Source organism: Bicyclus anynana, chromosome 12 (assembly GCF_947172395.1).
Source record: "Bicyclus anynana chromosome 12, ilBicAnyn1.1, whole genome shotgun sequence".
Lineage (NCBI taxonomy): Eukaryota > Metazoa > Arthropoda > Insecta > Lepidoptera > Nymphalidae > Bicyclus > Bicyclus anynana.
Window position 1 is genome coordinate 9,153,532 of NC_069094.1, and position 72,089 is coordinate 9,225,620.

Consider the following 72,089-nt stretch of genomic DNA (forward strand, 5'->3'; position numbering starts at 1 on the left):
AATGATTGATTTTGTGCTCACGATACTCATTACTTTACTCAATCCATTGACATGTATTGACATGCAGAAAACATTGCGCAGTCAGTCATCTCACCTGACCACACGGCTGTTACCTCACACGAAATGTTAATATTGTCTAATTACTAAAATCTTATCCCAAAGACATCGATCACGAAATGGTGACCCGTCCATTGCGTAATCGTGAGAATGTTTGGCGGTAAAAGTGGTTCAAAATGTTGCTAAGATAAAAGGATATTTTATCTACTTATTATCTCTTTTGTGCTGGATATGTCTAAAAGCTATAATCTATACAAATACTCAAAGCTGAAGAGTTTGTTTGTTTGATTGAACGCGCTAATCTCAGGGACTACTGGTCCGATTTACAAAATTCTTTCAGTGTTCGATAGCCCATTTACCGAGGAAGGCTATAGGCTATATCATACCCGTACTCCTGCGGGAACTAAAACCACGCGGTTAGACCCGTGCGGCGTCAGATAGTAGCCTATAATGCCACGAGTACGAATACGAAGCAATAATGAAGGTTTTTTTTCAGGATAAAGAAATTATAGAATGAGACGTATGGAATGCGACACTTTAGCTAATAAAACAGGTACGTTCGTCATTCCTCATTATCAACCCATATTCGGCTCAGCAGTGAGCCGAATATGAGTTGGAGCTCGAGTCTCCTCTCAGAATGAGAGGGGAGTTAGGCCAATATTTATATTTACGCAGAGTATTTAGAAAATTCTCTGGTGTGCAGGTTTCCTCACGATGTTTTTCCTTTACAGTTTGAGAGACGTGATATTTAATTTCTAAAAATGCACACAACTGAAAAGTTAGAGGTGCATGCCCCGGACCGGATTCGGACCCACACCATCCGGAATCGGAGGCAGAGGTCATATTTACTGGGCTATCAACACTCTCATAGGTACGTTATACCACACAAATTACCATTCCTCATTTCTTTAGTCGCCGCATTTTAGGAGCACTTACTATATTTGATAGATATTCATCCAATCCACGTTATAATTGTTCAGAACTTCGAATGCATTTATTATAATACGCAAAAACTCAAGTATGTTGATGGGAACCTTCTGAATAAGAAGTAGGATAAGTAAAAAAGAACAGTTAGATACTTTTCTTGTTTATAGTAACCTGAAATTATTACCTAATTATATACCTACTTGGAAGTAATTATTGTAGTAGGTGAAGGAACACAGAAAATAGCATTATAAACTGATGACTTTTAGTATTAAAAGGCAACTTGATGAAACGATTACATTTAAGCTCAACACGAGCCAATCAACGCTTTTACATAGATGACATTTCATATGAACAAACCTATTGATGAGGATTTAAATATGCAATTAAGTTTTAATGTGTTATATAAAACTTATAAACATTCTCTTGATATGCAAACTGACAAACTTTCTTGGTAATGATATGTAGGCATGAGAATAGACAGAGAATAAGCTGTTAAGTAGATTACTTGCAGCTTGTTAGACGTGACACGATGTAACAAAGGTGATTACTATGTCATATGTCATATTATGGATCCGACATGGACACGAGAAATCAACGCAAACGCGGCGTCGTTGTTATCTCTATGCAAATATAACAAGAGACAACTTAAGGACTTGTGTATCAGCGTAGCCAGACATCCTGATTTTGGCGGGACGTCCCGATTTATAAGCAAAATTAAGTGTCCCGCGCGGGATAGGCTCAGACCCGCTTTTCGGGAATAATTCGACTGTGTGATTTCTGCTTTTATATATTTTTATTCAGATAGGGGACCTAAATCAGATTTAAAATATGATATTTTTATTAATATACATTTTATGTGCATATTTTTACTATCTAATGTCATGTGAACGTAATTTGAACTCAATTAAAAGGATAAGTATTCAAAAACTTTTGAATCAATATGCTTTTTCGATGTCCCGCTTTGGACGAGAGAATCCCGACTTATACATATAGATATAGACATACGGCCTACTCAAAGCAAGAAAATATTACCTACCTACTGAAAAAAATACTACTACTACTACAATAGTTTTGTTGATTTAAAAATCCTATATTAAATCAAGCCTCAACCAACTTGCTAGATTGGTGGCCGTCCAACAGCTTCACCGTTTAGATTCGGGATCAAAATCCGAGAGGTATACGGTTCGAACTCCGGCCGTTGGATTATTATTGTCATCCACTCCTAACACTGGCTTTTCGTTTATTCTCAAGCGTACTATTTTTATAAAAAAATATACCTAAGTATTAAATGTTTTAATTATTTATCACATACGCCAAAAGAGAAAGCAGAAAACATCCACAACAAAAGATAGCTACGTAGGGACAATAAAATAATATTTATTTATATACTCGTATACACATATCACACTCGTATACATATTATAAATAAAAAATCACAAACGTTTATCAAACTTTTGTTGACTTGTTTATTTTCCTTCCTGAACAATATAATGAATTAAAGTTTTTCTATCTTGAGTATTTAATTATCGGCTATCTTGAATCGGCTGTAGGTACCTATATTATTAGAAAAAACGATTTTCTATAATACAAGAAATATTAAAAACATAAATATGGTTTTGGATATTATGATAATAATTTAAATTTGATAACGATAAACTGCTAAGACTATGTATTTGGTTACATTTCGATTTCGTGATGCAAATATCTAATTATTCTTTCGCAATACAATACCTATTTATTAATAGGTAGGGGTAGGATATAAGTAGGGGTAGTGTAGGTGTAGGGGAAGGGAAGGGTAGGTAGAGAAGAAGCGCACATATGTCAAAGTGAAGCTTGACCGGGTCCGCTAGTTATTTATAAAAACTACAAAAAAATCACTTTCTTGACGTCTATCAACATGATGTCATCAGCCCACCTAATAGGGAATCGACCAACAAAGCGTGTTTGTTCCCGTTCCACCACCATAAGTGTTAAAGACGTGTGCAAGTATCATTTGCTTGTTCCGCCAATTACTACTAAATATAAAAAAAATACATACGTAATTTGTCACTCAAACGTCTCTAACTCTCTACTATTTAAACATCACAATTCTCTTATTGCGTTCACTAATAAGGAAGTGTTGAACGATAATCTTTACAAGGGTATAATTTGAATGCTAATTTATTAAAGCCGATAAGCCTACCCTTAATACCTCATTCGCAAACTTGTCACTTTCTCTGTGGCAGTGGGCAGTATTCGTTTGATGCGCTCGTGATTATTGCCATTAACGTCCATTAGTCGTTTAACTAGATACGATTAGAGCACGGCACGACACGGTTTGCAACACCATATATCATAACCTGCCTCCAAGGATAAACTGGTCTAAGTCCAATAATGCTTGATTTCTAATTCTGGCGGAATAAAATATCAAATTGACAACCTTTTTGACCATCGAATCATCATTTTGTAGTCTGTATAATAATATTTTCTGGTTGAACAATTGTAAAGAAGTTCCTTATCGCGCGTTGCGAAAGGGGGCTAGACGGAAAAAATTAAGACCAAAAAGTTGTAACGACACTTTTTACCCGACTGTGTAAGGAGGGTAATGTTTTTGCTATAGTTGTAAGCCGTGACCTGAAGACAGCTGGTGAGGTCCAGGGTCCTCAAAAGGTCCCCCGACCCCATATGGCCCCCCGTCCCCAAAAAGGACTCCCGACCCCAAAAGGCCCCCTCGACCCCAAAAGGCCCCCCGACCCCAAAAGACCCTCCAAATTTTAATTTCGAAGATTTGATGGGATGGACTGGAATGGGATGGGATAGGATGTGATATCGGTAGAGATATCTATAGCGATATCCATACAATAGCTATAGCGAACTTCGTTCCATTCGGATGTCCCTTGACTCCTCTCAAGTTTATTTTTTTTTACTGGTTGTGTAAGTGCCGTAGGCTTCTTAATGGCTCAGCGGTGTCATCGAGCGTTTTAGGCGAGCGCAGAAGTATCGCCTGATTAGGCCCGAAGAGCGAAGACAGAAGCAGAAGAGATAGACGGAATTACTCTCTAAGGGCGTTTCCTTTGAGGCTCGGACCTCGGCTTAGAGGACCGTTTTGGAAGGGTGTTTTGGCCTGAATGTATCATTTCGGGACAGTTTATTGCAAGCATCGATTCAGCAACCACCTACGACCACTCTTCCAAGAGTGTACGATTAAGAAGATTTAGTAATTAGTATAAGAATGCCTGATTATATTGTAAGTAGTATACTTATAACAAAGAAATGTATTTCTCCAAAGAAAATAAAATCAACATTATTTAAATTTTTTTTTCGTTTTGACCACTTTTCCTGGGCTGTTATTATATCAGGTTCTAAAACCGATCCGATGATTGCGTAAGTAGCAAAATATATTGCACGGTATAAAATTTGCGATTCGAAATACATTTGCCTATCTAAGTTCTTTGCGTTTTACAAATGCGCCAATGAAAGCCTTATTTATCACTCGTGACATGTGATAAGAGGTACCCACATCTATGACAGGTGCCTATTTCGCAAGTTCGATTGCGTCTAGTAAGTCTATTAAGTGACTGTAAATTAACCGGACGTTAGTATATCGAGGCTTTAATTATTTATTTAGTGGATTATATACCAACTAAGCCAAGTGGACTGTTATTATCATTGTAAACCTATCTACAAAACTTCAGAGCCAGGCTTACGTTCTAGAAAATTAGGAATTTCACAGCAACGCTGATTTTATAACATACATATTTAAATTATTTACTGACTTTTAATTTTTAATAAAATAAATTGGTCGCTAACTATGGGCCTCATAAGAAGGCTCAGAGTCACACAGCGGGCGATGAAACGAGCTATGTTAGGAGTATCTCTGCGTGATCGAATTAGAAATGCGGAGATCCCCAGAAGAACCAAAGTCACCGACATAGCTCAACGAGTTGCGAAGCTGAAGTGGCAATGGGCGGGGCACATAGTTCGAAGAGCCGATGGACGTTGGGGTCCCAAAGTGCTGGAATAGCGACCCAGCACTAGTAAACGCAGTGTTGGTCGACCCCCCATCAGGTGGACTGACGACATCAAGCGAGTCGCAGGGATTCGCTGGATGCATTCGCTGGATGCAGGTGGCTCAGGATCGTGATGTTTGGAAGTCCCTACAAAAGGCCTATGTCCTGCAGTGGACGTTCATCGACTGATATGATGATGATGATGATGATGAAATTGGGGTGTAAGGAGGAGGCTAGTACCTCTTCAATCTCTCCTACTCATAGTGTACCTACTCTGCATATGGATTTACGAGGCTCTGGTGACAGACTAATATGGCGGTATAACCTATCAAATTGGTTGGATTTTGTAAATGGCAAAGGCCTATAGTGGCGCGGAATCCAACCCTGCAAATCACCATCCCATGTTTGGTAATTACGGGCATTACCTATCTTATATGGTTACTATGTTAGTCCATGCCGGCCTACGTCCAGCAGTGGACGTCCATCAACTGTTAAAGATAATGATGACTTATTAATTTAATAAATTAGCACCAAAGTGAAAATAATCAACTCTCACTGACAAATCTCTTAAATCCCTTGATCACAAATCAAATTACATCCGCAAAGTCATTGACATCAAACGGATGCGCTTACGCAATGCACCTTGAAGAGTGCCGTTGTATCGATGAGTTTGATGACGTAACGAGAATATCCGACTAGTCATTAATACCTGTACCGCATCCCAGGATGCTTTACAATCGATTAACTAGTTTTCCCTAAATGAAATCTTCGTTGTACTAAGAAATTACTGCCACGTTAGTCCAGTTTAGCCCATGTGGTTTCGAACTACGTGGATCTGGGCTATGAAATAACTTGAAATAAATTGAACTCTTCCATATAGTGATCCCAGAATACTGCACAATCGATTAATAGTTTTTTCCCTAAATGAAATCTTCGTTGTACTGAAATTTTACTGCTTCGGTCCAGTTGTTGGCGTTGGGTTGGTGTAGATTATGTTAGGATCTCTAGACCCTGGGACCCTGACGATCTTCTATCCTTATTCTTTGTAAAAAATTAGCCTGGAGTTGAAATCCCCGTGCGCAGTAGCGAATTTACAAATTTGCCGCCAATAGGCTATATGTAGGCACATAGTACCTACATCTATACTAATATTATAAAGCTGAAGAGTTTGTTTGTTTGTTTGATTGAACGCGCTTATGTCAGGAACTACTGGTCCGATTTGAAAAACTCTTTCAGTGTTAGATAGCCCATTTATCGAGGAAGGCTATAGGCCATATATTATCCCCGTATTCCTACGGGAACGGGAACCACGCAGGTGAAACCACGCGGCGTCAGCTAGTGTAAAGTATTTTTCCCAGAGGGATTAGTAATTTTTCACATTCCTAAAGGTGCTAATGTTCAGGAACAATGCAGACGTTAGAGTGTCACGCAAACCCAAGACTTGTACTCTCTATGCAAATCATGTTTTTCTTTATTTCGTATGACGAAAATTTTTGGCCCAAAACTGCCGCCCTATAGGCTCCATCCTACTTAGCCTACTGGTAAATCCTCCACTGCCCGTGCCTCGAAAAGTGTGCTTTGCTAAATCATTATTATTAACATTTGATATTGATCTTTAAAAAATCAAACACTATCACCCTACACCCTCCAACCGCCTTGAAATAGAGTTATTCTAGTTCTAGCCACTCACCATCCAATAAGTCCACATGTCTGTAGCGCTAACGACAGGACATCCGATAAAACTGACCGTGTGTTGGTCGCGATCTATATGATGTCATGCACAAAGCGACCAAAACACGATCAGTTTTATCGGATATCCCTGCAGGCACATGAACTTATTGAATGGTGAGTGGTTAGTATAAGCTCCATCTCCTCGCTCCTATAGCAAGGCCCTAGCCCTGTGGGCTGTTAAAAAAGGCTACTAACGATGACTGAGAAATACCTTAAGCTTCCAAGGAAGCAAGGCGTAGTTTCAAGATTGGTTTGATAAATATGAGCGATATTGCACAATAAAGCATTGTTCAGTAAACGACTCGATTGATATGAATGAACCGTCGCAGCCGATCCGATATTATCGGCATAATTTCACTCCGCATCTTAGATTGAAATATCCAAAGACGCATTGCGTTATTTATAGCTTCCATAAAATTAGTTCAACGTGTTGAAATCGACTTCATAATATTATTATGGAAATGCGGTTTATCCTTTCATTTAAGTACCTACCTACCTCAATATTACCTAAGTTTCAGTTATATTCTCTTGATATTATCTCTCCTTAACATTCGCTTGATATCTGTATTTATACAGATAGGAATAGATGCAAGTACAAGAAAACCATATCGCTCAAAAACTGTTCATTTACTTACATTTATTTACATTTTTAGGGTTCCGTATCCAAATGGTAAAACGGGTCCCTATTACTATTAAGACTCCGCTGTCCGTCCGTCTGTCACTAGGCTATATTTCATGAACCTTGAACCTAGTTAGTTTGACTTTTCGCAGATGATGTAGGTATTTCTGTTGCCTCCAGTAACTAAAAACAGAATTAAATAAACATTTAAGGGAAGGGAAAGGAATTTATTTTATTATTTTTACTGTTTTTATAGATATTGGTACGGAACCCTTAATACGCGAGTCCGATTCGCATTTGGCCAGTTTTTTAAACATCAAATTAGGTAAGTATACCAGAAGTAGTATGAGTTCTGGGGTGTGATTCGGATATTTTATACTCGTCGATGTAATATTGGCCTATAACAAGTTGTAATACAATTTGAACTTTATTTTTATGGGATGCCAAAAATAAAATGTCAATAACAACGACGTTGCCATGGAAACGAGCGATGTCCCATCGCTGTAACTATACAGAATGCAGGGGCTGATGTCTGGCAGCGTTGAGATAAATGATTATGTTAGTAAATCAAATGCAAGAATGAGGTTTCCGTGTATTAGGAAATAACGCAGATGATTTTATTAAAGCGCACAATATATCTGACAGATTCGACACTATATTTTATAATGATGTAAAGTAGGCCACCGGTAGCCAGGTGTGGGAAGCGTCTACCTTAAACGAGCTCGCAACCGACTGCCACACACTAAAATAGTATAGCATAGCATACACAAAAGACTTTACGAACAGAGTTATGCATTCGTATAGACCAGTTTTTTCTTTGTATTTTGTTGATAGCCCAGTGGATATGACCTCTGAATTCTACCGGAAGGTGTGGGTTCAAATCCGGTTAGGCATGCACCTCCAATCCAACTTTTCAGTTGTGTGCATTTAAAGAAATTAAATATCACTTGTCTCAAACGGTGAAGGATAAACATGCTGAGGAAACCTGCATACCAGAGAATTGACTTAATTCTCTGCGTGTGTGAAGTCTGCCAATCCGCATTGGGCCAGCGTAGTGGACTATTGGCCTAACCCCTCTCCTTCTGAGAGGAGACTTGAACTCAGCAATGAGCCGAATATGGGTTGATAATGATGATTATGTAGATATTTATAAAAAACAAATAAGGCAGCTGTTATTTTTAAATCTAGGATCTAATTTAGATGTTAACCCTTATTATTTACAACTAAAGGACCCGGTCAAGCTTCGCTTTGACTTACATGCACTTACTTCTTCCCTACCCAATACCCTATCCTACCCCCAAGCCGTTTTTCATATTTTCTAACTTTTTAAACTTTTCCTCGACTACGACAAACATTTCAAAACCAAAATCAGCCAAATCATCTCAGCCGTTCGCGAGACAAACGAACAGTAATTGATTTTTATATGCAGGTACAATTGTACATTGTACATATGTTTGCATTTTTGACCTAAACAACAATTTCTAAGTAAATAAGCGCGCAAGTATCTCTTATTTGACCTTTTTCCTTCATTACGCTAACTGGTCCCTGCAAATCTTTAACATCTTCCAACTGTTGTAATGACGTGTTATATAACATTAACACGTTCGCGAGGTTCGCCGACGTGTTATTTTAATAAGGTCCCAGTCTGCCCAGGCGAGCCATTGCACTACCTCGTTACAAGAGAACTAACATTTTCGCTTACTTTCTTATCAATGTAACTTAAATTCCAACACCAGTAAACAAACATATAGTTTTCTAAATTATTATATTTGTTTGTGTGTAGTTGCCTCGATAAGCTATTTCAACGTTTAGCAATTTGTTCTATCATATTCAATGCCTGGAACTTCGTATTTGTTCAGCAGGATTTTTTATGATTGTTGAAATTAGAAAGAAAGAATAGATATATTTTTATTTGTTTAAGCACAGCACAACACTTAACTACAGAATAACTTAAAACGAATACATTATTTGTTTGAATTATTTCATGTCAACCTAGAAATTGTGTTATGCCAATTAAATAGATCAGTACCCGTAATTTTTCAGGATAAAAAGTAGCCTCCTGAAGCAAGTCCTATTCTAGACTCTAACTCTTTACTAACTAACTATTTGCATCCAATCACATCCAGTAGAATTGATTTGCTGCACTTTTTGTAGGTTTAGTAGGCACACATATCAAATCTTGGTTGTCTCGAAACAACACGATTACAGTAAGATTCTGATTAGTCTGCGTTGCAGTAAGGAGTTTAATTATAGAATAAGTACATACTTATGTAAGTACAAGGTTTTATACAAAGAATAGTGGACGGCTCTAGTTGATATGGTGACGAACCCTTTCAGATGATACGTGGCTATAACCCTAACACTACCCTTAGATTTACCGATAGGTATAGCTCAGTACAAATTAAAATTGACCTTAAGAGCAAAGTAACCACAGTTATCTTATAGCAAAAACAACAATCACTATGACACGATACGGTAAGTCCACAAAATGAGTGACCAGCCTTTATCATCAACTTATTTACCGACTGACTGACTGTTTAAATATTCTGTCACGGGGTAATCCCACCAAAAGTCATAAAAACCTTTCATGTTACGGTGACCTAAATACCTGACATACATTTTGATCCGTAAACTAAAATGCTTTGTGTAATCTGCTTAAAATTCCAAACTGCTCATTATTGTAATCTGGCTGGCAATATGACCTACATAGTTTAAAATCTCATTAAGAGCTGTGTTGTTTTATTTTTATACAAGTCTATGAATGTGGTTTTGAATGCATTTTTATCATGAGAACAGTTTAATTACAAGTTTACCTTAGGTAGTGAATTTTGCACCTCACTGAATCGTTTGGAATGCATTTTTAAGACAAACTTAACTGAAATAAAATTTAGGTTTTTGTATATCCATGATAATATTACTAAATAAGTATAATGTTTCTGGTTATTAGCAAAAGGCTTTGCAGGTATTAATTAATATCCCCATAGATTAATCTCTTTGCTTTGCTTTATTAGCTTTGCATTCTAATTTCTATAGAAACACATCAATCTCTCAAAAATCTTAATGCAAATTTTAATTGAAAAACAAATTAGACGAAGGAAGATGGATTAGCTACTAAGGACGCGTCTCGCGATATAAGCGACTCTGGCTAAAATTGGTTTAAGTATAACATCTAAATATCTTACAAATGATATACACACCCATTAGTAGGTAACTAAGGTATCACCATCTAACATCAAGTTGTCATCATACGAAAATACAGGTATTGTTGCACTTTATAATGAACCAGACGACGCTCTACAGTTTCAAACGAAAATGCAAACAGTAAAATTGTCTGTCTGTATGTTCGTTACAGAAACAAAAACTACTCGACAGATTTTAACGAAACTTGGCACAATTATTCTTCATACTTCTGAACAGGTTATAGTATAATTTCATCACACTACAATCAATAGGAGCAGAGCAGTGAAGGGAAATGTTGGGAAAACGGGAGAAATTCCTCCATTTTTACAGCAATGCTACTGTATGGGCTGGATTTAAGAGGTATAAGGCGGACGAAGTCGCGGGCGTCCGCTAGTAGGTTATATTAGTATAGATTCATTGTTGATACTGGGAAGATTTCACTTCTCAATATGGGCTAGTAAAACGATCAAAATGTATTGCGGATAGTGAAATGTGCAGAGGAATTTAACACTTCGATATTTGCGTGTAGCGGATCTCCGGATTCGCAGTCAGGGCTGACCGACACAACATGACATAACACACTTAGCGACACACTTTTGAATTCGCAAGCAAACATACACAGCTAATAACTCTTCTTTTTAGGAGTGAAAAGTTAACTTGTATTGGTAAATCTTACATTTTTGTAATAATTAAATGAATATATTGTGAGGAGGTTCCCACAATACCCTGATCGCGGCTGGTTGCTGGAGACTTAAAAAGCCCCGCAAACGCAGAATTTTTTTTTAATTTTTAACAATTTTAATAAAATAAAAAAGATGGTATAAATACCTATCTAGTAATGGGAAAGTGAATGTCGCACAAAAACACTTAGCCTCACGAAAAATAAAGAGGAGTTTACGAACTGCTAACCTTCGCTAGTCGGAAAGGCACTCGAAGAATAGGATACATACTTCTTTAAGTAAACGTAAACTCTTCTTTATTTACCTCGAATAATTTTGACCTCGCACTATGGCTTTCTTAAAACAAAGGTTATAAGAAAGCCATAAAGCGAGGTCAAAATTAAATAATAAGGGATAGCAATGAAGACGACTTTGAACGCATGGGTCTATTTAAACAATATCCTATTAGAGTGAACTTGAGCTACTAAACTAACTTGGATTTACGTAAACTAACGTTGCATCGTAACGAAATGGTCTCATTTAATGCAACAATACGCCTACATGTATTAAACTTGAATTCAAATATAGGTCAGAAACACATACCTACATAGAGTCGAACATAAACGCAGTCATAAAATATGTAGCTAAGCTCAATACAGATTCTTAGAGTAAACGACAGATTGAGGTTGATGTTAAGACTCAGCCTCCACACCAACTGACAAATATTCGTGGAACTGTGTTACAATGCACTGCATATAAAAAGGAAATTTATGAAAGAACTTCAAAAATTTTATAAAAGTAGATTTTATTTAAGAAATCTTCATAAAAATCTTGGTCAGTGTTTTAGTAACAAGAATTTGTCTTTTTTATTATTCAAATCAGGCCAAGAAGACAATGCCTAATTCAAGAAACGGTCCCCATTTTGGAACCCAGACTATCGATTATATTATGGATCCTTTTTCACTTCCATAGACGGAGATTCGGATTTCATGTTATACAATATTCATATTATAAATACAATCGCAAGTGCGTAAAATTTAATATGTACAGCTAAAGTATTGTAAACATCGTCCTTACAATATATCTCCCTAATCATTTCTGTAAGTAACATAGCAATAAATTAATGGATAGCTATCATAAGGTATACATTATCAAAGGCACTCCACCTTTATTATGTGTTCAATGGATTGATTATGGTACTAAACGGTCGTGTACAGGTAAATCCGATAAGCTCAAACTTGGCCATTTATAACGAAGAATTATTGTAAAAAGACCAACTCCCATTGTGTTTGGCCGGTAACCAATCGATTAGGCGAGATGAGTATCTACCGATGCCCGATAACATCCATCGGAAGACACCTCGAAAGTAGGATAGATCGTGAGTTTACTAATTATTGGTGTTACGTTAAGTATTGCGACAGTCGTTTGTCTCCATATTGCGAATCCGCTAAAGATTTATGGTTATTAATCAGGCTAAGAGTAGCAGCCGTGTTTGTTTTGTTACGCCATCGCGGAGATAATATGTTTATCTTAAGAAACTGTTGTGTAACAACGTCTTAAGTGTTTTAAATTAGCTAACACTAATGTTCCGCGCGGTCATTACACCTTGTCAACATATAAATTAATTATTTTTGAAAATTATGTATGTCATAAGTCATGTTACAATGCGCTAATTGAATCAGAACGCTTAGACCTTGAAGATTAGTTTAGATACGAGTGGATTAGTTTAAGATGCCAGACCTGCGCCATTTTATAAAAGCTTACCTAAATTTTGTGTAAGTAGGTATGGGGTTTACAGGTTAACTTTCTAAGCTTTCTGTAATATTTTCTTCAGTAGGTATAATGAAGAATAATGTTCCCATTCCATTCCCATTCCTATGTAACATAGTTTCGTAATAACCCATCGCTGGAGACCCTTAACCCGCCAATAGTGACACATGTGTCAGTGAGACCGGTTGATTTTAAAATTTGTTTATGGTTGTCTTACTTTATAAAATAATAATAATAATAATAAAATGTTTTATTTAGCTGATTACAACACAAACATACAATATGAAATAAATAAAAAAAAAACAATGAATAAAATTAACACATAATTAAAGTAAGACAAAAGTTTACAAAATAGTGACTGCACACCTTGGGTAGTGGCTCTGCAGAGCTTTGCTCCCTGGCGTGCGGTCTCTTCTTATATCTAGATTACACTTATGTTACAATTATTAAATCTACATTGCTTACATTCATGTTAATCTATACAGATAATCATTAAGTTTCATCAGGTAAAAAGGTTACTGCCTCAGCATAATGCTGCAGTGTTTGCAACTGCAGCGCTGATTTTCAGGCGCAACCTTTGGTGGCGTCACGACACGATAGGATAACGGTTGGATACCAATTTGACTAAATTAAATAATATAATACAGTAACTTAAAATATATAACTGGATAGGAAATATAACAAAAATAAATGAAAAGAAAGAAAATCAAAAGGAATAAATTGTAAACAACCAAATCCTAATTTCCATAAAAAACATATACCTACTCTTTAACTTGCAGTAAATGAATTTTTTTAGGTACATTTCATTAAAATTTGAAAGCTAAGCATAGCAGTAAGGATAACGAAACAGTCTCATTATTATGACATACATCCCCATTTTTTTTATTGTAGTCACCGGTTTTTTTTTTTGTTTCGGCCTTTATTGTGATTTTTTTTGTTTTTCTAGGAAATATTTTTTTACTGTCTTTTTAAATGCAATGCTGGATTTAAGAGTACGTACCGGGGGAGGAATATCGTAAAACGACGAAGATCTGGCCATCACAGGTTCTCGCTCTACATATCTTATGTGTAAAGTATATTTAGTGACGCATATACCTTCTCAGTTATATAGATTATAGTTATATAGTTATATAGAGTTTAAGATCTTGGGCTATTTATTTGGTTTTGTTTGAGAGAAATTCCAAGCTCAGTAGGTACTTACTCTGAAATAGCTAAAACAAATCTTAGTTTACTGCAACCATAAAATCAGGTCTACGTAAAAATGTGTACTTTCAGATGTTACGAGTACCTGTCTTCGACCGCCATACGTCATGAACCATATATCACCACACTTTACTGAGGCACTGGCGGCCCATTCGAAAAAAACCTGTCGCTATAAAAGGCTCCATTTTACTGTCGTACTGGGAACAAGGAGCAAAAATAAAATACCATTACCTCACGTGTAAGGAGCGAATAATTTTCACCAAACATTCTCGTGCACTGGAGTTTTTTGTGGGTACTATGTACCAAGACGACTTTTAATATTTACTTGAATGTCAAAAAATATCTAGTCTTTGTACAATTTTGCATTTTTTAAATGTTGAATTATTTATTTTGGAACAGTAAAACCAAGACAGCTCATTACTGTAGAGCCGATAAACACTAACAACAAAATATTGAAGTCTATGCGAAATTTATTGAGTGATGTATTAAAATTAGGGTTGACAGTCTTAACATTGAAAATCCTAAGTTTATAATATTGGATACTTAAATAAGTATCTCGAAGTATACATACTATTGCTATGTAATGAATGAACTGCATTGTTTGGACTAGTTTTTAACCCATGCTCACCCTCAATTAGTTAGTTAGTTAGAAACTTATTACTTTTAGGACGTATAAACCGGAACATAGCTTTGCTGCTTGGCGGCAGAAGTAGGTATGGTGATTCTTTTACACAAACGAGTTCTTTCACAAAAAGCTCACACAATTTCAAACACACAATTTCTTTTCGGTTAGTTTCATTATCATCATCATCATGTCAGCCGATGGACGTCCACTGCAGGACATAGGCCTTTTGTAGGGACTTCCAAACATCACGATACTGAGCCATCTGCAGCCAGCGAATACCTGCGACTCGCTTGATGTCGTCAGTCAACCTGGTGGGGTCCAACCAACACTGCGCTTTCTAGTTCGGTTAGTTTAATTTATTTTCACGAAACTGACAACCCTAACTGAAATTCACTTTCTCATGGTGATTTAACCATGGGTCAAAGTTACATGGTGAAAAACTCACTCTCGTAACAGACTCGTATTTCCGTGAAGACGAAGAAACCGTTTTTCACAGGTTATAAATCCTATTGAACAAGCATCAATAAATGCTAGATAATATCTTACCACTAATTTGTTTTGTTAGAATGGCATTTACAATATCCTCGATCTTACGAGTAGGTACATTTCTACAGTCTTTTGTTTATGACTGTTTTATTCATTTTATTTAAATGCAAAAGTTAAGTTAATAAAAAATATGATTATAATTATTTGGAGGATATGATAACATCCTCCGAGTAATTTATTTATATAAAATTTAATTTATTTAGAATTTTCTCACCAATAAATGTCAATATGGAATGCACAAGTTTCTAGAACCCCACAAGACGATATCCTTATTAATTAATGTCATCAATTTATATTAACATGCAGTAAATTTTACATACGAGCGGCAGATTAATGATCTTGGTTTGAAAGATTTAATAAATTTATTAATTTTATTACTAAATAATGAATTGCAAATAGGCTTAAAAGTCAGTCCTTTTCTTCAAAACAATTTGTATGTGGAAGATATTACGTTTCATAAACATAAATGCCATATTTCTGTTTATGGTGATCGCTTTATAAATGTTTTACTGTTTATGTACAGGTTTATTAATAATAATTTAATATAAATATACGAAGGAAAATTGTAAAATTACCTATTAATTCACCTGTACTGCCGCTTGACATGACTGCAGCTGAACATGCATGAAACTTTATTCTTTTTACCCTATCTTCCAAATTCAAATAATTTTCTAATTTTCGGAAAGTCTTTACTAAAGTAGAGCAATAGAAGTTTTCATGAGGCTCGTTGAGTTACTTACGATGTTATTTGACATATACAAAGATAAATCTATATAATAAAGAAAACACAAGATGGAATGATCGCGTATAGGTATGAAGCCGAAATTAATCTTTTTTGGTGTAATTTCAGGAACAAGAGATTAGTAACTCTGTGTTTGCTGTGTTGTGTGAAGTGCAATTTTTAGACACAATGTGTTCTTTACAATGACGGCTGAACGCGGTTTCTAGTGTTTTCTGTATTCTGAGAGTCTATCGATTGATCTAGTAAAAAAGTACGACAAATGATTGAAAAGTGGCACATTGAAACTCAAAGAAAATCAAAACACGACCCATGACTCCAATCCAGGACATCATAATCATAAACCATGGCTAATCACTAAGGCAATTAGCAACTTCTTTAATTAACGATAAAGCTGTGTAGGTTCCCAACGCGCCTTAATCTGATTAGAAGCCCACAGCCCGTCAGCACAGTAGATATATTACAAGCAGTAGTTGGACTTCATACTAAAGGTCGAAACGCGAGCTATACCTACGCAGCTCGTACGTGGGGTGATCGTGGGGTGAAGACCGTTGCGACTGTGCCGCGGTGACGAACGCAGTGTATTGGATTTTTTAATTATGACGACTAGGAAAAAAGTTATTATTTTTATAAAGTTTGATTAATATTTTGTATTCTAAAGGCATAATTTAATAAATATATATATAAATAAATGCTTAAATGATAAAATTGTGTAAATAGGTAAATGACGTAAACGTTAATATAATATTATTAAATAATTATTTATTAACTTCTTCATTTAGGTTGTTTTCTTTGATTATTATGTAATACATAGATTTAAATCTTATGACATGTATGTTTTGTATACCTGTATTTTAAGGTAATAAAGAAGTTACGTAAAGAAGTTGTTTGAATTTAACAACATTATTGTGTTGCTCATACTTTAATGTATTTGAATAAAAAAAGTAAAGAGCCAGCTGATATCAATATACCTATCCAGATTTTTTTATTAAACTACTAGCGAACCCGGTCAATCTCAATTTGTTTTTTGTAGTTCCTTCCCTACATGCCAAGTCAGGGTCAATTTTTTATCGTCTATTCTATAGTGTGGGGGTATCGTTATCGGTATTTTTGTACATTACATAAGGAGTTAAAGTGCTAACATAATCTACGGAACCCTACACTGCGCGTGGCCCGACACGCACTTGACCGATTTTTTATTATTTGGTCACCTAGTGTGGTGGTAATAGATAGATGGCATCACCAAAATAAATATATGAAGGTCCTTCAAGATCATTGATTAGTATCAGCCTTATTTAAATCTACCAATCAAAAAACAACACGCATTTTATTGATCACTTCCTATTTTACTACAATTTACAAAGTATTTTATTTGTTTATATAAAAAAAGTATATTTACAATCACATAACTAAATGGAAACACAAAGTTGGCAAATGTAATTAAAATGCTGGAGGCAGGCAGCCCTATCACATGTTTACGGAGCGCGCGGCTGTAGGTATTTATTTCAAAAATATGGCCGAGTTATTATACTGCTTGTAATATATCTACTGTGCCGTCAGCGAGGCATTAAATCTGATATTAATGAACGTAATTAAACTAAAGATATTGCGGCCCAGTTACATTATGATGGAGAGCTCTCGTTAAATGACCTTGACCTGTGTGTGTGTGTGTGTGTTGTGAATGGAAGTGTTGATGTCAAATGAAGCAATCATTCTTCGGTGAATGCTACAAACATACATCATCATTAGCGTCATCAACCTAATTAAGGTTGGGCAAAGGCTTCCTCTTTCACAAAAGAGTGGCATATTAAAATAATTAATGAATGTCTTGTTGATTACACACATACACATATTAGAACTTAAATATATAGCAATAGCGTTTATTTGTCTATACTAACTCTAGCGAAGACCCGGGAAATCGTCCGCACGAAATTCAATTGTTCATTAAGCCTAAATATTTCCAGAATGGAAGTTTTAGCAGTACCTACTTACTCAATATAATATATCTATATGTTGCTCAATAAACTCTATCTTCCAGTGAACGTCCCATTAAAATCGGTCCAGCCATTCGCTTATCTCGGACAAAATAAACAGACAATAAAATTTTAATACAGTTTGTGATTTACTCGTATAGAATCGTGTAAATGTACACAATAAGGGACTCGTTATTATAGAGACTCATTTTTATTAAAGAACTGGCGGACGCCCGTGACTTCATCCACGTGAAACTCGATGTAAACTTTCAACTACCCCTACCCTACCCTACCCCTACCCTACCATACCTTACCCCTACCCTACCCTATCCCACCCCTACCCTAACCCTACCCCGTTTTCTAGCTATTATTAATATGAACTTCATACTTTCTAAGTTTTAGTTAGAAAACATTTGTATGGGAACAAGAAAAAGGCTATTTTTATGGTTTTTCCGGCAATTATTCGAATTTTTCTCGCCGTAAAAACCACCCTAGAACTTCAGCGAACATTTAAAAAAAAAGTGGCCAAATTGACTCAGGCGTTGTAGAGTTATGCGCTTACCAACGCATTTTGCGATTCATTTTTAAATTATAAATAAATTTTCCATTTGGCTAAAAAGCCTAATTATACTTTAGTATGCGCCGTTGTGACAGCTCCTCCGGGAAAGTACCTCCAACCGCCATTTTTATTTTTATAGCCAAACAGCATTGCTTTGTTTGTCGGAAAATGCCTTGTTTTTGTCTGAAATGTATCGGTGAAATTACAGGCACGTGAGGCTTAACATAATATGCGAATGCCATGTGTTTGAGATTAACTGGCACATGGTAGTAGAACGTGTTCTAGGCGAGTATGCCCTGTGAAGTATTGTTCTGTTATTAATTAACATCTACTGTGCCATTTTCTTGTTCCGTTACCATTACTACAAAAAACCTGCGTTTGTAAGATCGTGAAATAACATTTAGTTAGCAAAGTTTTACAACAAGTTGTTTAAGTTGCTCTAAAGTACTTTGAAAGAAAAACTTCGTGAGCAAACCTGTATAATATCTGAGAATTTTCTTAATTATCTGGGTGTGTGAAGTCTGCCAATCCGCATTGGGCCAACGTTGTGGACTATTTGGCCTAACTTCACTCATTCTGTAAGTGTGAGGAGACTCGAGCTCAGCAGTGAGCCTAATATGGGTTGATAATGATGATGATGATGAAAGTACTTAATTTGTAGCTCATTAAATTTAATTAATACTTATATTGCTTTTTCAAGTAGTTCGGAGTACTTAATAAATATTTTATTGTTAAGTAGTTACTTACCTGAGTAAGTAGATAATATGTATTTTATATTAATGTTCAAGTATGAACTTAATTAATAATTTAATGCAAAATTTCAGTTTCATAGTACTAGCTGACACCGCGCGGTTTCACCCGCATTGTTCCCGTTTCCGTAGGAATACTGGGATAATATATAGCCTTCCACGATAAATGGGATATCTAACACTGAAAGAATTTTTCAAATCGGACCAGTAGTTCCTGAGATTAGCGCGTTCAACCAAACAAACAAACTCTTCAGCTTTATAATTTAAGTATAGATTTAGTTTAGAGATACTGACATGGCGAAATAATTTATTTTTTGACTACGGAACCTACTACCTTTAAAAAGGTAATGGTTTAAAGTAATTGTGAGACTGCTTAAATGTAATAAATACTTAAATTGCCGTCTCTAGAAACGTTCTAGCTAGATTGTTCGTAATAAATATTTTTTATTAAGTAGATAAGTACCTAGTACTTATTTTGTTTAATTACTCGACAACAACAAGAAATGTATTAAAATAAATTTTTACGACAGCCACATTATGTGGTAATTAAAAAATGGGACCGGATTTGAGGCAATCCGTCGGTACACTTGAAAAATTACGTTTTCAACGTCACACTGGCGCCGGCGCCACACTGACATTTACACGGGACCTTGCGTTTACCAATTTGCGAACAATACACGAGCTTGTCACACGCGTTCCCGGAACCCAACACGAACCCGGAGTGACCTCAAACACCGACCTCCAAGCCGCAAACATTCTCCAAGAGTTGCAGAAATCTCGCGACAGCTCCAACAACTCACTTATCTCACAAATCAATCAGTGTCACACAAAACCGCTTCTTATATTTTTTTTTAAATAATTTAGCGCAGCATTTAACACTCATTTACGTTATCATTTAAATAAAATCTTTATCATGCGGCTAGGCATGCCTACAGCTCCAAGGCTTTGTTTATCGCAATAGTCCGATTGCGAAAATTTTTCTGTCTGAAAGTGATTAATGGTATCGCGAATTAAAAAATAACGACTAATTCGGTCGCTGCGTCTAGGGTATCTATAAGTTAGATTTAACGTAGGAATTATTTTGTTGCCTAATTTCTTTCTTGTTGTATAGTATTTTGAAAGGTAGCTGGTTTCAAAAGTCTAGACCCCCCGATTATCCAAGTATTAAAGCGTATTTCTTTTAATATTTTTCTTGGGCGGATGTGAGATAACATATCCCCAGTATTTAGTTATAATATTTCCATTTTGACAGCCTCTGTAGCACAGTGGTATGCACGGTGAATTTACGAGATGGAGGTCCTGGGTTCGATCCCCGGCTGGGTCGATTGAGGTTTTCTTAATCGATCCAGGTCTAGCTGAAGGAAGACTTTGGCTGGTACCACCCTACCGACAAAAGCGTTCCGATGCGATGTTGTGTAGAAACCGAATGGGAAAGGATTTTCATCCTCCTAACAAGTTAGCCCGCTTCCATCATAGATTGCATCATCACTTACCATCAGGTGAGATTGTAATCAAGGACTAACTTGTAAAGAATAAAAAAAAGTCGCCAGTCACTTCGAATCGCGGAAACTTTTTAAGGAATACCGTTAAAGATATGTATAGCTAGCACTGTAAATATATCTAGCGGAAAGTTGCCGTTAAACATGAATATCGCATAGAAAATATTAAAGAAATATAAAATGCAGGGGTAAAAGATAGTGCTTCAAGGATCCAGAATCCCTTGAAGCACTGCCTTTTCCTTTGAAGCCTGGTACCTTACTATAGGAGCATCATCATCTTCTTTACCTTATCCCATTTAAGTGCGGTCGATAAAATGTGTAAATCTTTTCCATTCGCTTGTTAAATTTGGAACGAGCTATGCTAGGAGTATCTCTGCATGATCGAATCAGAAATGAGGAGATCCGCTGAGCTAAAGTCACCGACATAGCTCAACGTGTCGCGAAGCTGAAGTGGCAATGGGCGGGGCACATAGTTCGAAGAGCCGATGGCCGTTGGGGTCCCAAGGTGCTGGAATGGCGGCCCCACACCAGAAAGCGCAGTGTTAGTGAACCCCGCACCAGGTGACGACATCAAGCGAGTCGCAGGTATTCGCTGGATGCAGGCGGCTCAGCATCGTGATGTTTGGAAGTCCCTACAAAAGGCCTATGGCCTGCAGTGGACGTCCGTCGGCTGACATGATGATGATGATGATGGATGATGATGACTTGTTAAATTTTCATCTTTTACACCCATGTCCTCTTTAATACCTAGAGAGGATAGGATCTTTCCATCCATCATATAATTTAGGCGAAATATATGGGCAAAATATGTCAATTTCTTCCATTCACGTCTATTACTCGTTGGTATGTCCTCTGTAATACCTGGATAAGATAGAATCCTTCCATCCATCCATCCTTCCTTGATAGGAGCATGAACTGACAAACTTTCAGTATCCTTATGATAAGTACCTAGTACTTATTTTGGTCTGGTTACCGCAGGCTCTCGTTCAATTGTCTTGAAGTTCCCACAAGTGCGTGACCATTAGGTAACAATCAACCGGATCCGCGAGCTCATTAAATAAAAAAGATCATATCATAAACAATAGAGCACTCGACGAAAGTGATAGTCTAATCGATATCAAACCGAATGATGACGATTACAAATGACTACAATGCGTTTAGTCATTCTCGAACGACACGCGTTTTGAAGGTTAACAGCCTTTGCGCTTTCTTAGACTGTAATCTTAGGCTTTCTTAGAAGTCAAGGACATAAAACTTAACAGGGGTAACGACACTCGCAAACTATGACGGGGATGTATTTGTAACTACCTAAGCGATAATATTTGGTAAAGCCTGACCAGAAGAAAAGACCTGGATCGGGGATACCATAAATAGCTCAGTGCTTATTTCATGGATTTTTTGTTTTTTTGGTCAGTCTACGTCTTTACCTATACCTACCTAATATTAGGTAAATCTGATCATTGGGACTAAATTCGAATGTAACCCAGTGTTACAATTAAAACAATGCTTATTGGCATCTCCGCAAGTTTCTGTTGACATCACAATATATTCGTGGGACCGATTATCGAGAGGAAACAAAGCCTGATATTCACTCGATTTTAAAATATCTAAAATAGGTACCGTAAGTAGGTAGTGTTACATCCACAGAACAGAAAACGTTAAAGCTAACATTTTCGTGTATTTTTAATTCCGTGGTTAAATCTACTTAACGTTGGCTTCAGGGTCGACAAAAATAAAAAAATAACTAACTAATGAACTATCTTTTTTGATAACTTTTTACTATAGATGGTATTTAAAATAGAGCAAAGGGACTCACGGCGGACTAGTTACAGGTAGCAGGTACGCTTTAACTTGTTTCATTGTTCTTTGTTACCTACATACTGTAAACCATGCGGATGAAATCGCGGGTAAAATCTAGAACTGTTACTTTTAATTATATTTGCTCACGTTTTCACATTTACGAATACACAAGAAAACAGTTTAATATTTATACAATTGAAATAAACCTTTATTTATTACTTTTTTGTCCTTGACCACAACAATACGAGGTTATGGTTTCGAAACAACCTCTAATAATACAGAAGCGATGAGTAAGTGTAGGGTGCCAGTGGGCTTTCGACATTTAAGTGAATATAAAATTTTTAATGAAGGCAAACAAATTATAGGAATTTCAGGTTAATCTTTTTAACTACTTTTTAAATTAACATTTAAAAGCTATGGTTACCATGATGAGTTTTTAAAAACAACTAGCCTTATTTGTTATATGTTCATTATTATTATTTGACGAGTGTTTGTGTTTGTATTAGTGTTTTGAGTAAGCGCTTTGCTGCTGATTACGCCTGCTGGTAATCGATAGGTAATACAGCTTATGGCAGAACTTGCTTGCTTTGACGCTGTTTGAATAAAGTTTTGTAGTGTTTGAGATACCTGTGTTGTAGTAGTGGAAACAAAAGATAATTAAATGATAATAATCAAACCATTAATTATGAGCTCAAGGGATACTGACTTTTAAACATAGCATCTACCTCGCGCTATTTTCTAAAAATTGAGGAAAGAACTACTATCTCAAATACTTACTAGAACTAATAGAACTAGCTTGCTTAAATGCCAATAATCTGTATGAGCAGAACTTACTCGCATTGAAGTTGGTAGGAGAAACGGAAGATGCATTGGGATTTTAGGAATAAACGATAAATAATAAACAAACCATTAAAACCGTTAAAACCGTTAACTACAAGCATAATGATTAACTTCTAAACGTTACTGTTGTACCTAGCGAATCTCTTTAGAAAATATTAAAAGAACTAAACAGAAAACTCCCAGAGCATAGGTACTCCCCAAATTAAATCTTGGTATCCAGACAATTTTTAGTGCAGAAATTGATATAAAAGCAGTTAAGATCGGAAAAAAAATATTAAAAACAATGTACAACAATGTATTTAGGGTATATTGTATTGTAGACATATTCGACAGATCGAAGGATCGATCGATATCGAACTCACGGCCAACTCGATTCATAAAAAAGCAAGTATTTCAGATACTAATGATACAGACTCGTAATTAATTTACTATTGTGTAATATTAATCATTTTTATTAATAAGTACAGAGGTATAACACGATATTTACATTGTTGTGCAATGTAATGGATTCCGCTTCGGTGCCTTCAAGTTTTATTTGGACATTTATAATGTGTCAAGTGTAATTAAATACAGCCGATTAATTTTGCCAACCGTTTAATTCAATTATTTTTTGGCCATTTAACAACTACACTATTGTATTATTTTTGATTATTGTAACTCAAAACAAAACGATTACCTAGTCGTAACATATTACATATACATATAACACCTATTCTATCTTAATAATAATAATTAACTCAAGTTCAATTTCTACCAGTAATATAGTAAATATGGAATTTGTGACAGGGTATTTAACTACCTAATAAAGCAACGATGTCAAGTGACCAACTTGAATAGAAGAACACAATGTTGCGAAAAAAAAGCGAAAGCCATATTTTTAAAGTAATTTTCGACAGAAACTTTTGCTATAAGTTGTTGGCAATAATGAATTTGAAGCTGAAACTTTCAGACAAAAACAATTTACTATGATGATAGATGATAGATGATTTAAAAAATGTGCATTACGATAACATTTAAACTATAGCTTTGACTTTAATTTTATATTATGGTAGGTATAGGTAATCAATGAGTCAATGTGCTAGATTGTTTAAGTAAGTACGACTTAATTGTTAGTAAAAAAGTTTCAAGTTTATTTAAATCACTAAGTGCTAACTTTGATGGTAATCTTACGGAATACCTATGCCTATACGGAGGTATATCTACACATGAAGATTGAGTAATAAAACGAAGCATGTTATTTAAGTTAGAACAACAGAGCATTCATCATTCACCGCAAATTATAAAGGGGGGATACACAGAAGCAGTAGACGTAGCCGTAAATGGTAAATGGAACGCAAATGTCAAAATTGCAGCTATTTACAATACATCAAGCCGCGCCGGCGGCTTGCTTGCGGTTCTTTGACAAATGAAGCTGTAGTCTTCCTGACCGCGTAATGCATGGTGACTTAGCTGCTACTGTGTGACCCGGAACGTCAAGTGAATAAGTCACGCACTTGACTCACGATTATTTATGAAACGGCGCGCACTTTATTTTACTTTTTCAACAATTTAAAAAAGAAAGTGGTCGACAGTAGGTACATGCTTATGTTAACCTTTAAGCATTTGTATAAGGGATTTTTTTTAAACTAATTTTATTTTTTGTTAATAATACAATATGATACAGATAAGAGCCGTGATAGCCTAGTGCATAAGACCTCTGCCTCCGATTCCGGAGGGTGTGGGTTCGAATCCGGCATGCACCTTTAACTTTTCAGTTGTGTGCATTTTAAGAAAATAAATTTCACGTGCCCCAAACGGTGACGGAAAACATTGTGAGGAAACCTGCATAGCAGAGAATTGTCTTGATTATCTGCGTGTGTAAAGTCTGCCAGTTTGCATTGGGCAAGCGTGGCGGACCTAACCCCTCTCATTCTGAGGGGAGACTCGAGCTCAGTAGTGAGCCGAATATGGGTTGATAACGACAGATAAGAATAACGAAGGATAAAATACTGTGCTCTCGTTTGAGTATCGGGTTATTTTAAATTATTGGGTTAAATAATTTGTTAAGAGGTGTACCTATCTAGGTTTATTAAACTCTCTCAATGACATGGTTAGCGTGTACAACATTAACGCTTTCAGATCGCAATAACTCTTATTCTGATCATTAAACATCGTCTTAAATCGTTTATATGCACTTATCTATACTAATATTATAAAGAGGAAAGATTTGATTGTTTGTTTGCATTAAATAGGCTCTGAAACTACTGAACCGATTTCAAAAATTCTTTCATTTTAGGAAGCTACACTATCCCAGAGTGCTATAGGCTATATTTTATCACCGCATTTTTACGGGGACCACACGTGACGTCTGCTAGTAAGTTCTTAAATATTTATAAATTATGATGTATTTTTATTGAGTAGGTGTTTCTATAAAACTATCTTGCACCACAGCTGTTGCATGCAATAATTAGGTATTTTAAACGTTAACCATTTCAATTATATTATACTTTAAAATGTTAAAAAACTTAGATTGTTCTTGTTAAGTTTTTATTCATAAATAAGTTTTCTTTGATCTTCATGTACCTACCTAACTAAGCGCCGATAAGATAACTGTTAAGAAAAATATATTTGAACATTGTAGACTTATTTATTGTGGCTCAGGCTTTATCGATACACTGAGATAGGCTCTATTAAACCACTACATGGTATCCTGTTCCATTATACGGTGATCCAAAAGCTTGAATGCGGTCAGAACGTGTTGACGTAAAAGGAACTACTAATAGAATTATACTGCATCTAAAATATTGTATCTTGTATAAATAGTTTTCGTATTGACATCTCTGATTAAAATAATATAAACTTTATGTGTATTTCAAACTCTGCTTGGTACTTTATGCCTAGCCTTTGCTAATAGGGTGTTAAATATTTTTGGATTGCTAAATAACATTTCTGTAAATCAGTAAATAACTATTCACAAATTCTTTAAAAAAAATTGAACTTAGGATCTCTTACTCAAATTAAGAACACTGCTACGTCTGAAGGTCATAAGGGTGATGATCAGGTCGTAGGATTATCCGCATAGTATAAGAATGAAATCACACACATAAATCTCCAGGCATAAGCTAGTGGATCGTAAAAACATCTCGTAATTTTGATATAAACCACGCATAATATATGGTTATATACGTATGTAAATGCACATTAGCATAGTCTGCAGAAAATATATCTTGAAAGAGTGAAATAAATGCAATAAATGTGAAGCATTTATTCACATTCCGTATAAATGTTAACCTTGAACCCAGAAGATAGGATAAAAATACAAGCATTGGTCAACAAAGGGTGATAACTGATCAGGACAACGTAGTGGGCGCAATGCAACACATAAGCGATTTACATACTACAGGGACCACCGAGATGACGCAGTCAGATATGAAGATTTAAATGAAATAAATGGTAAGTATAATGGAACTCTTAATGTTGGAAAGACACCCACCGAACCCGGAAGGTTAACACTTAGAGATACGCAATCTAGCCCGGGGATTGATTATTTCTCGGGCATAACAACTCGTAATAACTTATTATGGTAGAAAATGGCATTTCCTTATTGTGAAAATGTTGTATGTTTTGAGGAGTCAGGCGTAATCGCTCTTACAATCAGATTTAAAGCAAATTCGAAACAGAACATACTGGACTTGATCTCGGATTTAATAAGGCTAGAATTTAGCTAAACTAAAGTTTTCCGCATCACATCCGGCCGCGCGGCAGACCGCACGCTCGTTGGAGAGACGATATCGAAGAGGTCGCAGGTCGTACATGGACGAGGCTTGCTGCAGACAGAGAGCGTTGGGTCATGATGGAGGAGGCCTTTACCCGAAAATGGGTACCCAAATAACACAGCTAGAAAAATATCAACCTACAATAAATATTTATTATTTTAGAATTTATTATTTTAGAATTAAGTTTTGTTAATTTAAGTTAGTTTTAAGTTCTTTATCCTTTTTAATTGTTTGTATTATATTATTTTGTATGTGTGATTTGGGAATAAACGGCTTATTATTATTATTATTATTAAAGTTTTCCGCACTAAACTAAGATGATAAACTAGTCTATAATAGTTGGTTACTTAGATATACTATTAAGTGATATTGCGGTCAAGCGGTAACTTGACATTGAATGAAAAGATAATGATAAAGGTCTCAGGTATAAATCAAATTTTTTCGTCGAAACGTTGTAAGTAGGTACAATGCCAAATCCAAGTAACTTCTTAACAAATTCGGCTTTTATTAGAATGTTACACAAAAAAGCAACATTAAACGAACGGTCGATACGGTGTCTGCACCGTCACACCAGTACAGACGGTCTCAAGGAAGGCCCACCTCTCGGAGGCATTATCTTATATTAGTTTTCATTTGAGACAAGGGTAATCCTGCACATGCGCTGTCGCTAACATTGATTTTTCACAGTTTGACAGTTCGCCCGATGTTTTGAGCTAACACCCGCGTATAGGAATCAAAGTAAACAAAAAATATGGCTTTAGATTTTTCTGCTACGTATAAGTTATTGGTTTTAGGTGATTCTAATGTGGGCAAAACGTGTATAGTGCATAGATATTGTGATGAAAGATATTACGATATTTACATATCAACAATAGGTGAGTAATGTATTTATTTTTAGTTTTATGTCTTTGTTAGTGAAATTAGTTTCGTTTCATTGTAACAAAAGAATTATACTTTCTCGTTGCGGATGTTGAAATACTTAAACAAAGAATTTAAATACCTTTGCAGTTACGTTAAGGTCCACAATCAATGTTTCCACACAATTCATCGCGGTTTTAATATTTAATGAACTTTTCAATTTAAAAATACTCACACTCAAGTATCAAGCATGTACTAGACCTATTATTTTTAAGTAAGTATCTGTATTGCTTTTCCTGTACAGTACAAAGAAACCTTATAATGAAATAATCGGATCGTTAACGTTACTTTAATCTTTCGTACCTAACTAACTACCTTCATTGTAGATGGGTGATACCACAAACTAGACATTTCAAAGTGGTTGTAAAGTAAGCCTACTTGAAACAAGTAGATTTGATTTGATTAGATACCTATTTATCTTTATAACATTATTATAAAGAGGTAAAGTTTGTGGTACGTATTGTCGGGGGTAATCTTTGGATCCATTAAACTGTTAGTGAAAATTATTTTACCACTAGAAAGACAAGTTATTTGTGAGTGTATGATCCCCGTATTATCAAGGAAAGGGGAACTAGGCGGGTGAAATCGCGGGGAATCGTCTAGTACCTAGTAGATAGGTTGCTTTGGGATGTAGCCGGTAAAAATGCCACTTTCCATCACAAGCTGTCAGACCTCATAATATATATAACTCTTTATTGCACACTAAGTACACAAAGTTAAAATGTATCAGGTTCCAAAATATAAGGCGTATGGGTAAATCCGTAATAAAACTTAAAGAATCGGACTGACTTAGAACACTACTAACCCTAATGTGTTTCGTTAGCCTAACAGTAGAATACCGAATAACCAACACCAATATACATACACTATGTTTTCAAATCCACAGGAATAGATTTCAAACAAAAGATAATAAATCTGGACGGTGTGCCAATCAAACTTCAAATATGGGACACGGCGGGCCAGGAGAGATTTCGGACTCTAACTACGGCTTACTACCGAGGTGCTATGGGGATAATACTTATGTATGACATCACCAATCTGGAATCTTTTAACCACCTTTCGTACTGGCTGAGGAATATACAAGAGGTAAATAGTTTGAATTTCTTTTTCGTTTTTCCATTGGTGAAGAATATAGGTAGATCTGTGCACATGGAAAAGTTGATTCAGATAATTTATTGCGATAGGTGGAATGCCAGAAAAGTTATCAACTTCCATAGAAGGGCCTACCGCAAATTAATACCTGAAACTCTCCGGCATGGTATTGCGAATAAGCCGATTATTAGAGATGCGGTCGGAGAAACTACCTACAAACTTTTATTTTTAGTGATATGCTGCAAAACAAAGTTTTGTAACGGTGCATACGGTGACGCTTTTTGATAACGCTTAAACGAATTTAATTTTAAATTTTTTATACGGGGCGCCTTGTGTGAATCATAAATCTCATCATTTGATTGGTCTATTTGATGGAAACGGATCTAATGCAGTAAATTTGGCTCAAACGAAACGTTATTGCCTTTTGTTTACTTATCTACTCGTATGTATGTCTATTGATCGACTCAATATGTACGGTGGTAAATCTATGAGTCATGGGCACATCGATTAGAGTTGACGTTTGTTTGACATGAAATCACAGGCTAGGCAAACAAAACTTTACTTTCACTCAATAATTAAATAGGGTTAAGCTATGCAGCCACTTAGCCAGTTAACTGTAATACATCAATACCGTCTAATTATGAAATCTTATACCCATCACGGTTTTACTTTCAGGGTACAATCAAGTGTAATATAATTCGGACTACAAGGCTTTACTTCATGGACAATAAACAGCGTCTTTTGCTACAATCTATACTTATAATAAATCTGTAGAGAGGTCAATTCTGTACATGAAATACATTTTCAAAATAACTATCAGGGGGTGATTAGTGATCGATACTGATGCCAAAAATGCAATCAGTAAAATTTTTGTCTGTCTGTCTGTATGTTCGTTATAGAAACAAAAACTACTCGACGGATTTTAACGAAACTTAGTACAATTATTCTTCATACTCCTGGGCAGGTTATAGTATACTTTTCATCACGCTACGATCAATAGGAGCAGAGCAGTGAAGGGAAATGTTGGGAAAACGGGAGAAATTACTCAATTTTGTAATCTTCCGTCGCGTGTGCAGCCATAATGGGTAGGGTAGGGGTAGGGGTAGGGTAGGGTATGGTAGGAGTAGGAGTAGGGTAAGGCAGGGGTAGTTAAAAGTTTACATCTACTTCACGCGGGCGAAGTCGCGGGCGTCCGCTAGTCTTAGAATATTTTACAGATGGGCTTGATGACGGTGCCGAGCTAAATAAAACTTAAAGAAATAGACGATCTACAGCTAAAATTAATACGGCACTTTTATGTTTCTTTCAGTATGCATCTCCAGATGTTATAAAAGTTTTAGTGGGCAATAAATGTGATGTGCACGATAACCACCGGGCAGTACCAAAAGAAAGGGGCCAAAAGGTAAGCAAATTTTATTGCATCTATCACTTTAGGCATATATACAAATTATACATCTGTATATATTAAATATCACGTGTCTCAAACGGTGAAGGAAAACATCGTGAGGAAACCTGCACACCAGAGAATTTCTTAATTCTCTGCGTGTGTGAAGTCTGCCAATCCGCATTGGGCCAGCGTGGTGGACTATTGGCCTAACCCCTCTCATTCTGAGAGGAGACTCGAGCTCAGCAGTAAGCCGTATATGGGTTGATAACGACGACGACGATATAGCAGTGGCGGAATTTAACTAGTGTATGCATTATACTCGTACATTATGTACATTTAGTCCGTATAGGTACTAAATGTACAAAATGGAATGTCTCCAAGATGTTCGTATAGGGTCTTCAAGGCATTTTTTGCATCTATGAAGTGCACACCACTGGCTAAATAGCTACATATTTATGAGCAGTAACTGCGTACACATTTATTTAACGTTTAGTTTATTTTACAACTTTCTTAATTTTCTCCTAGATTGCTGATGACTTCGATATGCCCTTCTTTGAAGTATCGTGCAAAAGTAATATCAATATAGAGGAAGCTTTTGTGACTTTAGCGAGGAAAATACGAGAATATCGAGAGACTAAGGTAAAATTAAATATTATAATTACATAAAATTTATATTATGGAACAACAAGGTCTTTGAACTCAAAGAGTTACAAGTAGGTAAACACTTGGAAACTTGGAACACTTGGAACGAAAATTGAAATCGACCATTTATCAGTCGAAAATAAAAATTCCAAATTCAAAATCAGTTATGGTAGGCACCATGGGCCATATCAAATATTCTCGTTTGTTTTCAGTTTCACTTTGAAACATAAATTCAGAAAGCAACACAGATAAAATCGTCATTACGATAGGTAACAATTGCCTTCAGTAAATAGGTAAAACCTTGCAAATATCAAAACTTGACTAATAGTCAGGTAAACGGCTTTATTTTTGGGAGTAAATTTTTTTTGTCGATTTAACATCGGACGTTGCACCTTCGTGTGGTCGAAGCGGACACTTTTTTATGCATCATGTTACCGGATGACAGTAAAGTATAACATCTCAAGTCCTGTAATATGATATCTACACGAACAAGACAATCTGGCACCGACGGACATCCTCACAAAACTTTAGGACTTTTTTATACAAATGCAAAAAATACAGAAAAGTGACAATGAACTTCCCTTGAACAAGATTGATTTAACTAAGATGTTGAAATAATTTTAATAACTTCAGCAAGTTTAACCTCAATATTCAACGCTTAGAAATAACTGGTCCTAGTTGTTATAAACGGCACAAATAGTAGGGTACCACCTGATGGTGTAGCGAATTCATTGATTGGGGCTAAAGACAAATCGTCACGTATGTTATTAAATTCTTAAATCACTTCTGAGCTCATGGTCAGGCTTTGCAGGCTGTGTGCTTCTTCGAACCGTGGGCATATAGTTATACTACTGGGCACAAAACAGTGGCCTAACTATAATTTTAGTGCCCGTTGAAAATTCATCGCTTTGGGTTCCGATAAGAACCGAATAAAATAATAAGTGTGCTGGATTATGTGTGCTGGTGTGTTATTCTGTGCTGGTAAGCCTCGTATTGGGGACGGAATACCACCTACCCTAATTACCACGCTACCCTATAGTTACACCACTGGCACAAAGTCGTAATTGGAACAGAAAGGCATACCTACTTAAATACTGCAACGAAGAACAGAAAAATATCGAGTATCGTATCGACTCGTATTTTGAGTATATCTATGGTATGTTGAAATCGCAATTACTGCCGCACCACCTCCTGACTTTACCGATTAAAGGAAACATTAATCGTGTCTAAATAAACACTAGGTAGGCACGTACAAACGATCAAATTCTACAAAAAAAGCTCCTCACAAAAACAAAAAGATTTGCTTAACTACAATATGGTTTCCGAAATTGACCTTTTTTGTAAAACATACCTACCTAGCGGTATTGGATGGCGTGACTATAGTACATGAGGCTCGTGACGGATAAATTGGACGGGGCCCAGAAAAATTGTTCTTTTTCCGAGCTCCCCGGACCGTGGACCAGACCCACCTGCCAATAGTTACAGCACTCTGCCTAGTATTCTCCTTGTATTTTGAGGTGTTCAATTTAATTTTGCTTAATACGCACTTGTAGATAATAAAGACACCAACTAAATAACACTATTTTTATTTTACAGGCTGACGCTTTCGAGTTAAAGGAACGAGACAACGTTATAAAGGCATCTGAATCTGAAACAGACGTGTCAAAGTGTAGCTGTTAGCCGTATAATTTTTATAAGACCTAACTGTCTTCTAATAAAATCACCATTGCAAATTAGACATAAGTAGGTAGTTAGTTAATTTTAACAGTAGTTGATAATCTAAACGAAAGAGATGTTTTAAAAAACATTTACCTATGCATTGTGTGGATGGGCAAGCAACGATCAGAGATGCAGTCTCAGAAATATTAAAGGAACCTAGTTCTACAACAAAGAAAACAGCAGTATTAGTGTTACCTACCTAGTTACCTACTTATGAATATTTTAATAACTAATAATTCATAGTTATTCGTTTACCTAAAATATTACGCTTTTTAAAAATGCGAACGAAAATAAATTTTATAGTTTTATAGTTAAGACCCTAAAAATATTAACATCAAAGAAATTGTTGATAATATTATGCTGAAATCATGGAAGTTACGCGTAAGTCTAATAATTTAGATAATTAAAAAATTTGGAAATGGAATTTATCAAGACAATTTTTACAAAAATCTATTATAGATTCTCAACTTAGGTACTTACCTAACCATAATATATTATACTTTTTAGATAGGTAACTGACTATAATATAGATTTCGTAGTTGATGTGTAAGGTATTTGCATTGTGTCGGAATTTTAAAATAAATAAATACCTAGAGTGTCAACTGGAATGTTGGGTTGAGGTATATTTTAGTAGGTAAATTGGTTCATCTCTAGTCTCGTATGCTAAAGAAAGGCTGAAGCCTTGGCTAATAACTCCACCCGGCAAAAGTACCACTGCGATTTCACTAGTTAGTATGTATAGGCCTATAGACAGGGCCGGAATAAAAATGTCGGTAGGCAATGCAATTCCATAAAAAAAATATTAGGAAAAACACAAAGAGCAGTAACAACTGCAATAAACTTTGCTAATTTATTAAAGAAGGCTTTTAATTGTACTTGATTGAATTTACCTTGACTTGGTAATTCTGAAATCTTAAGAATAGACTAGGTACAATTTGTAATTATATATTTTTTAATTCCGGCTTAATAATAGAGACTGTACCTATGCACGCTTTATGCATATCTATATCAATAAGTGTGCTCGTTGCATTTTCTAAGAATAGATAATTTCTATTCCGCATATTCGAATAAAATATAGGCGAACTAGGTAATAATTGTTGGTAATTACCTAAATTAATAAAATCTAGAGTTGGAAAGTTACAGAATACTTGAACCATTCACTAGAGTGTAGTTGAAATATTATATTTGAGTGATGTAAGATTTAATAAAAAAATAAAAGCCGACTATAAAATGGGATAAGGAATGGCATCTTTAAAACAATTAGTCACGTAGGTACTTATACCGTCTAATAAACCCCAGGAAAATCGACATGATTATTTAATGTTATATTATTTCTGAGCTCAGGGCCTCACGTGCTGGGGTCCCCTTTGTTCCATGGGCTCTTGGCTCTTTTGCCAGCCCTGCCTTATAATTACGCCACAGCAAATAATTTTGGTGACTGTAAACACAATTTTTGTATGCAATTTCAGCATTTTGACACGTCCTAATGTAACTTATTCATGCTAGCTATGATTGGAAGTTGGATGGACCATATTGATTTCAAATAAAACCACAAATCTATTTATGCTTTGATTTTATGGTGCGGTTTTTAAAGCTTTTTTTGGGAATTGTTAGTTATTACAAAATTAATTTACGACGTATTTTCGTATCTTTCAAAAATCTACAAAAAATCATCAAGTTGCAGATATTGGTCGAAACGTTTCGAAGGACTACGACCACAAACAGTGACAGTGTTATCATTATAATACTTAAGATAAACCCCGTAAATAATAATTTGACTCGTTTTTATTAAAAAAACTTTGCTCACCAAAATGTAAGAAATAAATCATGACACTAATTTACGAATTTAAATAGAAAGTTTTAAACTTCTTACATGTAGGCGTTTGTTAATAGTATAAATCCATAGACAATATAAGTATAAGCATTTTAATGTGATCTCATTGGAGTATAAGGGTTATAGCACATTAGAGCCACACACACCTCAAATGTTTAGTGTTTAGTGCCCCTATGATCATACAAACTCTACATCAACTTCTCAACGTCACGAGTTCACCTCGCTAGTAACCTGTAACACGGCGAGGTGATACAGAACAGGTGTCGAGTGGCTCTAATGAGCTTGTGCCCTTAAAGGTTTGCGCACATAGACACATGTTGGAGTTTCAGATAATTGTGTTGTATGAATTCTGTAAATGGTTTAATATATTTTCAAAATAACGTACATATAAACACATTGCGTATACAGGTATTTCTGATTTCATTACCGTATGCGATTATACCTACATTATGCAAATTATTTTTTCTGGAAACTCAACATATGCATACATAATATACTTGTTTTATGCTTAAAATGTACAGAATGGGTACTTACCAACGAATACATAAAAACTCTTTGCTAAGAAGCTTAAGAGACAATGTCCCACTGAAAAGAGACTGAAAATTATACTTTGATTTCATTCATAGACTATTAGTCCATGCACATCATCATTTTCGTCCTATTTTAACGGCTTGTTTTACTTTATAGTTTACCTCTTTGTTGGAGAGGGGATTTAGAACTTTAACCCACCAAGTCTCAATGCGTGATGGCGGACTTTGGGTGATATAGAAAAGACAATATATAAGCACAGACATATTTAAGTGTTGAGTTGCCAGCAAAAAATAAATAGTGTTTCCCAATCAATAAAATGACAAATTCAACATGACAAATATAAATATATTATTCACTGTACAATATTTCATAACACAATCATTTCATATTTGTAAATTATAAATATAGTATAGTTTGTCTACTTTAGGAAGTCTATTTGGTGTTTAGTGTACCTAGTGGCAAGGTGTACAGACAAATGTCTGACAGTAGACAGTTGAAAAAGCGTGTTGGTGTGTAAACGTAGGCGCCCATAGACCCGCATCGTACGTATCGGACGCATCGCATAAAACGGATTTTTAATTTTACGGTATATAAAATCCGTTCAATACGATCCGTACGATGCGGATCAGTGAACGCACTTGCATGCACGCACTATACAAAGAAAAATACATTGTATGCGACACATCATTCAGTTTTAATAGTTCAAACTGCAAGTCAACCTGCTTAGCGAAACGAAGCTTTAGTTTATATCATGAACGCGGCCTGTCTTTTTGTTACCGCTAGATACATCCAGAGCTAAATAGTCTTCCCGGAGTAGATTGACTATAACCGAACTTTCAAGAATACTTTATGCCCATATTGTATTTAAGCCTTTAAAAATATTGTAGCTTGATTGCAGATATAAGTTCATTAAACGCATTTGTATTAAAATATAAAAAAATAGGTCAATTTAGTATGTTTTGTTATAATACATCACATCATTAATGTTAAGGAAAGCAAGATACTACCAAAAAACTGCTCCAATGAATAACACCTCAGTGGCACAACTGGACTAGTTCTTTATGTGTAATAAATACAATTTTATTATAGTGTTTTTTTTTACATAATATTAAACTGTTTTTTTTTCTCTCAACTCTATCTATCAAACAACATTGGATTATTTATTTTTTGTATAAGGTAATATTTGTCAGTAGAAGTTGGTATATCAATTAATTGATCTCCTATTATACTGTCTTAAAGCTTTCTGAGTTGCCTAGATACTGTATTGTTATGTTTCAGCGTACAAAACAATAACCAGTAAATTAGCCATCAAAGAAATATTCTTATATCATTATATTAATAAAGTATCAAAGATTCAATTTCCTCTTTCTTGCTGGTTGAGACTCAGTTTTGATTTTCTCTTTTTTAACAGTATTTGATTGTGATGTTACACTCAGTAAATTCATCTCCTGTGACACCGGCTCCAACTTTGCTGATATTTTAGTTTCAATTATTTCTTCTTTGCTGAAATAGTAAGGAACTAATAAATGCGCAGAAAATACTAGTTTAAGAATTAAAAGTCGTTTTAAAATACATATTATAAGTAAGTTAGTAGAAGTAGGTGCAAGAGGATTACCAGCAAAATCGCTCTATTACTTGCTTAAAGACCTTGGCATCTCTAGAACTGCAGCAAGTTCTATGTCAATACAGGTATCCAAAACTGCTCAGGTAGGATCATGCTAAATTTAGCTAGGCAGTTAAAACAATTCGAGCGGAGAAGAGCAGTCACTAACATGTATGGTTTTAAGTAGGGTATGCACAAAAATTGGAAAATTTTAAGTTTAACTATTCTGAGGTTGAACATAGGTTGGTATTGAGTCATTAGGATAGGCAATGCATTTCTGCATCTATGAAGTGCATGCCACTTAGAGTGTTAGTTAACTGTCAAGGACGTCCTTAACGCTACACCCATCTGTCACAAGTCAGGAGCTCTGCTCAGAGTTTTTCACATTGGGCCTGGCACCTTGACAACACTGGAAACATCAATTTATTTGATACCCCACAACCAGTTTGACTATCTTAACAAAGTATTTATAACTAATAGGGGGGAAGGATCATTAAAAAAAGCTGTATGTTATTGCTTACTACTAATTAAAAAAAAAGGACTAATTAAAAAAATATATATATTAATATTAATTTTGTCAGTCTAACAGCTTAGATTAGTTCAGATAACTTGAGCATTGCTTTTATTTATTGTAATGGTCACATATCACAGCATATTACTAACTGTCCCGTGGTTAGCTGGTTCAGCTATGGACAATGAGGTCTACAATTCGAATCTGGGGTCAGGTCAATGTAAAGCCGTCGATCCTGTGCCTGATCTCTCACTGGTTGTGTCGGTTTGCCGTACCATGAGGGAAGATAAGAGTGCACCTGTCCTTGCACACACACTATAATATTTCCTGTGAAGTCGGTCGGGATTATAACTAATATTATAAAGTGGTAAAGTTTGTAGTTTAATATCTATATCTACGGTACTGATTTTGAAATTTTTTTTACCACTAGAAGGCCACTTTATTAGTGAGTGTCGTGGGCTATATTTTATCTCCATATTCTCAAAGGAACGAGAACTACGCGGGTTAAAACGCAGAGCGTCGGCTAGTCATTAATATACTTACATTTTAGGGTTTTCTTTAGGTAAGTCCACAGTTTTAACCAAAACATCAGGTGATATTTCAGAATCACCATAGTTATCTTTGTACAAACAATGTTTTTTCATATGTGCAGCATCATTGTATGGTGCTATTGCAGCTGGAAAAAAAACATTCAAATAGATAATTAATTTAAAACTATTCTTTAATTTCAAATCTATACTTAAATAAATTTAAATCTATGCTTGAAATCTCTTTGAGGGATAAAATCCAGAGTGAAGTGATTCGCCAAAGAAAAAAAGAAAAAGCTATTGCAAAAAGCCAAAGAAAAAGTGGGATGGGTTGGGTGCTGCTTAAAAGAGGCCTATGTCCAGCAATGTAGACTTAATAGCTATTAATATTAAAGTCATCATCATCAGCCGATGTATATATTTTATCCCCATAATTCCACTGGGATGGGTAAGGGAAATACATGGGTGTATATTTTATCCCCATAATTCCACTGGGATGGGTAAGGGAAATACATGGGTGAAAACACAAGTGTTTGCTATTAATGGCATAAATCCTCAAGAACTAAAATTATAAGGTTTTTACGGGGATGTTAAGATCAGTTTGGGATGTTTCAAGTTTTGCAAGGAAAAATAGTAAAATTGAATTTAATTAAATGTACCCTAACTAAATCAGCAGTAAAAATATGAGAAAAATAAAAGTGAATGACTAAAAGAGTTCTACAACTCATTTTAGTTTTTACTTACTATATCTAATTTTCCCTCCAAAAGACTTGTATTCCTCAATCTCATCATCTTTAGTGAAAAGCATTCTGCGTAACTCGTCTTGACTACTCCTCAAATCTTGTATGGTTTTTAAAGCTGGTTGTGTAATTTTGTTAAAAAACTGTAATTGAATGAAACTGTAATTAAATATGTATATTAAGAGTTATATTATATTATATTATGCGCAGAAAAACCAATATTATACACATACACAGAACATAGCTTATCAAGTCGAGAAGTTTAAATATTAATGAGAAGGGCACATAGTTCGAAGAGCCAATGGACGTTGGGGTCGTTGGGATCCTAAGGTGCTGGAATGGAGACCTCGCACCGTAAAGCTCCACTGGCCAGCACCGTAAAGTCCCACTAGGAAGACTGAGGACATCCAGCGGATTGAAGGGAGCCGCTGGATGCTGGCGGCTCAAGACTGTGATGTTTGGAAGTTTAGTCTATATGGACTTTGTCTTTAAAGTTACTTAATATTGTTTGGTTATTGTACATGATTAAAAATCGGGGACAGATTGTGCCCGTTATAACTTGACATTATTACCCTAAGCCTGCCAATGTGCATTAAAGCATCATTAGTCATCATCATTAGTTCAGTCAGACTCATCAATAATAGGTGGTGGTTCGATCCCACCCTGTTGGTATATTGTCCAGTTGGGAAAGACTGTATTAGAAGTGAATACCACTCCTAATAATGTCTTTTCCAAGTAGTTGGAGGGGAATGGGAATATTGGTCATATTTAAAAGAGATGGCAAATCTTCTTTAATAAATAATAGCATGGAAAAGAAGCAGCATAAGAATCTAAGGTCAAAGTACAGTAAGTACAGTTCCTCACCCTCAGAGAAGCCTGGTCACAAGGCCAATTTGTAGCAGGCTGTCAAAATATTGACTATGTTTACTATTGTTATTAGAGTAATTGATGCTTTTTTTAAATGCCTCCGATCTTACCAATTCTTTGGATCCTTCTTTTAACACAAGATTTAATCTTAATGGCATTAATAATCTTGTCATAGAAACTGTGAGTACTTGTTCATCAATTGAAATTTTAATGCTCTTTACTTTAGTCAGATCCTCCAGCATTTCAAATCCTTTTTCTAACAGCTCATTTTTATCCATTTCTAAAAGATGGTTATTTTCCTGTAATGAGACACAACCATTATTAGCATTCCATGGATCCTCTCTACTGGTGCTAATTACCTGTAATGTCTGACAAAGACAAAAGTTCTCAGCAGAGCCCAAGGCTTACCATACCTTGATTATAAAAAAAATATATACGTTCGAAATCTGATTTACATAATAACCATGATTTTTAAAACACTTATGTGAAAATGAATTCAAACACTTATTAAAATAAAACAATCAATCTACTCTTTGATGTTTCAATTACTTGTGATGTTAAAAGAGGGCGAACTTTATTAAAATAATACTTAAATACATGATTATTACCTTAAAACTAGTAATGAACTCATCTTCAGTATAGTATACTTCCCATATTCTAACATAGTCTGTAATAAGAATGTGAGATCGTAGTCCTTTAACCAATAATAAGAAAAATGCTGGAGATTTTTGTAGTTCTTTCCACATTATTCAAAAATAAAAATAAATAAAAGCCTTTTAAGTATTTGTTTTGATTATGGATACATAGAGCATAGACTTAAAAATGTCAGTGTCACTGTCAAGAGTGACACTCTTGACAGTGACACTGACATTTTTATGATAAGATGACACTGTCAACTGTCACTGTCGAAAACCATAGAGATAATAAAATTAACCAATAACTTTTAACAGGTTTTTAAGCTTTAAGCTCCGGGTGATTGATCCTTTGTACTTCTGCCAAGTGTTAATGGCACCGTTTCAATAATTGAAAGCAATTATTGCTTTCAAAACGTTCGCTATGTTCAAGGAACCATTTCACATAATAAAGAGTTCGCTGCGGTTGCTACAAAAATGACGACCTACATTTCGTTGACGGAAGACTCACAGCATTGACATAATGGGCCGTCGAGGACATTTTTTATCGTACCGTATTTAAATCGACAATATTTTGTGGAGTTCAGAAATTCTCGAGTAATTTTTATACTGTAACATAGGAACCATATTAATGACAAAATAAAACTGTTCTAGACCAACAGCAGTCTCGTGGAAAAGGGATTATGGAGTTTTGACTCGCAGCTGTGCTGGTGATTAAACTCATTATCGCATAGCCCGAGCGATAGGACTCGAACTTAGTAAGTACTTAATGGTTTATTATCCTTGGCTAACCACTCAGTCAACAGTCGTCCTCATCAACCCATATTCGGCTCACTGCTGAGCTCGAGTCTCCTCTCAGAATGAGAGTGGTAAGGCCAATAGTCCACCACGCTGGCCCAATGCGGATTGGCAGACTTCACACACGCAGAGAATTAAGATAATTGAGACATTTTTTTCGTCTGAAATATGATCGGCCTCACAACGGCATTTGGTATGCTTCCAGTGTCATTTGGGATGGTCCACCGGTTCAAAACCACTTTAATTGAAAATGCAGTTAATTTTATTGTTAGTTAATGTAATTTATTTGTAAATATGTACTTTTAAGTAAGTAAATAATGGGATATTATCATGATAGTGACATTGCAACGTACCAGCGGGCGCGTCTGCGAGTGAATTGTTGTCGGCTGATAAAACCCTGTGAAGCCTACATAAAAGTTGACTACGCTTTGTGTGCAAAAACCGTGGTCAGCTGAATTATCTTTTATGCCTATGTTAATATTACTACGACCTCATTTACGAAAACAAAATTACTTTTATTTTAAAAGTAGTGCTCCGCATCCATTCTGTTCCTGTGCGAATATGGGAATATTAAGTACTTAAGCTGGGTACAGATTGGTGCAATGCATCATGTAATGAAACATGCAATGCAAGAATTTGACGTCCACATTGTTGCAATGTATCACAAATGCTCATGGTTTGGACGCCTCGCGCGCACGAACTGCGCCTGGGTCGCGCACGCTCCAAACGTTACAACTCGGGCGCGGCTCGATCCGACATTTGTCGATTTTTGGTACGAACACAGAAGGCCTTTTCGAATGAATCGATTGAATCGTACTCGTAGTCAATGCGCGTACCGCGCGCGCCACACGTCCAAGGCAGCAGCAGGGAACATGCAATGTAAAGCAGAATATTGACAACACAGTGATGCGTTAACTAAAGCCGAATAGCCGTTGAAGCTCAGTTACAAACAGTGATCAGGTAAATATATCCAATGCGGGTACTAAGGGTACTAATTCTCTAGTTAAGTCTGTCTACAGCAGTATTTATTTAACACTAGGGACCTGCCCAGAGCACACATTAATGAGCCTATATTTTTTATGTTAATCAGGAACTTTCATCGTCGTAACAGTAGTTTTAATGACCCTCTGACCATTAATACTAATTAATATATATTCTATACATCTCTATTTATATTCTATATAGGTATTCTATATATATTATTTTAAAAAGGTAAAGATTGTGGCGGTCCTCGCTTTACGGCTCGTGCCTTAAAAATACCTTGTATAATCGATCTTTTTAGCTCCTTGTAATCTACTATTAATTATTAATTATTGTTATTGGATTATTGCTATGATTTTCTATATTTATGAAATTGAATAAGCTATCCTTGTCATATTTCGCGTCAAGTCCCTTTGGACAAAATTACCTTTAGAAAAGGATGAGGGGGCTTTGAGGTTAGAATAAATTCCAGTGGCGACATTGTTGTGGTCTCCTTAGTTTGACGAAGGTCAGGAATAATCAAAGCTGATCCTTAAGTTGTTAATTTGTTTATACCGTAACCTTATTGTTCACTCTAGTTATTGTTAATCTATGATTTGACCACTCATGTTAAAATATGTAATTAAGTAGTAGAGAACGATTTAAAGATAAATAGGTATGCCAAAAGGGAAATTAATTTTCTTTTTCTTTCTTTTCTAGTCTACGTAGGTATACATGCAATGCAAGAATGCAATGTAGGTATACCCAATACCTAACTATTATAGTCTGGCGACGGGGGAAAAGACTGCGCGGGTGTGAAATCATGCGTGCAGGGAAGTGAGGTGCATCAGTGGTGGGTTTTTCATTCATCGCTAGACGACCCCCGGCCCGCGCGGAGCATCGGGAGTGTTACGAACGAAGTTGCCAAGCTATAGCACATCCATTGCTCGATCCCTTGAGCAGATGAAATGTAGACAAAAATAAATAAACAACAAACACTCTTAAAACCACTCTGTTACGTTTATTATGCTCTTAGGGAAAGCGATTGGATAAAATCCACTAATGTTAAATAAAATCTTTTTCCATTGCGAGAAAAAACTTTGTATTTGAACAAAAGCGTGAAAATCCCGACATTGTAGGCCATTACTTTATTACATTTGGATATTTTCCAAACATCGGAAAGTTTATCTTCTAAAAATCTAATACCTACTAATTTCACATGGACGTATCTCTACATGTTATAAAGTTATTTTAATGAAATAACAGACTAAATTAGTGCAAAAATGAGACTCCCACGCCAATAGCCCTTACGGATTTGAAAATACACATATTTTGGTATATCGGTTGGTTTGTAGTAATTTTTACGAAGTCTCGGAAAACAATTGCGAGCGTCGTTGCACGCTTGTTATATATAATATACGTAATACGATTGCGAGTGGGAGCAAGGCGAGCACGGGGTGATTTGCGCCCCTACGTTACCGGTGATGTCTAAAATCTTGTATTGCAAGCTTAACATGCCGACATAGCTCAACGAGTGGCGAAGCTAAAGTGGCAATGTGCGGGGCACATAGTTCGAAGAGCCCATGGATTTTGGGGTCCCAAAGTGCTGGAATGGGCAAACCCCGCACTAGTAAGCGCAGTGTTGGTCTACCGCCCACCAGGTGGACTGACAACATCAAGCGAGTCGCAGGGATTCGCTGGATGCAGGTGGCTCAGTATCGTGATGTTTGGAAGCCCCTACATAAGGCCTATGACCTGCAGTGGACGTCCATCGGCTATGATGATGATGATGATGAAGCTTAACGCACGATGTTCCGTAACGTCATGAAGTTTGCTTAATATTACGTAAGTATCTAGTTATGTTATTGCACTCACAAACCATATGGAATGGAAACTAATATCCCGAGTGCCTGATAGTTTTATTATTAAAATATATATATATATATACGGTCGAATTGAGAACCCTCCTCCTTTTTTTTGAAGTCGGTTAAAAAGGAAAACTAAGCTAATACCTAAGTATTTAGTATTCTGGTTATGGTACGCGTAATATTAAAGCAAAGACGACAAAGCCTAGCGATTTGAAAAAAAAAAACAGTGGGTAGACTTAACATAATTTATTGCATGTATTCTCTGGGTCCTATGTAGTGGGCAAAAACCTCTGTTCTAAAGAAATAAATTGCACAGTTTATATATTCCGAGCGCATAGCGAAGTGGCTTACTCCCCTGGTAATAAATTCAACTAATTCCAAATGCTTTTGTTTGCATACTTTATCTTAATTATAACTTGGTCTGAAGCAGAATTAAATTAGGTAACGTAACCTTTCTACGACTCTCTTAGCTTTGAGTTTTGTCAAGTTACACTGCTAAATACTTACCTAAATAATGTTCTTTGTGCTTAACTATTATATAAATATTTAGGTTCGATATTGGTGATGTTTTTTTGTGGGATCGAGTGTGTCTCCCTCTAATCATTACTTATAGATCATATCCACATTCCTTTATGGAAGCCAGATTGCAGGAGGAGAGTTATACGCCTCTGGGGTCGACGCCAATTGGGTTTTTGTACTCGAAAACACGTTTCTATGTGCTGGACGAGGCTACGTATTGGAACACCAAGGGATACTATCAGTCAATAAGTTACCAAACTCGTTGTCTATCGTGGTTACGACTTCCTTATAACCAGCATAACTCACCGCCTCGTAGCTAAAAGAGCACTATGAGGATGTTACTTTGCGTTACTTTGGAGAAGTTCATCATGAATTTATAATAATTTATTTATTTTGCTATTATCCGCGAAAAGCCGATGAACCAATGCGACAACGTCATCAAGGAACGACAAAATACTCTACAACATGCAAATCTCCTGAGGATACTCCGGTTTCGGGGTGAAACGTACGTAGAGAGTATTTTGTCGGACCTGGGTGACGTTGTCGCATGGGTTCGTCGGCTTTTCGCGGATGATAGCAAAATAAATAAATTATTATATATTCATGATGAACTTCCGCAAAGTAACGTCTGCTTCTATCCAATCTTCACATGTTAATTAGGCCTTGACTACAATCTTCTCTGATGGTAAGTGATGATTCAATCTAAGATGGAGGCGGGCTAACTTATTAAGAGGAGGATGAAAATCCACACCCGTTTCGGTTACTATACTACAACGTACCGGAACTCTCTGGTACAGAAGGGCTGGTTAATTTTTTGCGCAAAACCTAGCTACGCAAAACGGAAATGCAGCCGGTATTGTTGCCACCATTCTACGTGGGCATGATTTGCATAGTTATTAGGGTAAGTTAGTTTGAGGCTTATGTTCTCTATTGTATCAAAAAAAAAAAAGTTATTATAGAATTATGTCATAGTGTTGTAGAAGAACAATGTTGTAAGGACAAGATTGCAACAAGTGAGATAAGTTTACGCTAGATTACGCGATGATTTAATTCGGACAACTTATTTACTTAGGACGCAGGAAGCATCTTGACTTTGAAGCGAATAAGTTAGGATTAATTGAAATACTACACGGTTTGTTTAGGACGGAAATTTTGTCGATGGCAAATTGGGTAAGGGTTTTAAGAGTTAGCGAGTAAGTTACTATGTTTTCGATCCCTGGTGGTTTCGGTTTTATAAGTTAGAAGATATCTCAATATACTTAGTTTATTAGGGGTCAATAAATCAAAGGGATTATAAAAGGTGTACAATGTATGTTGGGATAAAAGAGTAGGGACTGAGACCTGAGGGTTCACCGCCATTGGACATTTTGTCTTTTTCTTTGCTTGGTCACTTGCTAGTACATCTGGTAGGTATCTACTACTATCACCTACCTACCTGATAGTAGAATTTATGATGATTTTGTAGTTTGTCTACTAATTTTTGGTTTCACACGTAAGGGGTCCTGTAGTCCGGAGGTTCTGTAGTCCCTGTTTTGTTGTTATATTTATTAGCAGAAACGCGCTTAATATGTAGACTAAAATCGTCTTCTATACTGAAAGCAGCACTTTTTTTTTATTTTAGAATTAAAAAATATACTATGGATACCTAGAATAAGAATTATAAAACGGTTGCAATTTCTAGATAGATATCCTTTCTTACTTATACATTAGAAAGCTGAAAGTTTGTCAGCACAAGCAAAGGATAGGTACGAGTAAGTTCTTACGGTAGGCAACTAAAGAGATTGAACTGGCGGTGAATTTGGGAGCTAGCAGGTTACAAGGCTCTTTTCATAAAATAACGAAGGTCTAGCTATCAAAGGCCTTTAAACCATTCAGTGATCTAACAAGCGTTAAAAATGCTTTTGAGTCCGCGCTCAACACCGAGAGGTACAGTGTTCAACACCGGGCTGTACTATTGTCATCTGCTACTAACACAGACTTTTTGGAGGGAAATGGAATATGGCTGTAGTTATTTTGAAAAGAAAATAAATGGAAAAATTATAAAAAAAAATTTAATTCGACAGGTACGACTGAGAATTTTTGGAAGGAAAATTAAATCTGGACCTCAGGATATGACTACGTACCTAATTTGTCTTTGTTTTGTATAGAAAATGACAACACTAATGAAGCACGTCAAAACATGAAAAACCACCTACATTAAACTATATAATAAAAGTAAACTAATAATGAGTTATTAAAGTATTTGAGAAAACATCGTTGAAATATCTAGGAGCTTTGCTTTGACGCAGAACATCTCTGTAAAGTCTAAAGTTAGGACGTCAAACTTCGAAAAGTTTTTGAACCTCGTAATAACGATCGTAATCAGAACTATTCTAGACTTCTGTGTTCAAGATTGATAGCCGTTGGTTGGTTTATAAATAGTGATACATAATGATTTATTTTTTATTATTTACAAGTTAGCCCTTGACTACAATCTCACCTGATGATAAGTGATGATACAATCTAAGATGGAAGCGGGCAAACTTGTTAGGAGGAGGGTGGAAATCCCACTCACCTTTCGGTTTCTACACGACATCGTATCGGAACGCTAAATTGCTTGGCGGTACGTCTTTGTCGGTAGGGTGGTAACTAGCTAAGGCCGAAGCCTTCCATTCGAATCGAATTCGAATCCGTTCAATTATGTGCTTTTTAAGAAATTCAATATCACGTGTCTCAAGCGGTGAAGGAATAACATCGTGATGAAACCTGCATACCTGAGAATTTTCTTAATTCTCTACGTGTCTGAAGTCTGCTAATCCGCATTAATTGGTCAGCGTGGTGGACTGTGGCCTAACCCCTCTCATTCTGAGAGGAGACTCGTGCTCAACAGTGAGCCGAATATGGGTCGTTAATGATGATGATGGTACTCCCAAACGTTAGCTTTTAGCGTTGTTTGTTCTGTGGGTACTACAACATTATATTAATTAAATGGTGCTAAGTTACTCGTACGTTGATTGATTATTGTCTAAAAAAAGACGCGAAAGAGGGTACAAAAATTGGTATCGAAATGTTTTGGCTCTACTCCAATTTGTATTGTGTAGAGAGATTTCTAGAATATTATATTTTGCTGATAAAAACATTTTTTCATCGGTTATTGGAACTATTTAAAAAAGGAATTTTTGGTATGTTGTATGACCAGACAGAAGAAAGTTAGATATGGTGGTAAACTTCAAACATAGTTTGTTAGGGTTCCGAACGTACGTAGTACAAAAACGGAACCCTTATAATATAACTCGCGCACATTTTAATGTATGTCTCTTTTCTCAGAATGTACCAGACCAATCTCATTGAAATTTGGTACACATATCAATTCTTGTGACCCAAATACAGGGATGTATCGTAAATAGGTAAAACTTTAATATGGGGGGCACTTATGGGATGGATAGTTAAAAAAAAATCTTTTACTAACTTCACTGACAAAGTTGCGGGCGCCCGCTAGTAATCAATCAATCAACTTATTTATAAAATACTTAAAAACAATCTACTCTCATAAACGAAAAAAAAATGTAACCAAATCGACCATCATAATATTCATGTGAATGTGTGTCAGATGGCACACTTAATGGTAAGTGAAAATCCATCGCAAATAAACAGAGCAACACTGGAGAAGGAAGTATGGAAACCCACCTGCTCCACTGACGGTAACCCATCCCATCAAATGACATGGCGCTTTTTTAACGTCCGGTAAAAAAACTCTCGTGCGAATGAGGGCTTAATGTCATGTTATATACTGCGTTTTAATAGTAAAGTTACTCAGAGCTTTGGTGGAAAAATACACAGTTTTATTTCTTTGAGTTTCTTTCGCATAGTAGGTAAGTATTAGAAACTTCAGATTTATCGCCCTTCGCGGAAAGGTAGCCAAGGGACTACAGTTTGCTATGATAATAAAATCGACTGCTTATTCCTTTATTCAACCTAAGTCCTATGTCAAACAAAGTGAACTCTGTAGAGAGGTCAATTCTGTACATGAAATATATATCCAAAATAACCATCAGGGGGTATTAGTGATCGATACTGATGCCAAAAATGCAATCAGTAAAATTTTTGTCTGTCTGTCTGCCTATCTGTTTGTCTGTATTTTCGTTATAGAAACGAAAACTACTCGATGGATTTTGACGAAATTTGGTACAATTATTCTTTATATTTCCGGACAGGTTATAGTATAATTTTCAAAACGCTACAATGAATAGGAGCAGTGCAGTGAAGGGAAATGTTGGGAAAACGGAAGAAGTTACTCCATTTTTACAGCGATACAACTGTAAGGGCTGAATTAAAGAGGTCTAAAGGCGGACGGAGTCGCGGGAGTCCACTATTGTCAGAGTACATCTTTTATTTTTAATTACCGAAGTAAAAAAGATAAGTGAAATGTGGCTGTCTTATGGCATTTGGCATTGTAGCTATTAAACTATTGGACCGATTTTAATGAGGTTTCTTTACGAATGATTGAGTGCTAAAACGACAAAGATCCTATAAGCTAGACTTAGATATCGGCGTTTTATTATGATTCTATCATCATTCCTTTTGATTTTAGATTAGCTTTTATTTGTAAAGTTAAAATGATGAATTCTGACTATATAGGTACATAATTATACTTAACTTAGAGGGTAACTGTTAATATTTTTCTCACTAAAAAAGTTAAATAATTTGTAATGCAAAGCAATTTCATTTCAGTCTGAAAGGAACCGTATCAAAGAGGAGGATGAGTTCGTTTGCAAAGAGCAAACTACGTCTTGACTTTTAGTTTGGACCGCGAATAGTGCTGCTTACTCGAGACTGCAAACCGCACAACAAAATAAAGTCCGCTAGAACAGCAGTAAGCTAACCAAAGAACCTCGTGAAAGCATATTTTATAAACCTCGTTTCGCGTTGAAGTCCATGATGTATGTCTGACAAATTCTACAAAGTTACCTCAGTATGAAATAGCGAAAGCTCTAAAGGTTGCTTTTGTGAAAAACAAAACGTAAACCACGTCTCGACTCTTACCTTGTACAGTAAATTGTGCTTCTGAGTGCAACTCGCACAATAAAGTACACGCTCCCAGAGAAAACATTGTTTATTTCTGACTTTCCGCCGCGGTCCGGACTCCGGGCTAAGTTAAACGGCTCTTCAAGTGGATGATGTTGAATTTTTCATTCCGATATAGGCACGGAACAAATAATAGTAACTGCATTTTCAACGCGCTTTGTTGCAACTTCTTATTGTTAACTTGATGCTAGTAAAAGGTAAGTTATGGCTGGGTTTGTGTTTTTTTACTACAATCTTACCTGATGGTAAGTGATGATGCAATCTAAGATAGAAGCGGGCTAACTTGTTAGGAGTAGGATGAAATCCAAACCCCTTTCGGTTTCTACACGACATCGTACCGGAACGCTAAATCGCTTGGCGGTACGTCTTTGTCGGTAGGGTGGTAACTAGCTACGGCCGGAGCCTCCCATCAGCCAGACCTTGACCAATTAAGAAAACCTCAATCGGCCCAGCCGGGGATCGAACCCAGGACCATCGTCTTGTAAAACCACCACGCATACCACTGCGCCATGGAGGCCGTCTTCGGAGTGTACCTAAATTCTAAAGACTGCGATTATAACATAAAATTGAAAGTTTTGATAAACCCCCCGAAGGTCATGAAATTATTAAGTAAAATTACATTCTCGATCAAGTGATAAAGAAAATGTTACTTAATAAACCTTAGCTGAATCTGTTGTGAGCTCTTTTCCGACCAACTTTAATTTTAAGCTTTCGACTTTACTTACCACCGTTATTTCATGACATAACTTGACGTTTCAAAAGTGCTTGTAAACTAAGCCTAATTGAAATAAATGAATATTGAAGTTTGTTGATCGAACCTCCATCAGCTAGACTGGTGTCATCAAGCGTGTCGCATTATTGGTTGGATGTTGGATTAAGACCGTGGTATTTGGAAGGCCCATGTCCAGCTGTGAACATCTATCAGCTGAAGTGATGACGATGATGTTAATTCTTGAAAAAGAATCATGTACCACGATTAGTTTATATAACAGCATGAGGTTAAATCAATACTTAATCGTGAGGGTAACTGATGACAATGAACCTTGTGTACAATCTTTTTTTATACCCACGACGGTACTTAGTACGAAGAGGGTATAATATGCGTTTGGGGTTAGAGGGTGTATATACAAAACAATGTCGTCACTTCTACGAAACTACTTGTCCGATTTTGATGCGATTTTCAGTGAGAGGCTTAGGGTAGATTGGTGCATATTCTTTGATAAATATTACGGTGACAACTCACTAGAGAAGCTGCAATACAAATTAGTTTGTGCAAAATTAAAACTACCAGTCGGTTAACAAGGTTTTCAATTATGGGTTCAGGCCGAGGATATATTTTAAATTTATTTTTTAATTTTACCTTTTTTATAAATAGTGAAGTCGTCAAACGCTTCTTTCTATTTTAATAAAGAATAACCAGGTAGATAGATGGAAAAAACCACAAAAGATAGTTTTTTGTGTTCAGTTTTACTGCCCTTTTCTCGTGCCATATCCATTTTAGTAATGTTCAAAAAAATAGTTTTTGTGTCTGTTACACCTATTTTATCGCCTCATTTCAATTCTTCGTAATTTTATTCGATTTACTGACATTTGTTAAGAGAAACAAATTTAGAAATCATATTATGGTAATTATTATATAACAACTTTCATCTTAAACCGTATCAAAAAAACGCTTTGTTGATGAAAACTTTATGAACTTTCGGAAAAGAGGATTAAAACTTTGATAACATAATTTTCCGTTCGGATGCATAATCTTTGTTCAGCTATTTTTTACCGTCTCAAACTTTCTATTGATGTCAAAACCAAAGGTTAAACTCTCGGTTAATCCATGGTCAAAGTTATTGAAGCGCTATTGATATTGTAAAAAATATTATTTACTTTATAATTACTGTGGATAATAAAATAAGGCTGGTCTCTCCTCTGATCGTCCTTCTCTAATTTATTTATTTAAATTTTCTTTATCATCATCATTATAAGCCTATATTAATGGCCATTCCTCCCTCCTTACAGGTGTGGTGATACGGATCTTGGAGCACCCATCCAATGCGTGTTAGCAGGCTTAACGAATAATTCAAGGTGATAATGATAAAGGTCGCAACCGACGCCTTAACGTGCTCTCCGAGGCACGGCGGTTTAACATTACACCGCCAACTTCCCAACTCTGGGCTGACATTTTTTCCTGATTTTTAGAAGAAAGAAGCTTAGTACTTCACAGCCTGACCTGGATTCATACAGGATACCATGACCCGAAGCTACCATTTCTAAATAGTGGACCAACCTACATGACTGAATTTATAACATACTTAGTAGATTATTGTTGTCGTCTTTTTTTTTTCGTCCTCTGAAATTACATTATTTTAGGCATTGTACGCATCGGATGCATCGCATCAAACGGATTTTATAGTATTCTTTTAGAAAGTCATACAAGTGCGTCCATTGATCAGCATCGAACGGATTTTATCTACCGTAAAATTAAAAATCCGTTTGATGAAATGCGTCCAATACGTACAATACGTACAGTGTACGCCTACTATAGATGCCACAGTACTGTTGTAAAATTTACAAAACTAATAAACAATCTTCATTTATCACCAAGTCTATTAAAGTTCAATGTTTAAATCCAAACAAAATAATCAGAATACAAGTAGGTACAGGCGAAATCTCTTTCTTTAGAGTAATTTATCTTCTTCAATTTGTCTTAGGGGTCCGCTGCGCAAACAGAATATTTTGTATTTTAATTAAGCGAGCGGGCTGATTCCATAGTCGTGATTAGTACGCCCAGGGCAGGCTTGCAGTAACTGACAATCAATTATGACATTTATTGAATCTTTAAACAGGCTTTAAAGATATTTCTGCTAAATTTTTGTGTAAGATTTTGCATTTTTTTATGTTCATGGCTTCTATGATACCGTGATGTCAGAAATATAGTTAGTATATAATAGTATAGTTTTTTTGTATTCTGATTTCTTAAAGATGACAAGACCTAAAAATATTTGCAAGAAAGAAGAACTGCATAATAAAAAAAATATCAGTGTGGATTGCAGTATTGAAAAATTCATAAACAATTTAATGAGCTGAAGAAAGTCGCAGAAAAATGGATGTTATTTAAAATTTCACAGAAATACAATAAAACAGTTTCTACGTATTTGAAGTTAGATTCAAAGGTCACTTCGATACCGTTTTAGAGTTGAACTAGTTGAGAAGTACAGAAATAAGTCTTTTAAAATCTCCATGTTAGCGCCGAGAAACTCCCGAGTCGAGTGCAGTGCATAAAGATCGTTGCTGTAAGAGACGGTGGAAATGTACGATACGTGCTTTTATATATTTTCTCAATTTTCACATTGAATCTCCATATTTTCACTATTTATTCTCAACTGATGTGAAAGGAAACTTAAGGCACAAACCGTTCAATATAAAGTATTAATATAGTAGTCGAAGTCGAAAATTAAGGTACCGGGCAAAAACTTAACATCCAAAATTGTAGCATTTGTACATTTAATTCTTAATTAAAATAAAACATGGAATACTCTACTGAATAATTTTATTTTACCGCATTCGTAGTGAAAGTAGAGTGTAACACGCGTTGCTAAAGCCATTTTTTATATCAAAGAAATTGAAATTTTAACTCGGTTTCTATTTAAGGGCCTCGCCTTGCGGCTCGTGCCCTTAAAATACCTCGTTTAAAATGGGTTATTTTAACCTCCTTGTATAACTATCCACTATTAGGTATTTAAGTAATAAAACAAGGGCCTGCGATAGCCAGATACACCTTATTTTTTAAAACATGAAAGTTTTATATTTATAGCAAAAGTACGGATGATTATTCGGCTTAGACTAATTGGAAGGTAGCAAGTTTCTGTATCTACTTGTACTCCTCCTTTGCATGTAAGCGTCAGCAATAGAGTTCATTAGACGACAGCTAAAAAAAATAATAATATACCTAGGTACATAAGAAATGGCACTGTGGCAAAGCTTGGATCAAGTCATATTAGTAGGTGTCCTTAATACCGCATCAGGGGAAGGAGGTCTTTATCTACCCTTTAATGTTACAGCCCTGCGAGCAATTTATTGCTCACACACCTGACGCCACGAGCCCGAAGAAGCTTTTTGGCAAATAAAATATACCATTTAGGTACTTTCGTAGGTAATTTTTTATATCAAAGAAATTGATATAGCTATTTTTAAAAGATTAAGACAGATTGCAGAATATATTATCGATAATAAGTTAACGTGATGGTATTAGCTAGTGAAAACATTGGGCATGTAGACAACACATAAAAGGTATTTTTAATAAGAAATTTCTATGGAGTAGGCAATGATTGGCATTTTGATGAATATTTTCAAGCCACTGTCTGTCTAGGTATCAGAGATGTATCAGATCCTATGTCCTTTATTATGATATACTTATTTTGTCTATCGTTATCAACCCATATTTGGCTCACTGCTGAGCTCGAGTCTCCTCTAAGAATGAGAGGGATTAGTCCTTAGTCCACCACGCTGGTCCAATGCGGATTGGCAGACTTCACACACGCAGAGAATTAAGAAAATTCTCTGGTATGCAGATTTCCTCACAATGACCGTTTGACTCCTTTAACGTTTGAGCCACGTGGTATTTAATTTCTTAAAATGCACCCAACTGAAAAGTTGGAGAAGCCATGTCCTGGACCCACAGTCTCCGGAATCGGAGGCGGAGGTCATATCCATTGGGCTATCACGGCTTATTTTGTCTAATACAGTTTAATGGTTTATCTTACTATATGTGAAGTTTAGTAAACGTATGTACAATATTGAAAACTATCATTAATTTATATATTTTTACGGGTACGTTCACTGGTGTGCTAAATGTAATAAGAGTGAATCTGCAAATTACGTTTAAATTAGTTCCACAAATTCTATTTTGCCAACATGACAATGATATATTGGACTTTGCATGTGGTGTTAGAAACAAAACTACACCACACAGAATCGTGATCGCGTGAAAATTAACGGACCGTAATGCACAATGTTCGTTCTCAGCCCAAAATGTAGCTGTTAACAGCTAAAGCCTCGTTTAAATCAAATTCGAGCTAACTCGCAAAATAAATAGGAATGAAATAACTTGTAAAGTCGCAACTTGTTTAATTTTAACTTCAATCGCATTAGCGTAGAAATACTTGCGGAAGCTGAAATATTGTTATCACAAATATTTTTCTTTATTATTTCTTCTTTTCTTTCTTTTTTTATTTTTTTTTTATCTCATTTTTCTTTCATGTTATATTTTTTCATTCTTATCGCATTTACTATTTTTCTAGTTGATTTTTTACACCTTGTGTCCAAAAAACCCAAACATTTTTTCCTAAATAAAATTTAGCCTATGTTACTTGTGGATAATGTAGCTTTCGAATGGTGAAAGAATTTTTAAAATCGGTCTAGTAGTTTTTGAGCATATTCATTACAAACAAACAAACATACAAACAAAGTTTTTCCCTTTATATTATTAGTATAGATAAAGATTGTTTTAAACTTTCTATCATAAGAAAGAGCTCTAATTTGAAAGTGAAACTGGACATTTTTAACGCTGCCGTCCCTATTCGCGCGTCCCGCTATTCCAACGCACGTTTGCTGTTAACTAAAATTACGAAAACCGACGAAATGCTTTTTGAAACACGGCGGAGTAGCATCAGTAACTTTACAACTCCGAGCTGCAACGAGAATTTCTGAAAAAAAAAAACTTAATATCAGTGTCTAACGTAATTCATGTGAACCTTGGACCTCACGAAGCCACATATGCTCACCAATGAGCCAAGAAGGCCGTTGAGTAATGTTTATGGCCTATTCTCGACCCTCTTAATTTTTAGGGTCCACTTCAGAAAATTACTCCTATACTCCGGAATCGCTGGAATCATTCCAAACGTTTGCAAACGCTTAGCCATCTAAAGGCTAAGCATAAAACATTCACGGGCTCCGAATGTATCTGTGTTTAATCCCTTGGAAAATCCGGTTGCATCGCGGAATATTTCTGTGGAGGTTTAAATGTTCTATTTATCAATATTATGTGGATGCTGGTAAGGGCTTTTGTGTTCACGTATTAAGGCTTGTCTGCAAACTCGTGTAATGAATAGTTAGCTGATGTAGTATAAGTCCCCGTTCACACGGCATTGTCCTGCACTTTTTTTATACATTTTTAACTATATAAATAAACAGTGGCATAAACGTTGTATCGCTCCTGCAACTTTTCAGTTGTGTGCTTTTTAAGAAATTAAATATCATATGTCTTAAACGGTGAAGGAAAACATCTTGAGGAAACCTGCTTATCAGAGAATTTTCTTAATTCTCTGCGTGTGTGAAGTCTGCCAATCCGCATTGGGCTTAACTCCTCTCACTCTCAGAGGAGACTCCAGCTCAGCAGTGAGCCGAATATGGGTTGATAACGACGACGAATAGTTAAGCGCAGACGATGTAGTATAAGTCCCCGTTCATACGGTATTCTCCTGCACCTTTTTACAGTATACATTTTTAACTATATAAATAAACAGCGGCATATATGTTATATCGCTCCGAAGCATGAACTTCCAACCTTTCAGTTGTGTGCATTTTAAGAAATGAAACGTGTTTTAAACGGTGAAGGAAAAACATCCTAAGGAAACCATAAACGACGTTGATACCAGAGAATTTCTTAATTCTGTGCATGTGTGAAGCCAGTCCGCATTGGTTCAGCGTGACAGAGGAGACTCGAGCTCAGCAGTGAGCCGAATATGGGTTGATAATGAAGATATGTTGTACATAGATGACGTTGATACTGCAAAAACATATAACCATATTAGACATATACGTTAAAAAATGTGACATATTACGAGTATACGTTAAACATTACTGGCCCTGTGAACGTAGCTAAACATTGAAGCACGCCTATTCTATCCATCGCGTGGTAGAGAGAAAAACACCAAGCAAAGTCCAGGACTTGTGACTACTGAATGTAGGGTTAAGGAATTCCTTGACGATCGATCAACACTCCCCTTCTCTGCTAGTGTTGTTCTCCATACCTATCCAAATTTGGTAAGATCCTATTAGAGCAGCTTTGGATACTCGTTCTAATATAGAACTAGCTGCATTTCTAGAGAGGCCAAGGTCTTTAATCAAGTTATAGAGAGATTTTGCTGGTAATCCTCTCGCACCTACTTCTACGGCGTACAGACTAACTACATAGCCATTTTTAGTTAGTTCATTTGTTAGGTATTTATTCACTTTTAAACTGTGGTCCTTCGGAATGTTAGTCTCCCACGGCACAGTAAGCTCTAAAAAATTAATAAAACTTAAAAACCGTAAAATTTCGGCTAACATATATTGCGTTATTTTTGTAGGCCTTGATGTCCGCTATCACCCTGTAAAGTATGCCGTAGTATTTACGAGACACCCAATATATTTATATACTAAGTTCATATAAAAAAAAATTCAGTTGTGGGAATCGAACCCACTATGATCAAGCTTAGCACACGCAAATTAACTTTAGTTATTCGTTAAATCCAATATAATTAATTAACTATGGATAATTAATAAAGCTTCCAGTAATATTAATCTAATGTAATCATATATGGTGAAATGTAGCGTCAATATTATACCAATTATTTAAAATTAATCAGCTTAGTTATTCAATTTGATATCTCTGGCTTCTTCTTAAGGTTTAATTATAAATTTAACGCCATCGTGATCGTAATTAAGAAAACAATATTAATTCAAATTTTGCGTTCATCTGCGACAGTTCTTAAAAGCATTTTTATATTTTATTAACTGTGCCCCGCGGTTTGACCCGCAACAGATAGGTAGATGTTTGTTACCTCATAACTTCGTCATTTTTTAACCAATTTTGAAAATTCCTTTTTGGTTTGAAAGAGATCCAGATTGGTCCTGTTTATGAAAATCTGTTCGGAAAAAAAATGAAAATAACACTTGATCAAGTACAGTACTATCAGATGTAAACCAGGATTACCCACCAGCGGATTTCAGACTTGTATCTTATTCCAGTTGGGTTAAAGATGTCTTTTACAGTTAACTAATACTCCCCATTCTCCGCTCGTGTTGGCTTCCAAATAATTAATTAACAATTAATGGACATAAAGTATATTTTCATCAAGAAATCTTTTTATTTCCATCTCCTTCAAAATTCATGCAATAAGAGGTTAATATGAATGAAATCGGTTAAGTTCACAAGTTAAAACCTAAAACTACATACAACTACATACAACTACTGAACCAATTTGTCTGAAATTTGGAATAGAGGTAGATTATACCCTGATTAGCACATAGGCTACACTAAAAAAATCATGGTTTATGGATTTGTAAAAAAACGCATTACATGCGTACGGAGTCGCGGGCGTCCTCTTATTTTACACATTAAACTATAGCTTGGCAAATTCGTTCGAAACAATCCCGATGGTTCGCGTGGGCCGGAAGGGGTTTAGCGATACCCCACGCGCTCGACTTCATACCCGCGCAGTCTTCCCCTGTGCTACACGCACATGACTTCACACCCGCGCAGTCCTTTCCTCCCGTTGCCCGAAATTACATCCACGTTGTGTATGTAATCTCGAAATTGTGGACGAATACATATACCTAGGACATATGATCCAGTTAGGTAGGTCCAATTTCGAGAAAGAGGTGAACCGTCGAATCCAACTCGGCTGGGCTGCATTCGGAAAACTTCGCGACATCTTTTCGTCCGAAATTCCTCAGTGCCTGAAGACAAAAGTCTTCGAACAGTGCGTGTTGCCAGTGATGACCTATGGTTCCGAGACTTGGTCGCTAACTATGGGCCTCATAAGAAGGCTCAGAGTCACACAGCGGGCGATGGAACGAGCTATATTAGAAGTATCTCTGCGTGACCGAATCAGAAATGAGGAGATCCGCAGAAGAACCAAAGTCACCGACATAGCTCAACGAGTTGCGAAGCTGAAGTGGCAGTGGGCGGGGCACATAGTGCGAAGAGCCGATGGACGTTGGGGTCCCAAAGTGCTGGAATGGCGACCCCGCACTAGTAAGCGCAGTGCTGGCCGACCCCCCACCAGGTGGACTGACGACATCAAGCGAGTCGCAGGGATTCGCTGGATGCAGGTGGCTCAGTATCGTGATGTTTGGAAGTCCCTACAAAAGGTCTATGTCCTGCAGTGGACGTCCATCGGTTGATATGATGATGATGATGATGTAATGAAAGTATGATATCACTTTTTCTTAATTTGTTGTAATTATTATATCACAGGCCACCTCAATTAAAATTTAAAGAAACGGGAAAATTTTCTTACAAAAAATCCATCGCAGTAGAAAATTTGTTTCGTACGTTCTTTTTATAATTTTTTTAAACATTATATAAGACTTTGCAGTCATTATGAATTCACGAGAAGGAATGAAGCCGCTCAAAGTTTTACGAAAGTTTCTTTGAAAACTTTATATTGTGAACATTTTTTGTACTCTGTTAAAGCGTATTAAATAAACGTAAGATAAATAAATAAATCTATACTAATATTATAAAGAGGAAAACTTTGTTTGTATGTTTGTTTGTCTGTAATGAATAGGATCAAAAACTACTAGACCGATTTTAAAAATTCTTTCACCATTCGAAAGCTACATTATCCACAAGTAACATAGGCTAAATTTTATTTAGGAAAAAATAGGGTTCCGTAGGATATTTGGGTTTTTGGGACACAAGCTGTAAAAAATGAACTAGAAAAGTAACTTATTTTGCGTACGCTGCCTAAACTATAAAAGATAGAACCATAAAATGTTCTAATTAATTGTAGATCTTATAAATATCTACAAAAAACACACTATACCTATCTATATCGAGTGAGGCACAACAATCTTTTTTTTATTTAAAAATTTTGATTTTTTTGGACTATATTTAAACGCATTTATGGGGTAAATGGGGTAGGGGTGGGGTAGGGTAGGGTTAGGGTAGGGTTAGGGTAGGTAGGAATAGGGTAGGGGTAGGGTAGGGGTAGTTGAAAGTTTACATCGAGTTTCACGCGGACGAAGTCGCGGGCGTCCGCTAGTTTAAAATAAAAGGAGTAAATATTTAGACATTTCGGGGGTGTATAAAAAAGTATTTATACGTTTTTTGTAGCTAATTTTGTGGTCTACAATTTTACTTCAGGTGTATTTATGATTAAACTTACCGTTTTGCTGAAACTCGCGAAAAACTTATTTTTTTGACCTTTGACCTTGAATAAAAAATTTTCCTTACAGGGGAAATATAGGGAATTTTCAAATTTTATTTTTAATTACATTTTAATCAATCTTACTGATTTTCAGCTTGAAGGGAATTTATGTAACTTTACCCTTATTTTTTGGTAATTTGACCGGTCTATAGACCAATTTACAGGTATGTGTAATAACATTTTTTGTAACAAGTACAAAATCAGTATATTATTTTTGATGTTATTTAAATTTAGTAACGCACGGAATGTCTAACTACATGCTCAGTTTTCATAAGAAAGGATCTACAGTAAATTCCAGTTGAGGTAACTTTACTTGTAAAGTTTGTCCACAACGAAAGCAAACATTTCGCAAGGTTAGTTTCCTCTGAATAATTGACAAGAAACGACCCGAACGGAAAGTTTTAAATTAATTTATAGAGTTTATTCCAAAGTTATAAAGAATGCGACTAGATTTTGCGTTAGGTAGATACAAATCGGTGTAATCTATACTAATATTATAAAGCTGAAGAGTTTGTTTGTTTGTTTGTTTGATTGATTGAACGCGCTAATCTCAGGAACTACTGCTCCGATTTGCAAAATTCTTTCAGTGTTAGATAGCTCATTTATCGAGGAAGGCTATAGGCTATATATTATCCCCATATTCCTACGGGAACCGGAACCACGCGGGTGAAACCGCGCGGCGTCAGCTAGTTACCAAATAAAAAGAAACAATATATTATTAATAATATAATAATAATAATTATTGTTTGTTCTATTTACTTTTTTAACCATTTATCATGATTTTGATGAAACTTTTGTGATTTGTTCGGCATACACAAGTACCTGATGATGAATTTTTTTACTTAGCTGACATGCATATCTAAAATCAGAAAAGCAGAGTAAGTTTGGTTGCACGCATATATTTTCTTTTAATTAAAGTAGTTATCTTCCATCCACTTAGAAAACTAAAAACTAAATACAAGGGATTATAAATTAAGTTAAAGATAAAAACTAAAGTCCGGACCTGCAGTGCTCATGCTCGTAAATAAATAAAATAGTTAAAGAAATAGTTTTATAGTTAAACTTATGCTAGCCATTGACGATCAAGTATACCCACGTTTCTGCGGCACCCACGGCTATAAGTCGAGGTTACTACAACATTGACGAGTTCCTTAAAGATAAAAGCGCTTGGAGGCCATTGGATCAGCTTCCACCTTCACACAGGAAATAAAACTATAAGAAATTGTAATTGTTATCAATTGTAAATTATAATACTGTATGACTTTTCAAAAGAGCAACTGTTGAGTTTCTTGCCGGTATCTTCTCAGCAGAACCTGCCTTCCGAACCGGTGGTAGAATCTTTACAAATAGTCAACTGACGTGTCAAAAGTGCTTGTAAACTGAGCCTACTTGAAATAAATGATTTTTGATTTTGATTTGATTTTTATAAATGGTCGTGTATTGGTCGCTGTGGCTTGACTTGGCGCATACATGAAACGTCTTCGCTGCGGGCAGCGCTGCAGAAACGTGGGTATACTTGATCGTCAATGCCTAGCAGCGGACCGCGGAGTGGCCGTGGCTCATGCCAATTCCATGCGTCTGTCAGTAATAGCATTTCTATGAAACGTGCTGGTAGCGCTGCAGAAACGTGGGTATACTTGAACGTCAATGGCTAGCATTATACGACCCGTCTCTCTGGGTAGAAATTCCTTTAGTATCGTAAAAATGTGGGGCGTAACACTTCTTTATGTTGTCTGAAAGTCGTGGACATCAGCTAATGTCTTATACAGGTGCTCTAACAATTCTTTACCATTTAACTGAGATCCCCGGCGATGTCTTGCAAATAAATAATGCTTTCTACGACCTTCCTTTCTTTACAGTGAAATCGAGCGAGACAATTTTACAATACAACCCGGAATATACTCGGGAATATAAAATGTATTGCTGTATTTTTCTTGCCTTGTTTATTGATAATAGATTGCTACATTACCTGCATACCATTTGTGTTTTCTCAGGGCTCACTTGGATAACGTTGAGACTTCGTTTGGCTTTGTGAATTATATTGGCCTTGTTTGATAGACGTTTCGATTCGATGCGAACAAAACCACGGGCATATTTAGATAATAATTAGTATAAACGAGTGAACGAACAACATAGGATGGAAAGTTCATTTTATGATAAGCTTAAAGTCATAAACGATATCAATCTGATTCTTAAAATTGAATCCAATCAGTTCTAACGGTTTTCACTTGATTATAAAGTAATGTATGTAGAATGTAGATACTAATTTATAATGTAATTTCATTTTCTATAATCTAATTTATAATGTATTTTCCCTTTCATTAATTAAGCTTATATACCTACGAGTATTAGTTGTTAATAGTACGTTATCGTAATAACCAAATACAGTGGTACAATATTATTATATACAGTATCTATAGGACGTATACGTGTAGATATATAAAAAGCGAAACGTCAATAGAACCTATTTTTTCGGCTTCAAAAGATTGCTCTAGTTCGCATCATAACAGTTTATTTTCCAAAAAAAAAAATTTTTTTTGTTTGTTTTATGTGGTAACTTTAAATAAGATTACGGTAGGGTTCCAGACTTGGTCGCTAACTAAGACTGGGCCTCATAAGAAGGCTCAGTGTCACACAGCGAGCGATGGAACGAGCTATGCTCGGAGTATTTATGCGTGATTGAATCAGAAATTAGGAGATCCGCAGAAGAACCAAAGTCTCCAACATAGCTCAACGAGTCGCGAAGCTGATGGACGTTGGGGTCCCAAGATGCTGGAATGGCGACCCCGCACTACAAAGCGCAGTGTTGGTCGAGCCCCCACCAGGTGGACTGATGACATCAAGCGAGTCGCAGGGATTCGCTGGATGCAGGTGGCACAGTGTCGTGATGTTTGAACGTTCCTACAAAAGGCCTATGTCATGCCTGGCCTGATGATGATGATCAAGGTTACATTTTAAACGTTAATACAACATACAAACTTACATGAATTATTTTACAATAAGACCGTTAATAAAATATATTTGTTAAAAATATTCGCACAATAGGTATGGGATGTACAATAGAATACAAATAGGTTCATGGTACGTGGTGTTCTTGCATTTACTAGAAAAGAGCTTGCATTTAATTGTACAAACACACTATTTACAAGTCTCGAGAGTCGAGACTTCTTTTAAAACGAATTAGATGGAAAATTTTGCATCCAACTCCCACAGCTAAAATACACTCGGAATGTAAGTATTCGAACTGACTACTTTAAAATGGAACGTGAAAGATTGGAAATGTTCATTTATATAGTTTATTATGAGTACATAATAATATTATTTTTATAAACAAATATAAATTTTATAAATCTTATCCCTTAATAATAACTTTAAATAGTTTAAAAAAACTAAAAAACACGCTACGCGCACTAAATATTACAAATACTTACTGAATTTAAGTCCACGACTATTTTTAATTTTTCGTATTCCCTTTCATTTGATATCTATATCATGGGGGTGGATTTCAAACAGCCAGTCCGCCATCTTGCGGAGGCCGCCATATTGGATTTGTAATGACGTTTCTTAGCTAGTCATGAACTAGTTTTATATTTCAAGTAGGGACATGAGCCGTGATAGCCCAGTGGATATGACCTCTGCCTCCGATTCCGGAGGGTGTGGATTCGAATCTGGTCCGGGGCATGCACCTCCAACTTTTCAGTTGTGTGCATTTTAAGAAATTAAATATCATGTGTCTCAATCGGTGAAGCAAAACATCGTGAGGAAACCTGCATACCAGAGAATTATCTTAATTCTCTGCGTGTGTAAAGTCTGCCAATCCGCATTGGGCCAGCGTGGTGGACTATTGGCCTTATCCCTCTCATTCTGACAGGAGACTCGAGCTCAGCAGTGAGCCGAATATGGGTTGATGACGACGAGGGACATAAGCTTAGTTACAAGAACTTTTCTATCAAGACCTTTTCTATTACCAAATAGTGACACTTTATCTTACTAACTAACACAACTATGTTTCATGTCATTTTATGTTCGTGTACATCCCGATTATAGATAGGTTCAATGTCCTTTGAAATTAAAATTTTAATGTCTAGAAGCCACATTTACATGTTAGAAAGTTTAGTTGTGACTGTGACTCTGTGTGGTCGACAAAATATTTGATAGCTTACAAACAGTTGCTGTAATTATCAACTACTACATGTAAAAAGTAAAATCTGCCGCGCATAGCGCTTTTATTTGCGGTTAATGAACTTTTGCACCCACTCGTCGTAACTGCTTGTAGTTTAATGTGCGAAATACATAAATGTTAGGTTTTTTTTTATATAATATTATTTATGTAAGTACAGTTCATCAGATAAACTTTTCATATGCTGAAAATATGCGGTGTTGTAAGGCTAACTTGTAAAGTTTTTGTTCATGACCATTTTTATCACAGAAATAAAAACATATGATTGAACTACTCACTTTGTAATTAGAGCAAATTCTTTTGAACCAAAAAGATGAAGACAAAAAGGTGCGCGTCTCTTTAATTCAATGTAGACACAATTGCTTCAAACCCAAGGTATTCAGATAATCTTAAACGGAATCTTTATCGCAGATTTGCGAGAACATGAAAATTTATTGAACTGTGGAGATCAGCTTTTTCATTAAAATAAAATCGGGAATTGAAAAGATCAGAATTTCACTACCATTTTCAAGTATTTAGGAAGATAGTGGTTATAATAGATTCGTTTATATTACGATTATCAATTCAGTAAAATGACAAGTGAAACTGTCACTGAAATGTCATTTTACTGACTGAATTAAATAATATAATCTAATAACCTTTATTTATTATTAAGATATTATTTCCAGTCAGCAAAATGACCAGTGAAACTGTCACTGAAATGTCATTTTACTGACTGAATTAAATAATATAATCTAATAACCTTTATTTATTATTAAGATATTATTTCCAGTCAGCAAAATGACCAGTGAAACTGTCACTGAAATGTCATTTTACTGACTGAATTAAATAATATAATCTAATAACCTTTATTTATTATTAAGATTTTCCAGTCAGCAAAATGACAAGTGAAACTGTCACTGAAATGTCATTTTGCTGACTGAATTAAATAATATAATCTAATAACCTTTATTTATTATTAAGATATTATTTCCAGTCAGTAAAATGACATTTCAGCGACAGTTGCACTTGTCATTTTACTGACTGGAATTTGATCTATTCGAATATGTAAATGTCGATTGTATGCCAAAAGTATTTAGGAAAATAATAATAATAAATGTAAAAAGAAGTTTGAAATGTTATAATGCCTACTTAATAGTGATGTGCCTCAAAAAAATTGCCTACAAATTTACATCCCCTATTGGATGATGGTGATGATGCTTTGATGTTAAAATTCTCATACTAGCTAACATACTCATTTTAGGGTAATCGTCGATAAGAAGTCTTAAATCTAATCTAAAATATTCAAGAATATTCGGAAAAGGCGGATTTTACAACACACTTTCATCCGTCAGTTGATCTGCTAGTTTGTCATATTTTATTATGTGTAGGTAGGTATATTATTTTCTATTCCCTTTACTTGCTGATTCTTAAAAAATCAGATAGAAATGTTTAATATTTGATAGGACACGGTAATAGGGATACTTATTGACCGTCTAAACCTTCCCTTAGAAAGCGGTGTCAGGTGTGCGTATCCAATAAATTGCTTACAAGGCTATTACATTACGCGTGGATAAAGACTTTCTGCTTGTGGTATTACGATAGCCTTTGAGAACAATAGAATTGAAAGTAAATGAACTAACTTCACTATTCTAGAAATGTATGAGAGGATTTTCTTAACTTACATTATATAGAAATAGAAAACAATACATTTGAAAGCAAATAAAGTATCTACTATACTAGCGGACGACCGCGACTTCGTCCGCATGGAATTCAGGTTTTCACAAATCCCACAGGAACCATGGAATTTTCCGAGATGAAAAGGAAATTTTCTCTTGTTTAATTTATTATATTATACCTATTTTAATCGTAAAATAAGTCGCAAAGGAGATATTGTCATAAAACTGTTTTTAGACGTCATTTCTTCAAAATGGCGGCGCGAGCGAATAAGGTACGAGGTGGCAAAGTTGAAATTTGCGAAGAGCCGACGTGCTCTTTAATGCTTCTTTAAATAATCTATAACATAACCAATTTTCAAAACTCCCGGAAAACTTTCCAGGTAAAACTACCAAATGATTGGACTATGGATTCTAACCATATCGATCACGTTAACGAACATCATCATAATCAGTCAATTTCTTTAAGAGACACAAACGGATAAACAGATACACAAATAAACAGTCAGAAACATCAAAAATTATAGTAACCCTCTTTTACACTTTGGGGGTTAAAAATTAATTGTTATTCGATTGTCTCTCTTCAGATTCAAAACGACGAGACTGATTTTAATTAATCATCATCATCATCATATCAATACATATTCGGCTCACTACTGAGCTCGAGTCACCTCCAGAATGAGAGGGGTAAGGCCAATAGTCCACCACGCTGGCCCAATGCGGATTGGCAGACTTCACACACGTAGATAGTTAAGAAAATTCTCTGGTATGTAGGTTTCTTCTCGACGTTTTTCCGTCACCATTTGAGACACCTGCTATTTAATTTCTTTTTAGCCGTGATAGCCTAGTCACAGTGACCTAGTGGATATGACTTTTGCCTCCAATTCCGGAGGGTGTGGGTTCGAATCGGGTCCGCCTCCTCCTCCGCTCCTTCAACTTTTTAGTTGTGTGCATTTGAATAAATAAATCAAAATAAATATTTTTCCTTATAGTGTTTTTAAGGAACCTCAAAAATATCGAAATTAGTAATTTTATTGGAGAGTATGTTATAGTTTAAGATACAAATTCTAACAGGTCAGTAATAAATAAAACGAATGCAAACTATGAACCATTGAATTTATTGAAGAGTGATTTGCTGTGGTGAGTTGGTTATTTAGTTAAAAAATCTACCGTATGGTAAAACTGATTCAGGAATCCTGAATAATGTTATTACCATAAAATATTTCGAACGGTCCGTATAGGAGATCAAAGTGTTATTGAAAGTGTCATCAATTTGGATCCCGTGCTGAACTTTACTAGAAGTTTTAGGTGTCTGGAAACGGTGATATTTCCAACAGATCATACTGAGAACCTACCAGTTTTGAGTATAAACTATGATATTAGGAAATATATGGATCCCCTGATTTGTCTTTCCGGTTTGGTGCACTGTCACCCCATAAGGGTGTAACAGTGAGGGAACAAAGAGGGCATCTGTTTTGGTGCAAACGTGCACTTTAAACATCTTATTTGTAAATAGCTCATTAAACGAATAATTTCAATAGATTATCATTATCATCAATTTTGATGCTCCTGTCTCCGTTTTTCATCCGATTTTTTTTTATATCCGATCTTCATAAAACAAACCACAATGAATTTCGTTGAGTAGTTCTAGAGATTAGCGATTACTATCCGACAGACAAAAACACAGATAACACATAGACAGGAAATTATTGAAAACTCCAAAGATATATGTCTTGCAGTGGACGTCTAACTGCTGAGATGCTGATGATGATGATGATGATTAAAGTATTTGTATAGATACTTTAAACTCGTATTAGCTTGCTTACTATAGTTACTCATTAGCGCACCAGTATTAACATTTTGAAAGCACAATAAAATCTCATCTCAACTTATTTTAACACAGTATATCTAATACCCGATTAGATGTTGTCGATTAAAAAAGTTGTAATTGAATTTCAATGGTATTGCTATTCACCTTTACGAAGTTCGCATGACTGTAAACTAATTAAAAGTTTTGTACATTTCTAGCAACATTTTGCACGGAAGATCGGTACTTTTTAAAGAACCTTCTTCTTATTGGAACTAAGTTCTTAGGGGCTTAGTAGACAGAACTGGCAGAAATAACTTACATCTGGTTAATTTTACACTGACTACAATTTATTTATTTTATTTTGCTGAGAACACAGATTAACTCATGTTCGGCCATTTCAGACATACGTGCCGTGTGGAAACCGAAAGGAGTGTGGATTTTCATACTCCTCCTAACAAGTCAGCCCGCTTCCATCTTAGATTGTATCATCACTTACCATCAGAGGTTGTCAAGGGCTAATTTGTAAAGAATAACAAAAAAAAAAACAACATTTTACCTACATAATATAACATGAAATAAAAATAAGGAACTTTAATAAGAAACAATAATTAAGTTTAAATTAAAGCTGAAGTTTGTGTTAGATATAGAGTTAATATATTACTATTAGATTTGTCACTGGCGCGCCGAAACTGAGGCAGACAAAAGTATTAATTTCATTTAGTCGTATAGTAAACAACGAAATTTATTTAAACAAAGAATACCTAAATATTGTCTACTATATATACATAATTATATAACGTAAATTTACACAAAATAGTGTGTATGTGCGCTGTTTTGCGGTGATTTTGTAGAGACATAACAAATCTAGTACAAAATACCGTTGGACTACTATACACTTTTGACACTACAATGACCTCTCGCACTTGTCCATTTTTATATTTTTTATTTTTACGAAAAAGCATTTTAAAAGCCTAAAATCGTTTCCTATTTTTATATGATACGATACTATTATTTCAACCCCGAAAACAAAATTTAATTTGAAAAATTAAAATTATGACTCTAGAACTTTTATTTTGTACAAACATTAGCACGAAAATATAATATTGTATTTTTAGCTACGTATTTTTGTGTGCAAAGCTAACAAACATGAATTTTCAAAAGAGAAAATAAATTGCTCTACAAGTTTTTCTCTCATGTATTTTTTAAAATAGCGTTATATTACTCACAAAAATAATAATTGTTAATCTAATTATTCATCTATAGTAATATTATAAAGTTAGTTTATAATCTCACTTGTGATATTATAATCTGCCGTTATATTGTGAACTGAAAATACTGACTGCAATTTAACGTGTTATTTTTCAATATATATAATCTATCGGAAGTGAAACCGTAAAATTGTCAATCAAGATAAATTTACCATAGAGTACTAAACATTTATATGTTACACATATGCTATGTATATACAACGGAGCATAAAGATATTCATATTTTACATTTATTTGTAGAATAAAATTGTCACATTTGACACAGCAATAACTTAAGGGTAACAAATTCTGAAAGACAACAGATAAAAGTACTACAGAAGCTAAAATGTGAGAGCAATGAAATGAGCGCAATAAACCAGTTGTTTAGTATCGGCAGTGAAATACAACGACGAACCCCTTTTATTAGCCGTAGTACTTCCGAATGCGGTAGTTATCAATGTCAAGAGATTTGCAAAATACTCAGAAGCTATGAGTCGCAGAAGCTCAATATCCCCATGCACGTATGAAATTTATTTATTATTTAGGTCCTACTTATAATTATTTTTTTACAAATAATAATATTGGAACAGAATTATTATTTATTGTCATAAATATCTATTGTTACTTGTATGATCAGTTCGGCTAAGATCGTCAGGCGGGTAAGTCCCTCAGTTTAGTATTTTTATACAGAAACAATTTGATTAGTTGATAGGCGTTGTATGTTAATACATACTTTATCACGTAGTGTAATAAACCTGATATAAATCATTTTAGAAATGGCTAATAAGATCATTGAATGAAAATTTAAATAAACTATGCCGATCTAATTGACTAACTTTATTAAGATAAGTATCCTTAATTCAATTTAATTTTATTAAGATAAGCATATTAAATGTTATTTAAGTTTTACAGAGTATCAAGGTATTTTAAAAATAAAATAGAATCGTGACCAAATCAATCATTTATTTCTTTACTTGAACAGTATTACTTTTAATTTTAGTGACTCTACCGCCAGTTCGGAAAGTGCAGTCTCTTGTTGAGAAGAACGGCAAGAAACTCAACAAATGCTCTTTTAAAATATTGGTTAATTACAAATACAATATAAATTATAATTAATACCTTGAAATAGATAGTTCATTAAAGTCTTAACTTCAAGACAAATCAAAATAACATTAACCATTATTACAATACAAATATACAACGACGTAGGTACAATATAATGTCGTTGCAAATATACCTAATTTCACATAAGTAATTTTCGGATGTTATAACTTATCGTTACAACAATACAACATAATAAAATACAGTTTACAACAAAGATATTATGTATAAAATACTTAGCTTTCTTTAAACAGCCTCAGAAACGCGGGAAGACACCATAACAACAATAATAATTGATATTTTTTTTAATCACACGGGCCAAGACGCCATTTTCATTTACCATCACTTACCATCAGGTGAGATTGTAGTCAAGGGCTAACTTGTAAAGAATAAAAAAAAAACGATAATTTATGCCCTCCAACTAAAATTTTCAAAATATCTTCAATGTACAGAATTTGACCTTTTACTGTAAAATTAATTATAAGTATAGATAACTAGCTGGTCTGCAGGCCTATTCACCATTTTGGTCTTTGTAATTTGTATGTGGATGACATTTTGACATGACCCCGGTGCGGGGTCGCCTTGGGTCCCCAACGTTCATCAGCTCTTCGAACTATGTGTCCTGCCCATTGCCACTTCACCTTCGCGACTCGCTGAGCTATGAGCTAGTGACTTTGGTTCGTCTGCGGATCTCCTCATTTCTGATTCGATCACACTGATAGACAAAAATCTTTTGGCAACTATTGTGTAAATAACTACGAGTTATTTACATGATAGTTGACGCACTTGAGAACAGTTATTTGGACTGTTAAATCAGTCACTGTGATTTTATTTATATGTATTGATAACGAACTAGTTTAGAAATATTCTTCAGTAAGTAAGTTAATGCTTTGATTCTTGCCAGAAGGTGCGAAGTCACAACGTTCAAAGCAAATTCACTTAACGCTGCGAGCTTCATATTTGAGCTTGAGGCGGGCTACAGAATAGTGCCGCTGAGTTTTGCGGTATTTTCAACCGACTTCAAAAAAGGAGGAGGTTCTCAATTCGACGCGTATGTTTGTTACCTCATAACTTCTTCATTTATTAACCTGTTTTAAAATGTCTTTTTGTTTGAAAGAGTATACTTTCAGATTGGTCCCATTTCATTTTCATGAAAATCGGTTTCTTAATAATTTTGTGTTAAAATCAAAATAACTGAAATACGTCTTTGAAATGGGTTTTTATGTTACAAAGATTATTGAGAGCATATTTGTTCTAGCGTCAAGTGGTTTTTGTAAGCCTTATTAACAAATTATTCTAAAGTAGTAAAGTAAAGCTTATAAGAATAAATAGCGCCTCTTTTAGTACTGTTCCGTGAAGTTTATAGAGTGATAGGTTTTATTGTTAAAAGGTCAACTTTGAGTTTATGCTGTGGTTTTAAAGAGGGAGGTCCTGACTCCTGAGTCCGATTGTAGTCATGGGTAGTTGATAACTTGGCTACAACCCATGACTACATTGCTTACTACCAAAGATTTACCACCAAACGATTTAGCGTTCCGGTATGATACCGCGTTAAAACCGTCAGAGTAGGGTAAATAGAAATCGAAAGGGGGGTGTGGATTTTCATCCTCCTCCTAACAAGTTAGCCCGCTTCCATCTTAGACTGCATCATCACTTACCATCAGGTGAGATTGTAGTCAAGGGCTAACTTGTAAAGAATAAAAAAAAAAATAATAAATAAATAAACTTGTACTTTCTCTAAGTATAGCCACTTGTCATCAGGAGTGCGATTCTGTTATTTTACACTCGTTGACGAACTATTCGCCTAGAACAAGTCATATTGGAAATCAAAATTAAGATGTCACTAACAACGAAGTTGCCATGAAAACTAATGATGTCACAGCATTGTAATATTATCGCGTGTGAAACCGCGCTGCATCAGCTAGTTGAATATAAAAAAATGAAGGTCCAATAGAAGACCATTTCTGAAGAATACTTACTGAATACAGAATAGAGCCAGTTTCGTGGCTCAGGGATTTCAGTCCTGCGGTTATGTCCGATAGAGTGTAACATGAGCTAGGTATCTCGAGACGACCATAAGACGCGTGCAGCATTGCTTTGTAAATTAAGCCCAAGTGCTCCTCGATGTAAATGAGTGGTTTCACTTAGAATGTAACATAGTTAGCAATAAAGGTGACCACTCCGTTCTAACATATTCTGCATTGCAAAAGTAACTTTATCTAAAGTGTAAAATATATTTCACAGGACAATTTATGAAGGCATATTGAAACACTAAAATTTTTCACGATAATAGTACGTATTATAAACGTCATAAAGGCGACTTTCACCGTATCCATGCTATCTAAAAAACACTTCAGATACTTTTGGATGGGTGAAATCTCATACGTTTGTGTCACCGACATGCTTGTGCTTGTGCGATTCTGTTATTTTACACTCATTGACGAACTATTCACCTAGAACAAGTCATATTGAAAACC

General features: G+C 35.5%; 2 protein-coding genes across 3 annotated transcripts; one reads left to right on the forward strand and one right to left on the reverse strand.

Moving 5' to 3' along the window:
* The first annotated feature begins 27,770 nt into the window (after positions 1 to 27,770).
* Positions 27,771 to 36,292, forward strand: LOC112054134 (ras-related protein Rab-8A). Its single transcript, XM_024093796.2, has 5 exons — positions 27,771 to 28,095; positions 29,025 to 29,224; positions 30,540 to 30,632; positions 31,143 to 31,256; positions 32,856 to 36,292. The coding sequence occupies exons 1-5, from the start codon at positions 27,972 to 27,974 to the stop codon at positions 32,937 to 32,939; spliced, it is 615 nt and encodes a 204-aa protein (XP_023949564.1). The 5' UTR covers positions 27,771 to 27,971; the 3' UTR covers positions 32,940 to 36,292.
* LOC112054136 (uncharacterized) lies at positions 35,668 to 40,412 on the reverse strand. 2 transcript variants are annotated; one of them, XM_024093799.2, is made up of 6 exons: positions 40,200 to 40,412; positions 39,702 to 39,890; positions 39,589 to 39,627; positions 38,729 to 38,867; positions 38,001 to 38,133; positions 35,668 to 36,846 (listed from the first exon to the last, which is right to left on the reverse strand). In XM_024093799.2, the coding sequence occupies exons 1-6, from the start codon at positions 40,335 to 40,337 to the stop codon at positions 36,690 to 36,692; spliced, it is 795 nt and encodes a 264-aa protein (XP_023949567.2). In that variant the 5' UTR covers positions 40,338 to 40,412; the 3' UTR covers positions 35,668 to 36,689. The 2 variants fall into 2 exon arrangements, with proteins under 2 accessions (XP_023949567.2, XP_023949568.2); XM_024093800.2 differs by lacking the exon at positions 39,589 to 39,627 and having other exon boundaries at positions 40,200 to 40,409.
* Between the last annotated feature and the right edge of the window lie 31,677 nt (positions 40,413 to 72,089).

What these genes read in the sequence shown, in the direction of transcription:
- LOC112054134 (XM_024093796.2), top strand. Translation starts at nt 27,972, where the DNA reads ATGGCTTTAGATTTTTCTGCTACGTATAAGTTATTGGTTTTAGGTGAT. An exon ending in GGCTGAGGAATATACAAGAG is followed by an intron (nt 29,225 to 30,539) that starts GTAAATAGTTTG and finishes TGTTTCTTTCAG; the next exon opens with TATGCATCTCCAGATGTTAT. An exon ending in GAGAATATCGAGAGACTAAG is followed by an intron (nt 31,257 to 32,855) that starts GTAAAATTAAAT and finishes TTTATTTTACAG; the next exon opens with GCTGACGCTTTCGAGTTAAA.
- LOC112054136 (XM_024093799.2), bottom strand. Translation starts at nt 40,337, where the DNA reads ATGTGGAAAGAACTACAAAAATCTCCAGCATTTTTCTTATTATTGGTT. An exon ending in AGTTCATTACTAGTTTTAAG is followed by an intron (nt 39,891 to 40,199) that starts GTAATAATCATG and finishes GTCTCATTACAG; the next exon opens with GAAAATAACCATCTTTTAGA. An exon ending in TGGAGGGAAAATTAGATATA is followed by an intron (nt 38,134 to 38,728) that starts GTAAGTAAAAAC and finishes TTTTTTTTCCAG; the next exon opens with CTGCAATAGCACCATACAAT.